The 54,423-nt window shown below is 47.7% G+C and overlaps 2 protein-coding genes across 2 annotated transcripts in view; one reads left to right on the top strand and one right to left on the bottom strand.

The window, feature by feature from the left end:
* The first annotated feature begins 268 nt into the window (after positions 1 to 268).
* Positions 269 to 40,001, top strand: DDAH2 (DDAH family member 2, ADMA-independent). The gene is made up of 7 exons (XM_060239135.1): positions 269 to 388; positions 26,529 to 26,837; positions 31,686 to 31,785; positions 35,908 to 35,981; positions 36,857 to 36,976; positions 38,455 to 38,598; positions 39,857 to 40,001. The coding sequence occupies exons 2-7, from the start codon at positions 26,532 to 26,534 to the stop codon at positions 39,971 to 39,973; spliced, it is 861 nt and encodes a 286-aa protein (XP_060095118.1). The 5' UTR covers positions 269 to 388; positions 26,529 to 26,531; the 3' UTR covers positions 39,974 to 40,001.
* Positions 40,002 to 49,175: 9,174 nt separating this feature from the next.
* The window catches only part of LOC132571435 (TNF receptor-associated factor 1-like), a 22,153-nt gene continuing 16,905 nt past the window's right edge, over positions 49,176 to 54,423 (bottom strand). The window contains exons 4-6 of the mRNA XM_060238226.1: positions 54,086 to 54,263; positions 50,760 to 50,908; positions 49,176 to 49,679 (exon numbers count right to left, since the gene is read on the bottom strand). Of these exons, the coding sequence (XP_060094209.1) occupies positions 49,461 to 49,679; positions 50,760 to 50,908; positions 54,086 to 54,263 (546 nt within the window). The 3' untranslated portion in view covers positions 49,176 to 49,460. The remainder of the gene's footprint in view (positions 49,680 to 50,759; positions 50,909 to 54,085; positions 54,264 to 54,423) is intronic.

Genomic DNA, 54,423 nt, shown 5'->3' with positions numbered 1-54,423 from the left:
GTTTGCTTTTTAACCACCCCTCCCCTGAGGGGCGTGGCTTGCGGGAGCCCCTCCCTCTCCCCGCCTCCCCTCCCAGCCCCAGCCCAGAGACAATGCGATCCCAACCCCGCTTTGCACTAGCAATGGCGAAGCCGGCGCGCCCCTCGCCCAGCGGCTGCTTTTGGGGGTGAGTGGGGGGGTCTCTGGTCGACTCGGGTCCCTTTGCAAAACATCCGAAGGGGCCGGGGGGAGAAAGCGGGGGCTCCTCTTCGCCCAGGGAGAGCTCCTCGTCCCTTGGCCGGGAGGATTTGCAGGAGATCGGGGGAGTCCTGAGGACTCAACTCCCCTCCCTCTCCCCCTCTTTCTTGGGCCGGGAGACTTCCTCGTGGATGGAATCCTATTGCAAGAGGTAAGAGAAGGGCTAAGAACGGAAGGAGGATGAATTCTTGGGTTTGTTAGGAATGGGCGGGGGGGGGGGGAGGGTGGTACCGAGCCAAGACTCCCTGGGTTCTCTAAGAAGGGGGGGGGATCTAGCAGGTTGGAGCGAGGAGTCACGTCCTTAAGGAAGGCTGTCTCTTGGGGTGGAGCCAGGGCTCCCTGGGTCCGTTCTTTTGGCGGTGGCGAGTGGGACAATAGATCGGAATGGTGGCTTGTTCAAATTATAGGGAGGCTGCTGGGGGGATGAGGGGCCTCGATCCACGGGGAAACACGACCTCTTCGGTCCTCATGGAGGGGAGTTTTGTGGGTCCTCGATTGAGAAGGGTTGCAATAAGCCGGACGCCTGGGGCCTCTAGATCATTGAGGATGGGTGGGGTTCACACACAGTTCGGGGCTGGGTGTGTGTGTTTTTAGGCTAGCGGAACAAGGGAAGCCCCGGAGTCTTGGGTGGGGAAGGGGGCTTGCGGTTTGCAATAAAACCAGGGTTGGAGTCCGGTGGAAGCGAGCGTCTGGTGAACTGGGGAGAGGAACTGGAGGCAAATCGCTTGGATCCGTTACAAAGACCCCGAGTATTGGTTGCAGAGGGCTGGAGACAGGTTACTTGAACGCCAGGTCCAGGGCCTTCAAGGGCAGAGCATCTGCTAGCCAGTGCTGCCTGAAGCGTGCTTGCTCAGAAGTAAGCTTAGCTGAGATCTGTGTGGCTTATTTCTTAAGGAAGAGTGTTGAGGGTGGCAGCTTCTCCGGCTAAGTGGGGCAAAGTTTGCTTCTTCATTCAGTTGACCAAAGGAGCTTGGACTCTTGCAAGCTCATTCTCCCCCCAAAAATATGGTTGCTGTCTTAAGGTACTGCTGGACTGGAATTTAGCACTTCTTTTGCAGACCAACATGGCTACTTTTCCTCAAACTCTCCTTAATTAACGAGAAGGAGATAAATTGGTGTTGGAGGAGGGCAAAAAGGACTTTCAAGGGTGCCACAGAAACCAGGAGCCCTGGATGCCATTGTCAGCAAGGACTTCTTGGCCTAAGAGCTTCAGTCATTTTCAGTTTGGGATGCTTAAAACCTTCTTCAGGTGGGACTTGTAAAGTCCTCTTCAGAAAGATTCCTGTTACTGTTGCTTTTTTTTTTTTTTTAAGCTAAATGTAGTGGCATAGACTTTTGTGCCTGGCAGTAAAGGCATTACAAGTTGCAAACTTGTAGTTTCAGGAAGGTGGTTGTGTTGGTCTGCAGTAGAAGGGAAAGTCCAGGATCACCTGAGGCACCAACAAACTTGGGGGGTGGTGGTGGTGGTATTGGCTTTCCAGAGTATCTGTTGAAGGAAGTCAGAATCTTGTTGAACTCTGCGGTGCTACGGAATGTGGATCTCGCCTTGTAGGCTTTCTGGAATTCCTAGATTCTTTGGGAGGGAAGATGTGGATCGGGGCCAGAATTCCTGGGGAGTTTGGGAGGGTGGTGGATTTCAACAGGTCTTTGTTGCTAAAAAGACAGGAGGCTGGAGCTGGTTGCCCTTGTCCAGCGGCCAAGGAAATGTGCTAGGCACATATTCAGAAGAATGTGCCTGTGTGCCCTCAAGGCTTACTTGTGGCGTTGCACATGATTTGGCATCGTGGTGAGAGTATCAGACTAGGATCACCACACTTTCTAAGCTGTGGAGTCTTGTGAGCAAAAATTCTACTTTGGGAGCTGCTGCATAAATTTGTTTGCTCTGGGGCCACCCTTCCCGAGGTAAGACAAAAATATGTGAGCTGCAGGCTAAAAAATCCTGTGAGCTAGCTCACACTTAGCTCAACTTAGAGAGACCTCTGACTAGGACCTGGAAGATGTGGGTTCAAATCCCCACTCGTCTATGAAAGCTGGCTGGGTGACCTTCAGCCAGGGACTCTTTCTCAGCCAGTCACTCTACCTCACAGGGAGCTTGTTGTCACGATAAAATGGAAGGGGAGAGGATGTTGTTGTTGTAAGCCACTTTGGGTCCCCCATTGAGGAGAAAACCAGGATATTGAAATAAATAGTATCTGCATTTTAAAATAAAATGTCTGGAGCGGAACTCAGGCTGAAATTAAGCTCTGGTTGGTAATGTGGGGCAGACATGGCTGGCCCTCCCATTAGACAAATTAGGCGATTGCCTAAGGCGCTGTCCTTCTGGGGGCGCCAAACAGGGCATGCCCCTTATGTGACTTGGTGATGTTATCAGTGCAGGGGTGTGTGCGTGTGTCAGAAGTTAGCCATGTCTAGGGTGCCAGACAGTCTAGGACCAGCAGAAAGCAGTCTCGTTTCTCTCTCCAGAGCCAATTTGGTGTAGTGGTTAAGTGTGCGAACTCTCATTTGATTCCCTACTCTTCCTCTTGCAGCTGCTGGAATGGCCTTGGGTTAGCCATAGCTCTGGCAGAGGTTTTCCTTGAAAGGGCAGCTGCTGTAAGAGCTCTCTCAGCCCCACATCACAGGGTGTCTGTTGTGGGGGAGGAAGATAAAGGAGATAGTGAGCCACTCTGAGATTCAGAGTGGAGGGTGGGATATAAATCCAATATCTTCTTCACTTTCCCCCCTTGTATTGATAGCCAAGTCATGTAAGATTTTCAAGGCATTCAGAGGTCGTTTGCTATTGCCTGCCTCTGCATAGTGACCCTGGACTTCCTTGCTGGTCTCCCATCCAAATACTGACGAGGGCCGACCCTACTTAATTTTCAGGATCTAAGGAGATTGGGCTAGTCTGGGAATCTTATCTAGACCCCACTTTTTAAAAAGCCTTGTCTTATCCTCCCCCCTCAAAACCCCCCTTCCCTTCTGGCCTCCCAAGTTTCTATTATAACAGTTTCCTAGTAATGGGTGGGCCGTTTCTCCAAGGCCAGCTGGGAAACCTGGCATCCCTTGGAGTTCAAGACGCAGGGTGGGATTTGAAGCATCCAAAGTTTATTATTTTTGATCTCACATGACCAGTTCCCTTCCTTCCTTCAGCCAAAACCAAGAACCTACTGACTGATGAATTGGGTGGCCTCTTTTTGGTTTTTGACAGCACCTGGTAGTGGGGGGGAAGAGATTAGGATATAATGGACAATCTGTTCCCTTTTCTGGCCTTGGATGCAGTGAGATAAAACAATGAATTAGCCACTTAGGAGAAAGGTGGAGAAAGCAAAAACTTGACCCCCCCCCTTTTGGAGGGGATTAAAGGAATGGGAAAGATATATAACCTTCCTTGACAAGGCCTTATGAGGCTCATACTCTGTCTGGAGGCCTTTCCCTGGTTTTGGGTGTTTCTTCCTGCTGTTCTTGATTGCTTCTATGCTTTATGGCTCCGGTTGGAGTAAACTTGCCCTGATTTGTATTGCCAAGGAGGCTGGATTAGAGTTACTTTGCGATTAGCAGAGGCTAATTCTCCACAAACTTTTGGGTGTGCGTTCATGCTTGCAATAAGGAATGCGGAGTCTACAGCGGAAGTAAATCACTCCACCTGGAGTATTCCCAGGAGTTTCTGCAACACAAAGAGAAAGTCAAAATGGCTTTTGTGTAAATGGATGAAGGCTGAGCTGTATGGACTCTCACTAGTTAAATGTGGGCTGCTTTCAGGTCAGATGGAACCTGTCTCACCCACCCCTTTTGTGACAGTGCCCTTTTAAAAAACTTGGATGAGGGGAAGATTTTGTTTTCTTCATTTATATCCTGGCTTTCCCTGCATTGGGAACCCAGATTGGCTTGCATTATTCTCCTGTTCTCCATTTTATCCTTACAACAGCCCTGTGAGTTGAGGTAGGCAGGAAGAGAACTTGGCCCAAGGACATTTAGCAAGTTTCTGTGTGAGAGTGGGAATTCAGACCCGGCTCTCCCAGATCCTATTTGGACACCCTAACTCCTAGATCAGGGGTGGCCAAACTGGTTTAACGTAAGAGCCACATAGAATGAATGTCAGATGTTTGAGAGCCACAGGACAAGGAAGGCAGGCAGGCAAATAGATGGAGGAAGGAGATGTGGAAAGAAAGCAACTTTATCTTTAAATGCACTTTCCAAGCCGACAGGGCAGTGGGGGCTTCAGGAGCCACACAATATGTGTGAAAGAGCCACATGTGGCTTCTGAGCCTCAGTTTGGCCACCCCTGTCCTAGACCCAGGGCTTTTTTTTAGTTCCGGCTGGCTTGGTGTCAGAGAGTGTGTCCTAATATGCAATGAGTCTCTGTTGGGCTTTTTCTACAAAAAAAGCCCTGTGTGAAACAATAGTGACATCAGGGGGTGTGGCCTAATATGCAAAATGAGTCCTTGCTGGGCTTTTCCTATCAAAAAAGCCCTGCATACTGCCCCCATCATTTCCCACTAAAATTTGAACATTGGTTGGGATATTATGGACAGCCAGGTCCTGTGTGTTTTGCATGTAAAATCTGCAGACAGTTGCATGAGACAGATGACAGATGTTTAATGTCGGTGGCACTCTGTACCACAGATGCCTTTTCTGATTTGCAGTCCACGTTTAAGTACGACTGGCAACACAAGGCTTAGTTTTCACTTTTCAATGATGCATGCCCATGTTCCTGCTTTGGTCTGGAGGGATATGAACAAATGAAAGGGAAGACAAGAATCCTGGCCTCCTGTGTGAGAGAAGCAATTTTGGAAGATACAGTGTGTCACGCAGGAGAGAGATAAGCTGCCCCAGCCAAAATTTCCTCATGTGTGTAACTGTTAAAGGTACAGGGATCTTGTCATGCCAGTTTGGTTCTCTTTCTTAGAAAGAAGAGCCCAGTAAATAATAAAGAAAGAAAAGAAAATGGCAGAGGTGCCATAGCTGTGACCCACTATGATCAGGGAGTTACCTGCTTAAGGGTTCTGATTGGGCAGTTGAAGGCCAAAGTAACAATATAGGCCTTCAGTACATACCGGTACATGGAACGTAAACAGTTCAGGCTAAGAGGATTCAGACTGCCCACTTGCTTTGTTTGTAACTTTATGTAGGTATTTATATTTTGCTTCTCTTCCCAAGTGGGGTCCCAAACAATTTACAATATCAGTTCCCCCTCCTTCATGTTATCCTCATATGACAGTCCTGTGAGATGAGTTATACTGCAGGCCCAAGGTCCAGTCAGCTTCCATGGCAGGATGGAAGTTGCATCTCCCAGTTCTTAGTCCAACACTGACATCACTCTGGCTCTTAATGTAATATGGTAATAAATAGGGTCTCAGTATACTTACCAGTAGGTAGGGTTGCTAGGTCTGTGTTGGAAAGTACCTGGAGACTTTGGGGGTGGAGCCGGGGTGAAGGGAGGAGCCTCAGCATGGTACAATGCCATAGAGTCCATGCTTCAAAGCAGCCATTTTCTCCAAGGGAGCTGATCTCTACCAGCTGGAGATCAGTTGTAAAAGTGGGAGATTGCCAGGCCGCACCTGGAGGCTGGCAACCTTATCAGTAGGGTGTTAATTTCCTGAGGCATTTTACTTTTGGTTGGTCATCTGCTGATGAACCTTTCTTACAGTGAAAGTTTGCAACCTTCAGTTTGCATATAATGAACCTGAAGGAGTCCAGTGAAATCATGCAGGCTATCCATTTTGTTTTTGGAGAAGTTTATTATGGGGGTAAGTCCACATGAAGACAAAACTTCATTTATCACAGGAAGTGGGCTGTAGTCCATAATAGCCTTGTGCAGCGATAAAATTATTATCCCTCATGGTGTCACAAGGCTTGTTTGACAGATGTGTGTGTGGGTAGTGAAGGAAAGAAAAGGTTAGGAGATGGGAGTGAGGAAGGCCATGAAATGGAAGGGCCTGTCAAATTTCTACTTAGAACAATAGTGTTGTCTGAATTCACTCTGGGAGTCTCCTTTATGGTCCAGATTGGTGTCTTTCTGTTTCAAAAGAGGGGTCCATGTTGAAAGGAAACATGGTGTTTCTCCAACTCCAGGTGCTGAAAAAAAATGATCCTTGAGGAATGTGTTAAATTTTTATTAGAGCATTTATAGGCTCCTTTTCATTCTAGAAAGATGGAACCCAAGGCAGGCGGCAACAATAGAACTAGAGTGTCATTTTTTAAAAAAAACAAAGAATGTGCATTCAATTGAACAAAAATAACGTTTACAATAGAGTCCAGGCAGTTGCCCTTCAGCATTGAGTATCACCCAGATGAACCAGAAGCCCCCCTAAACAATTTGGTTTCACATCTCCAAAATGGGTGTGAAAACTGTGGGTTTCTGGATGTCTTCTTGGTGACTGGTCCATAGGGCTGAAGCGGCTACTGCAAAAATCCTCCAAAGAAGTAGTAATTATTCTCTGTGTATGTCATGCCACTACTGTATGTGGAGAAAGTACAAGACTGAAGGTGGTTCTTCTGTAGCTCTGGGATGCATAAGGCACTGGGATCCAGGATAAGACTTTATTGTGGTAGGAAAGCAATAATTCTCAGTGGAGATAGGAGGACTAAGCCCCTGAAACTACCACATGACCAGAGACTGAACTTCAAAAAACATTCAATTAACCCTGCAGAGCCAGATAGTAGGAGCCAGTGTGGTGCAGTGGTTAAGAGCAGTGGACTCTAATCTGGAGAACCAGTTTTCATTCCGCACTCCTCCTCCACACAAAACCTGCTAGGTGACCTTGAACCAGTCACAGTTCTCTCACAGTTGTTTCAGAACTTTCTCAGTCTCACAGAACGTATTTCCTTTGTGGCCTATAAAGCCATAGAAAAGGTGCAGTCCCAATTAATGGTGCCTCTTAAAGCCCTTGTAATTATTCCCATTGTATAGGATGCCTTAGAACAGATGCCCCTAGTAATAGAAATTGGGAGAGGGGGATGTTTACAAGCCATGTTTTGTGGGGTTTATTTTGGTGGAGTGGCCAGTGATCTGTGCCCAGTCACAAAATGAGGCGACTTTCTATAGATCAACTTGTCTGTCCCCTTGTTTCTCCCCCCCCCCCCACTCCATGTAGGTCTGTCTTTTCTCTCTCTCCCTCCAACATGAATTTAAACGGAAACATGTGTTACATTTTTTCCGCCTTAGCGCATCCTGGCTGCTCCCCTTGGCTCAAATTCCTTCCTCTGCGGGGTCCTGGTTTCCTTTCTCTAAACACCCCCAGCTGCAAAACGGCCTCCCTTGGTGACCTATGCTGACCTGGGCTGCCAGCTTCCTACCAACCTGTTCCCACCAGCGAAACAGGGAGGCCGGGTTTTCTGGTAGAAAGGGGCTCCCCCTGCCTTGCAGCAAACTGTATCTTTGTGCCTGACCATCCCCAGTGGCGTCTCTAGTTGCATTTTGGAGGGAACTGCCTTGTCTGCTGACCAAGATAAGGGTCTCGGTGTGTTGTGTCGCCTAAAAGGTTGCTTCCTTCCTTCCTCTTTCCCATCCCACTCTCGAAGATTAACTAGCCCTCTTGACCATAAACGTCTGGGCACCGAGTCCACCTTGGAAAGGAGTGCAGAAGGGTGTAACTGAATGATTTGCTTTATCTCATTGGCAAAAAATGCTGTGTGCATTCTGTGCTTCTTTCCTGATGGAGTGGGAGTTGTTTTGTGACCAGCATAAACCTGGCTGATCTGTGGGCTTGAGCGCTTCTCTCCCCAGTTGTACTGTTACACCAGAGGTCCCCAACATGATGCCCATGGGTGCCATGGCGCTTGCCAACACCTTTTCTGGTGCCTACCAAGTGTTTAGGGAAAATGGATGAGACCAGGTAGAGCTTTTAGTCCAGAAAGTCTTCTGATTGGCTGCTGGAAATTTGGCTATGCAGATTTTTCAAAACATTACTTTTGAAGTGACTGCCACCACAGCACAAAGGTCTTCACTGTGTGACTGATGGTAAGCTGAGGCAACCATTTTTTCACTGCAGCAGCCATTTTGTGGTATCCATTTTGTCACTGTGCCGACTGCACCGTGTCAGAATTCCAAAGGTGCCCACAGGCTCCAAGAGACTGAGGACTACTGCATTACATGTTTGAAACCAGAAAATCCTTAATGGAGTTCCAGCATGTTGAGATGGTCAAATACAGTCCCAGGAGCAAAATGGGATTTCTGTTTTTTGAGGGGCAACCCAGGATTCTAAAACAAGGATATAACAGTGGTTTAGAAAGTTGTAGGGAAGAATCCAACTCCCAACTTGTTGAAGCTGCTGCATTTCAATACTACAACAAATGAGAGTTTGATTGGAATAGCATGTGTTCAGTAGCAAGTGGAGAAGGGAAGGATCCATGTGGAGATGTGACTGTGGCTCGGTGGGGGTATGGCTTTCCATGAGTAAGGTTGCAGATTTAATCCCCAGCTTCCCCAGTTAAAAGGATCAGGAAGAAGGTGATATGAAAGCTGTTCACCTGAGATTTTGAAGAGGTGCTGCCAGTCAAAGTAAGTATTGACCTTGATAGACCAAGGGTGTGACAGATTGGTAGAAGGCGGCTTTCTGCATTCAAGCCTGACAATATGCCATGAACTAATCAGGTTTTTTTCCCCCCATCATGGAAAACTCAGGTTTATTTGTGATGGCCAAATCTTTCTTAGCAAGTACAGTATTTGCTGGCGTATAAGACTACTTTTTTGCCCTGAAAAACATGCCTCCAAGTGGGGGGGTCGTCTTATACACCGGGTGCACTTCAGTTGGGATAGACATAGCTGCCCATAATGGCCTCCCGATGCCCGCCAACCTCATTCTACATACCGTCCAGCATCACGCAGTATCAAGCGCGGCTGCGGCGGGTCATCAGCGTGGCTGCAGCGAGCATCAGCAGCAAGACAGGGGTGCCAGCCTTTTCGGCGTGACCGGCCCGTTCTGCTCGGCGGCGCTCCGGCCCACCCCTTGTCTACACAGAGCTCGCATATATGCACTAGTGCTGGTCACAGGGAGATGCAGGGGCGGGCCGGAGGCGCTGCGGTCGCACTGCAGCCGTACAATGGTGTGTGGAAGAGGGGGTAGTCTTATATGGCGAGTATATGACAAACTCTATATTTTGAGTGGAAATGTTGGGGTGTCGTCTTATATGCCCAGTCGTCTTATACGCCGGCAAATACGGTATCTAAATCTGTTTGCTGCTGAACAAGATTAAATTGAAGCCAACCTGTATTGAGTACAACCAGATCCACAGAGAAATGAAACATGCTGATAATGAAAGTTTTTTTTTAAAGGAAACTGTTAATGGTCAGTTTGCTAACCCACTGTTTCAGAAGCCAGTGCCAACCAGGCAATTGCAAAGTAAATGATTACCCCATGTAGTAGCAGAAAAAGAGCTGCTAGCAATATTTAATAGCGAAACAGGGAGGGGTGCTGAGGTCATGGTCCTTAGTGTGTTCCACAAGTACACAAGAAGTTCCTGAGTTTTAATCAGGGAAGGAATCTGGGTGGCTTTGGCGATGGGGTTAAAAGAGTATGGGCATTGTTAAGTGATGTTTCAGAAAGCCCAAGAGGTTAGTGGTTAAAGTATGGACTTGGGTGCGAATCTCCATTCTGCCACAAAGCTTTTTGGAGTTCCTTCCCTCTGTGTCCAAGCTATCTCAAGGGACTGGGGAGGCAAGAAATATGTATAGTATTCTGAACTCCCTGAAGGAAGGGCAGGATAAAAATGTGATAGAAATCAGGGGTGGAAGGGGTGTCCCCATAGAAAAAATAGGGGGTGTTAATGCTAAATACAACTGCTCTGCCTTCCTTCTAGACTCACAATGATATATACAAATGGGCACCGTCAAAAGAGCACAGTATATACATAGAGGGGGATGTAGGCCATTAAAAATCCATAGCAGAGGTCAGGAAAAACATAAACCAAAACTAGAGTGTGGACAAGCATATCTTAAGATGAGACTCCATGTGCTGACTTTTCTTTTCCCCCTCCCTCCCTCTTTCACAATACCTTAGCCGATGAATTTGCTGTCTGTCTGAATGCTGGCCGTCTTCTGTTTCGTAGTTCCCCTTCCACTTCAAACAAGTTTTCTGCTTTCTTTTTCAGTCTACACCCCAACCCAAGCACCACTTGTAAATTTGTTCACTAAATAATTTGTTTTCCCCCTCCTCATCTCTGAGATAAGTTAATGATGTTACAGGGACTAGCCTGTCAACCCTAACCTGATTCTACTGAGCTAGCTTTACTTGAGCTCAGCTTTGGAGAGAAGTTGGCTCATTTGAATGTGGTAAGCACAATTCCCCCTGCCTGATGATACATTATACAGGGTGCAAGTTTTTGGAGGGGCAGCTGAGTATGGGCCTTGGCCAGTCACATCTCTGCCAGATTCCTGTCACTAAGACAGACCAAGCAAGCAGGGGCTGCATCTGATGGAGAAATGAATGGATAGGCTGACTCACTGTAACACCGGCGATTAAGTGTGGCTCAGACTAATGATTCTTCTGTATGAGGACCAGCAGGCTAAGCATTGTCTGACAAGTAAATGGGGCTTTTTTTGCTGTTCTGTAAATGCATGAGGACTGACTGGAAGGATATAGCCAAGGAGATGGTCTGGGTGGCTGAGTTGTTTGCAGCAGTAAGTTGAGGGTGTTGCAGAGTCTTTGCTCAGGGCTTCTTTGAAGGCCAGCCGTCAGTCTGCAGTGCTTTGATAGTGCAGAACCCCTGCCTTTTATCATCAGTTTGCTATTGCCAGGGAGCGGGGATGTGGTTGATATCCAGTTTGTTAAAGTTACAGCAGTCACCCCAGTAAAGACTTCCTAATTGGTTTAGTATAATAATTCTGTAGCAGAAAGGGATTCTATTTTGTTTTTGGATGATGCAGAAGGGAATGTCTCCTCTAAAATGGCGCCTCCTACCTGCTGTCTTTACAAGTACAGTGTGGCATAGTGGTTAGAGCAGGGGTCCTCAAACTACGGGCCGCGGGCCAGATGCGGCCCGCTGAGGACGTTTATGCGGCCCGCCGGGTTATGGCAAAATCAGACCAGAAGTGACATTCGACCTAAACTCGTGTTAGCAACGCACACTTCCGGCACTGGGCTGAGGCGGCGGAGACAGAGTGTGAGGTGATACCGAGGTGAGGTGAGTTCCCAGGCCGGGGTGTGTGGTGTGGGGAAGGGAGAGAGATGCAGAAGACGGAGAACTGACGGCCCGCGGCCTTGTACAGTAACGGCAGTCCGGCCCTCCAACAGTCTGAGGGACAGTGAACTGGCCCCCTATTTAAAAAGTTTGAGGACCCCTGGGTTAGAGTGTTGGAAGAGGATCTGAAATGCAATCCCAAATCCCCACTATGCCGTAGAAATTTACTGGGTGTCCCTGAGCCAGTCACTTACTCTCAGAGTAGCCAGTTTGGTGCAGTGGTTAAGTGTGTGGACTCTTACCTGGGTTTGATTCCTCACTCCTCCACTTACAGCTGCTGGAATGGTCTTGGGTCAGCCATAGCTCCTGCAGGAGTGGTCCTTGAAAGGGATCTGCTGTGAGAGCCCTCTTAGCCCCACCCACCTCACAGGGTGTCTGTTGTCGGGGGAGAAGATACAGGAGATTATAAGCCTCTGAGTCTCTGATTCAGAGAGAAGGGCGGGGTATAAATCTGCAGTCTTCTTCTACCTCACAAGATGGTTGTTGTGAGGCTAAAATTGAGGTGGGGGGAGAGACTGGGAAAGTGATGCTGTAAGTCACTTAAGGTGTCAGTGGGGAGAAAAGTGAAGGTATAAGGATGTACAAATACATAAGTATGTAAAAAGCCTACCTCACAAGATGGTTGTTGTGAGGCTAAAATGGATTTGGTGGTGGGGAGAGACCAGGAGCATGATGCTGTAAGTCACTTAAGGTGACAGTGGGGAGAAAACGGAAGGTATAAGTATGTTTTACACACACACATTTAACTTTGGTTTACCAGTACAGTACAAGCCTTATTGTACTTTAAAAAAAAATTGTTTTAAAACAACGGTGTGCCTGATTAACCAGAGCCTCTTTTTAAAACAGTCAAAAGGGTTTTCTTTAAGTATTTTAATTGGTTAAATGAATTGGTGAAACATTACCACCCCGGTAAAAGCATTTTAAGAACTGTGGTGTTCTCTAAACCAGCAGCTGTGTTCCAGATTAATTTTAGAATTGTACTAGCTCCCTCCTAGTTTTGATAGCTGTTCAGCCAAAGGATGAACATACCCCGAGAGGCTGTCACATATTTTGCCTGCTAGCAAAGTATTCTAATTTCTGTGCTGTGGAAACAAAAGAGACCTTGTCCGCGAACAGAATCAAACAAACTGTTTTCTCAGCTTAGCGTGTGAAGCCTCTTTGGCATCAGTAGCGAGGCAGATCTTCTTGACTTGGCCCTATTGAGGCATATAATGAGGTTTGTGACTGGTTCGCGCTCTCTCTGGTTTCCAAGTGCCTTGCAGTCGTGTTTGGAAAGGTCAGGTCAGTGACAGACTCTTTCTGATTTGAGAATGGCTGAGATCCTGTAATACAGGGGTTTTCGATATGGGCACCATGGCACCTGGACACTTTTAGGAAATACGTGGAGCCAGGTAGGACTTTTGCCCAGCATGGCTTCTGACCGACTACTGAAGATTTGATTGGCTATGCAGATTTTCTTAAACGTTGCTTCGGCATCAGCTGCCAAAGGATCTGCACTGTGTTACTAAAGCCAATCTGTGGAGATCATTTTGTGGCTGAGTCCACCTCCTGCAGCAGCCATTTTGTTGCTGCACCCACCATGCTGTGTCAGAATTTTCAGTGTGCCCACAGACTCAAAAAAGGTTGGGGACCCCACTGTAATATAACAGGGGCATAGGAATGATAATAATATCTGGCACAGATTTTGTGGGGAGGGTGTGACTCAGTGGAATCACATGATTTGTGTGTTACAGATCCTAGGTTCAGTTCCTGGGAGAGCCATTACTAGTTACAGAGGAGACAATATTGAGCTAGATGGACATAAGAACATAAGAGAAGCCATGTGGATCAGACCAGTGGCCCATCCAGTTCAACAATCTGTTGCACAGTGACCAACCCCCCCCCCCCCCAGGTGCCATCAGGAGGTCCACCTGTGGGGCCAGAATACTAGAAGCCCTTCCACTGTTGCTGCCGCGAGCACCAAGAATACAGAGCATCACTTGTCCCAGTTCCATCTGTACCTTGTGGCTAATAGCCACTGATGGATCTCTGCTCCATATGTTTATCCAATCCTCTCTTGAAGCCGTCTATGCATGTAGCTGTCACCACCTCCCGTGGTAGTAAATTCCATGTGTCAATCACTTTTTGGGTGAAGAAGTACTTCCTTTTCTCCATTGTAACCCGATGGAGCGATGGTATGAATTTGGCATGAAGCATCTTCATGTACTGACATAAAAACTGTAATGTCCTCTATTAACTTTCCAGTAAGATAGATCCATATTATTATCCCCATATAGTGGAGGGGTTCTGAGCAGTGTTCCCTCTAAGCTGAGTTAGTGTGAGCTAGCTCACAGATTTTTAGCCTTCAGCTCACACATTTTTGTCTTAGCTCAGGAAGGACGATCCCAGAGCACACTAATTTATGAAGTAGCTCACAACTTTAATACCAGTAGCTCACAACTTTAATGTCAGTAGCTCACAAAGTAGAATTTTTGCTCACAAGACTCCACAAGGGAGCATTGGTTCTGAGTCCTCTCCATGCCAAGGGACCTGAGAGTATGGAGGGGTCAGTGAGGTCCACAAGTAATGGATGGCTACATTGTTTTTTTGCCTCAAGTCACAAGTCAGCTACTACAGACTGCCAAACTGTGTGGACTTCCTTTTTTTTAAGTACTAGCATAAAAATAAATTTTCCTCTTACTAAATAAAAAACACCTGCAGCTTTGATCTTCTGCTGGTGGATTGTGATCTGAATCTAGATTGATTTCTTCCATGGTAGTGTTGACATCTTTTTGCTTTGGTTGTTTGATTGTTCAAGTTGATTTCAAAGAGGGATCCAAGAATACAAAAAACTAAGGAAGTTGAAGAATGAAAGAGGAGGTGGGAGAAAGGTTGCCTGAGCTGTTGAGGTCCATCAGACCCCAGTCAACAACAAAGCTGCATCTATATAAACTTTGACTGCACTTTATGAACATCTGTGAGCACTGGCACTTTCAGAAGAGCACTTAATATCTACCTCCCTACTGGTAACTCTGACTTCCACTCCACTCTGATAAATGTTTAATATTGCTGGCCACTAAATGGATTAGAATTGTTATTAGTTATTTAATTTGATATATTATTTAATTGCTTAGCACTGCAGATTTATATATATAACATATAACATAACATATTAATAACATATTAATAAATAACCCCCCCAATTTCTATCCCCAACAATTAATATTATATATATTATATAATATTAATATTATATATTATATATTAATATTATATATAATATTAATTGTTGGGGATAGAAATTGGGGGGGGGGTTATTTATTAATACGTTATTGATGAAATTAAATATTTTTTGGCTAATCAATTAAGAGGGGAGTTTTAGGGTGGGTCGTCTTAATTAAATTAACTATTGCTTAAATTAGGAGTGTGCCGGACAATTGGGGTTTTGAAGTGGGGGGTGGGGGGGTTAAGTTTTAAGATAATATAGGTGGTGGGGAGAGGTCGTCTTGGTATTAGCGAAGACCATACCGGACGCAGGTGTGGATGCCCGACCTGGGGACTCCAGTGCTCCGGGGGAGGGGAAGGTATGACGGTAGGAGCAGACAGAATTATAAGGGAAGAAGATGGAGACAAAACAGTGCTTGGCCTCCTTCCAGTCTGCGTCCCATCCCGACGGTGACAGGTAGTGGGGCCAAGAGGAATAGCCCGCCTCCGTCATTGGTGTTATGTAATGCCAGGTCCATAAATAATAAGACCTCGATCCTTAGGGAGTTCCTGCTCAAGCAGAATATGGACCTGGCTTGCGTGACCGAGACCTGGCTGCAAGATGGGGAGGCGGTGACTCTCTCCCAGATGACTCCCCCAGGTTACTCGGTCTTTCACCAATCACGGACTAGCGGGGGGGGGGAGGGGTGGCACTATTCATATGGGAGGGTTACTCCTTTCGGGCTCTCCTGGCCCCAACGGTCGATAGTATTGAATGTGCCGGACTGGCGTGGGACGTTGGGGAGGGGTTGGCGATCTGGCTGGTGTACCGTCCGCCTAACGCACCGGCCACTGCCTTACCATTACTGATGGAGGCCGTGGCAGGCTGGGCGTTGGAATACCCAGGGCTGATGGTCCTGGGTGATTTCAATGTCCACGCCGGTGACGCAGCCTCCAGTCTGGCGATGGGCCTAGTGTCTTCCATGGCAACACTGGGACTCTCCCAATTTGTTACAACTCCCACACACCAGGCTGGTCACATGTTAGATTTGATCTTTGCGTCCGGGATTTTGGTGGACAATATTGCTGCAGAAGCGGTGCTATGGTCGGATCACTTTGCCCTTAAGGCCCGTGTGAAGGCGCCGCCCCAACCCTGTATGGGCAGAGAGCCTATTTTGGCTCGCCCGCGGAGTCTGATAGACCCTGAGTGGTTCCAAATGGCCCTGCGGGATCCCTGGCCCCCTGGCGATTCCCTTGATAACCTGGTTGAGGCTTGGCATGGCCGGCTATCCAGGGCCATCAACGAGATCGCACCCCGACGTCCTCTGCGCCCTTTTGTGAGGCTGGCTCCATGGTACACTTCAGAGCTACGGCAGCTGAAACAAGGGCTCAGACGACTAGAGAGGCAGTGGTGGCATACTCGTGACGAAGCGACGAGAACATTCTACAGAATGTTTATGAGGTCTTTTGAGATGGCAGTCAAAGCCTCAAAGAAGGACTACTTTGCGGCTAGGATTGTGTCTGCAAATTCGCGCCAGGCACAATTATATAGTATAATTAGGAACCTTACAACACTGCCTCAAGGCAGACCAAATGTGAGAGAATTAGAGATAGGCTGTGAGGCTTTTGTGAAATTTTTTGCAGATAAAATCACGTCACTCCATCAGGACTTTCCCGCCACATTGGATACAGTACAAGATCTTGAGGCTCCATGCCTGTCTTCTGGTTCAGTTCTGGATCACTTTGACACACTTAGCCTGGGGGAAGTTGATGGAATTCTCTCTACTGTACGTCCAACAACTTGTGATTTGGACCCATGCCCCTCTTGGCTGATTAAATCTTGCCAGAGGGACCTTACATGTTCTTTACGGGACATTGTAAATAGATCCCTCTCAGAGGGGTGATATCCAACGCCTCTGAAAGAGGCTATGGTCCTCCCTCTCTTGAAAAAAAGTACAGCAGACCCGGCCGAATTGACAAACTACCGGCCGGTCTCAAATTTACCATTTTTAGGTAAAATTATCGAGAGGGCAGTAGCGCTACAGTTGCAGGGTTTTCTGGATGATGCTTCCATCTTAGATCCTTACCAGTCTGGCTTCCGCCCAGGCCATGGGATGGAGACAGTGCTGGTCACCTTGGTGGATGATCTCCAGTGGCATCTGGATCGAGGCGGCGTGGCAATGCTGATGTTGTAAGACCTGTTGGCTGCGTTCGACACGGTCGACCATCAGTTACTGACCTGTCGGCTCGCCGATGCAGGGATTAGGAGGTTGGCCTTACAGTGGCTTCCTTGATGGATGGGGACAAAGGGTGGCAATTGGGGGAGAGCTGTCCCAGAGGCACTCACTAGATTGTGGGGTGCCGCAAGGAGCAGTTCTCTCTCCAATGTTATTTAACATCTACATGCGCCCCCTTGCCCAGATTGCCCAGAGGTATGGGCTGGGGTGTCATCAATATGTGGATGACACCCAGCTCTATCTACTAATGGATGGCTGGCCTGACTGCGTCTCAAAAAATCTGGACCTGGCGCTGCAAGCCGTGGCAGGTTGGTTCAGGCTGAGTGGGTTGAAGCTGAATCCCATGAAGACGGAGGTCCTTTGCTTGGGTCGTGGTGCTCTGGGAAGGGAAATTCCTCTCCCTGTTTTTGACGGTGTGTCGCTGAAAGTGGCACACCGGGTCAAGAGCTTGGGGGTTCTACTGGAGCCTTCATTGTCAATGGAGGCCCAGATAGTGGTCACTGCCAAGTCCGCGTTTTTTCATCTTAGACTGGCGAGGCAGTTGGCCCCCTTCCTTGAGCGCCAGGACCTAGCAACAGTGATCCATGCAACGGTCACCTCAAGACTGGGTTACTGTAATGCCCTCTACATGGGGCTGCCTTTGTGCCGAACCCAGAAGCTGCAGCTGGTGGAGAACGCAGCGGCTAGGCTATTGTTAGGGCTTCTGAAGTGGGAGCACATACAGCCGGGGCTGCGTGGGCTGCACTGGCTGCCGGTTGCATACCGGGTTCGGTACAAAGTGCTGGTTATTACCTTTAAAGCCCTATATGGTCGAGGGCCTGCCTACCTGAGGGACCGTCTTTCCCCATATGAACCCCAGAGAGCACTGAGGTCAGCAGGAAAGAACCAGCTGAATATCCCTGGGCCGAGGGAGGCCAAATTGAAGAACACAAGGGAACGGTCCTTCTCTATAGCAGCTCCACACCTGTGGAATCAACTTCTGGACGAAGTGCGGGCCCTGCGGAGTCTTGACCAATTCTGCAGGGCCTGCAAGACTACTCTTTTTAAGATGGCCTTTGCTGAATGCTGAGCAAATGATAGATTTGCTGCTGTTGTATTCCGCCATCAATTTATTAAAAACCTGTAATTTAGCACCATAACTGTTAATTTTAATTGGAATGTCGATTTAAATGATGGTTTTATAATGTAGTATTTGTTGAATTATATGATTTTATTGTATTGTATTGTATTGTATTGAACTAATATGTTGTGAGCCGCCCTGAGCCTGCTTCGGCGGGGAGGACGGGATATAAATAAAAGAGGGTTCAGTTCTGGGTAACATTTTTTGCAGTGGAAAGGGGTATGTGATTTCCTCCAGTTCCTTCCTCTTACTGCCACCAGCTTCACACACACACAGCCCCCAGAGGTCCCTCTGTTCCCCAGGAACAACATTTTGGGGTACATTGGAGGCTGCAGTGGAAGGGGTCAAGCAAGAAAATCACACTAAGTTGACAGAAATCTTTATATCAGTGATAATTTTTAGCAAGTGCCAAGCCAAAAAGAGAGGAGTGAAGAAACGGGTAGAAATATTTTTTGCTGTAGATTAAAAATAAATCCTGTGTATCAGATTGGGTGGGTCTCTGAAACAATGCAATCTGAGACCAGAGCTACCTTTTAAGCCCCTTGAAGGCAGTGGATTTAGAAAGGTGTAACTCTGGTTAGGACAGCACTGTTAGAGAGTGATCCTAAGATCTTTTTGGCTCCCTTCAGTTGGGTTTTACTCTGAGGAATGTGTCATTAGCAGTGCCCTCTTTTAAGTCCTGGAGGCTGTAACATGGGATGGATATTAATCGTGGATCTCTTTCGTTTTGGGGAGGTACGGGAGATGCTGATGCTCTAACTCCAATCAAATCCTCTGGATCTACGTATCTCTGTCCTGATGCAATACGCGCTTCCTCTCAGTTCATAGCCTGGAAGGAAAAAACTCAGGATTTTTCATTAACTTCCTGACTGTTTTGGAATGTAACAATAAAAAAAAAGTCTGCAGAAGAAAAGATTCATCAGTTGGCGGCACGGACACTGAGAAGCAATTAACATGATCCACTGATTAATGCACAGAAACCAGGAAGGAATTAACTGATCAGAGAAGTATATTCGGTTGATGAACTTGATCCTTCTGTTGCATGCTGGGGAAAGGGGGAAAATCGATGTAGCAGGAATTCTTTGCCCAGGAAGAAAATTAATTCAGAGTTTGGAGGATTTCTGTTGCCAGTCGGAGGACTGTTTTGCTCAGAGGTTGAAGGGATCTGAAGGAATAACAGACTGGAACCTTCAGGAGACGGCCCCATTGCCGCATGAGGAGGAAACAGATCAAGGGAAATCCAGTTGTAAAGGTAAAATCCCCCCCCCCCCCCGAGCTCAGAATGGCATGGTTAGACTGGACCAACAGATCAAAAAACTGGAAATTGGAACAAATCTATAACTATGTTGTTTGGGTTGATTTATCACTGGTGCAAACTACTGGATATGCCCATAATGATTTCTTTCATATGTTACCACTCTGGCCTGGGAAATGCTTCCTTATAGTCTTTTCTCATCTAGTCATCTCTCTTAATGTCTGTGTGAAGGAGCCGTGTGGAGAAGGGTGGAATGGTGTGGGTGGGAGAGCATTGCCTGCCAGTGTGGTGCCTTGCGACTGACCTTACCAGCACAGCAGGGGAAAAGGTCATGGTGAAACAGCTTCTGTGCCTGTGCAGTAGGATATAAAAGGGCTCTGAGCTTGCACTTGGCCTGGCTTATTTCAACATTAGAGGAAAATTTTCCCGCCATCTCCCTTGGGGATGCCTTAAAGAGATGGGGCAGCTGGTTTGAGGGCAGAGAGCAATACCACTTCAGTATTTCTGAGAGAAAATATTTGGCTGGGGTATCTTTTTGAAAAACAGCATCTTCTATGCTCCTTAGTGCAAGGAAATATGGGATAGTTCTTACTCCTGATCAGTGTTCCCTCTAAGCTGAGTTAGTGCGAGCTAGCTCACAGTTTTTTAGCCTCTGGCTCACACATTTTTGATTTAACTCAGGAAAAATGGCCCCAGAGCAAACTAATTTATGCAGTAGCTCACAACTTTAATGCCAATAACTCACAAAGTAGAAATTTTGCTCACAAATCTCCGCAGCTTAGAGGGAGTATTGCTCCTGATCTGCCCCCGTCCCCAGCAAGGAGGAAACCAAGAGCTATAGCTGGTTCCAGGATTATAATTTTTTTTTAAAGTTGACTTCATTTGTGCCCCACCTTTCTCCTCTGTGGGGACCCTAAGTAGCTCACAGTGTTGTCCTCCATTTAATCCTCACAACAAACCTGTGGCGTAGGTTAGGCTTGAGAGTGTGTGATCGTGCGAACACCACACACTTGCTGATAAGGAAAAAAACTCAGGGCAAGTCCCTGTTCTCATTCCGCCACGTTGTGCTATAATAATGATAGTGGTGTGTGTTTCCAATTCTTTCCCCTCCCCCAGCTTTAAATTACACCCGCCCATTTTAGGCTAAGAAGGAGAGGGAGATCCATGGTGCTATCTTGTACTGGATCAGACCGTTGCTCTATCACAGTCAGTCTTACAGCCTGAACTGGTAGCAGCCGTTTCAAATGCCAGTCTTACACATCACCCACTCCCCCAATTTATCTTGTAACAGGAGACTCTGGGGATTGAATCTGGGACTTTCTACATGCGCTGTACCACTGTCACTGCCCCTTACAGGGAATAATGTACTTAACTCCCTGCCATAAGCTTTTGACAAATTGTTGCAAGTGCACCAGGATATTAGCTTTCTGTAAAGCAGCAAGAAAAAATTCTTGACTGGGAGCTTGGAAAAAGGAAGGAAATTTACGGCTGTTTTGTTGTCTAGGAATAATATACCAGGGACACCTTGACTAATTGGTTTATCGTGGCGTAAACTTTGATAGCTGACTACTTACTAACCTTATCAGGCACACCTGACTGGACAATTGTCTAGGAAGGCTGAGTCTGGAATGAACCAATTAGGACCTTCCTATATGAATATTCCATTCCCACTGGGAGGTACCTCAGCTGGCTGTTGGAGCTTTACTAATGCTAGCCATCTGCAGCTGTGTCCCCATCTCTCATAATTACAGGGGCACAGCTAAGATGTCTATCAAATTACAGGGTTTAAAAAACAAAACAAAAAAACCCCTCACAAAACTAAGAGGTCCAAATGTGAATTCTAGAGAAGCAGAGCTCACAGCTCTCTGAAAGAAAATGCATGGGGGAAAAGGGGGAAGGGTTTAAAATGGAACTTGTGATGATGGCACTGTCTCTATCCAATAGGTTCCTGCAGGGCTTATTTGGTAACCAAAGAATGAGCAATGCTTGTGCGTTTTGGTGGTACAGTCACTATCCAGTAGGTTCCTGCAGTATTTATAGGGTAATCAAAGAATGAACTAGTGCTTTTTGGTGGCAGATTTATCAGCAATTCCACAGTAGTTCAAATAGGTTGCCTTCTTTACCTCCAATATTGGTGTGCACTTGCTGCGATAATATTGTGCAGTTGTTGGTAGAAGAAGTGCTGTGGCTGGAACCATTGGCTTCTTAGAACTAGGCATTCTTTTGTCACCTTGCTTCAACAAACCCACACAATCGAATTCAACGAATGTTAAGGGACACAGAAAATTGCTTTTAAAATGCCACTCTCATATTAGGCTGCTGAGCAAGTCACTAAATAGTCCTTGAAGTTTTGTTTTGTTTTTAAAATAAAAGTTGACTCCTCCCCCTCTGGCCCCACTAGGCCTTGACGTTTTGTTTTTAAAATAAAAGTTGACTCCTCCCCCTCTGGCCCAACTTAGGCTGCAAAAGTCCAAGATAGATTTTACAGACAAGTGGGCTAGAATAAATATGTGCCAGCTAATAACTGCTCAGGACATAAAGAATCCTCTTTGGAAACTTCCAACTGCAGAGCCTGGTCTACACATAAACCAACCCAAATATTCTGCAGCTAGAGCCTTCTGCGAGTAATCTGTCCCCTCCTCACTGTGCATCTCCTTCCTCCAGGGATGAAATTCTAGCAGGAGCTCCTTTGCATATTAGGCCAAACACCTCTGATTTAGCCAATCCTCCAAGAGCTTACAAGGCCTTTTTTATAAGTTCTTGGAGGACTGGCTACATCAGGGGCGTGTGGCCTAATATGCAAAGGAACTCCTGCTAGAATTCCACCCCTGCTTACCACTGTATGATTGCCAAGTCCACACAGCGCAAACACAAAGAAGAAGCGTCCATGTAACCGTACAGAGGTGGCAGTTGGGCCAGAGTAGGGTTGCTGGACCTGGCCTGGCCACAAGTGGGAGATGTATGATATATCATGGAACAGTCTGCTCCCTCCCTAATATTTGTGTGCTTTAATTTGGTCCTGTTGGATGGAGTTCTTGCTTATCTGCAGACTACAGTCTCTGTGGCATGGTACCCCACTGAAGTCCCTGTCCTCCAGAGACTCCATCCCTAAATAGCTGGGAGTTTTCCAACCTGGATCTGGCAACACAACCCTCCCCCCATTCCCTGCTGTTGGCTGAGGGGGGGGGGGGGCAGGACCTGGCAACCCTAGCTGATAGAGTGGGTCCTACACCCTAGTCTATTAAAGCCATGGTGAATCTGTTTGTCTTCAAGGTGCCTCAAGAACGTCCCGTTGCTTTTTAAAGAAAGCCAAGATTCTTGAGTGATTACATTTTGAGAATTCTTCATTTGGGGTGTTTCCGCATTGTGATTGTTTGGAACGCACCCAGCTCTTCTTCGACCCTTATGCGGGCCCATTGATCAGTTGATTGGCTTCCTTTTGCAAGCAATTATCTCATCAGCCTGGTGAGTGAGTGAACCGGATGATTGCCTTCCGGCGCTTATTGATCTGGCCTTTGGAAGGCCGTTTGTGGCATCTCAGAAAGTTGGGCTTGGGGGGGAACCAGTGTGTTGCGGCTGAGGGGCCCGCAAGCTTGAGTTCAGTTATCTGGCAGGTATTTGGGGAAATTATAAAGTCCCGTGGTGCAGAGTGGTAAAGCTGCAGTACTGCAATCTGAGCTCTCTGCTCATGACCTGAGTTTGATCCCAGCAGAAGCTGGGTTCAGGTAACCGGCTCAAGGTTGACTCAGCCTTCCATCCTTCCGAGGTTGGTAAAATGAGTACGCAGCTTGCTGGGGGGGAAAGTGTAGATGACCGGGGAAGGCAAACCACTACGTAAAAAAAAGTCTGCTATGAAAACGTCGGAAATGACTGGTGCTTGCACAGGGGACTACCTTTACCTTTTTATTTTAGGAAAGGAAGTATTTTTGCGGCTGGAGTCCCAGCTCTGTTACTTCTAAGAGATAAGTCTGATTAGGCTTCCCAATCCCCAGGTCCCAGAGGGGGATCCCTGGGTTTTACAGGCTTCCCCCCTCCCCCAGCCAGCTGGCCGGCGGGGGAAGCCCCGCCCCCACAACCATCATGCACCTCCATGAACGATTCCCATAGGGAATGATGGGGAATTGATCCGTGGGTATCAGGGGCTCTGGGGGGGGGGCTGTTTTTTGAGATAGAAGCACCAAATTTTCAGTATAGCATCTAATGCATCTCCCCAAAATACCTTCCAAGTTTCAAAAAGATTGGACCAGGGGGTCCAATTCTATGAACCCCAAAAGAAGGTGCCCCTATCCTTCATTATTTCCTATGGAAGGAAGGCATTTAAAAAGATGTGCAGTCCCTTTAAATGTGATGGCCAGAACTCCCTTGAAATTCAATTATGCTTGTCACACCCTTGCTTTTGGCTCCGCCCCAATGTCTCCTGGCTCCACCCCCAAAGTCCCCAGATATTTTTTGAATTGGACTTGGCAACCCTAAGTCTGATAAACTGAGAGATCAATCCCTGAAGTTTCCACCTGGCCAAAATTTGGGGGGAGGGGTTGCTATCAAGTCACAGCTGACTTATGATGCTCCTGTAGGGTTTTAAAGGCAAAAGAGGAGGTGCACAATTTCCTGCCTCCATGTAGCGGCCTTGGTATTTCTCGGTGGTTGCTTGCGCATCCAAATGCTAGCCAGGGCTGATCCTGCTTAGCTTCTGAGATCTGATTGGACTTGGCTTGCAAGGACAACGTGGGGAGAGGGGAGCTGGAATAAAGACACACTGAAGGGATTTGTGTTTGTACTTCACAATGGGGACAGGCCATTGTTCTAGTATGGAAGGAGGATTGTGTCTTCTTCATAGGGCTTTTTTTGTTTTTTAAAAAGCCAGCAGGAACTCATTTGCATATTAGGCTATGCCCCCTGATGTCACAATTGTTTTACACAAAATTGTTTTGGTAAAAAAGCCCAGCAGGACCTCATTAGCATATTAGGCCACACCCCCTGGTGCTGAGCCAGCCCTAACTGCGTTCCTATTCAAAAAAAGTCCCGTTCTTTTCTAACCTTTGAGGGCTTCCAGAACCAGATGGGGAGACTCCTCTACTGCCCCCTGCCGCCTACCACCATACAGTTAAGGAATGAAAGTGAGCATAGTAGATATGTTTGGTGTATTTATATCCCACTTCATCCTCCGGACTTTGAGTAGCTTACAGCAATTTCATTGTAGTCTCATTTATCATTATCCCTGAAGGTTTAAGTAGGGAGGGCCACAAACATGTGCTGTTCCTGAGTAAGGTACTGGGTTTTGTTCCTTACGATCTCACATGGCATGGTTGGGAAAAACTCTACTAGAGACTTTGGAGAGACACTGCCAGCCAGAGTACTGGAAGAGACGTTGCAGTGGTTTAATTCAGATATGGCTATCACTGTTGTGTTGTTTTTCTTCAGTTAACCACATCATTCCCTTTTTCTGTGGGCTGTGTGCATTTTGCAGGACATCGTCTGCTGCTGCTGAGAGACTTTGGCTCAGATTCTGAATGACATGTTATGTTTTCTTATAGCAGCTGTGAGAATGACATTTTAAACATCCACAGGAGCTCGACTGGCTCCAGAATGTGGCAAGTAAGTCTCCTCTCCAGAGCTGTTTTGACTCAGGAAAATGGCAGAAAGGAAGAGGAGACTCTCATGCCGCGGTCCTGAACCGTTGGGCCGTTGTGGAGCTTTGAAATGCTATTTCCCTCGTCTGTTGTGTGGGGAACCTGACTTCTTAGGAAACATTGTGTGTAGCTTGGCCCTCCTTGTTGTCAAGCATCATTTCTTGAGCAGCATTGACAATCTGGACTGAAAGCCACACAGTTACATGAAGCTCATACAACAGTTTCTGGGTATCCATAATAGAAATGCCTCCCCTTTATGCAGTACACTATCCTACGCTGTATCATTATTTTCTTAGAAACCCTCCGCCTCACAGGTTTCAAAAGTACATTGATTATATTTTTCCATTTAAGTTATGTTTTGCAGAGGAGTGTCCAAAGGATTTATCATCATTATATTGCAAGGAGAAACACTAAAGCTGAGACACACCCAGTAGTTGAAAAACAACACCAAGAATTGTGTTGTGCTGGTAAAGCCTTTCTTGGAAGAATTCAGAAACCAAAAGTTGAAATGGACTCATGTGTCTGTCTATCCTAGGGGGTACCATAGTTCCATCAAGTGCTTTTAGTGAGTGGGGCTGTGCAGATTTTTAAAAACATTGTTTTGGCAATAAAAAGGTAAAGGTAGGCCCCTGTGCTCTGTCTGCTGTGAAAACGTGAAAGCAACGTCACCCCAGAGTCGAAAACGACTGGTTTAGTCCCCTGTGCAAGCACCAGTTGTTTCCGACTCTGGGGCGATGTCGCATCATGATGTTTTCACAGCTGACTTTTTATGGGGTGGTTTGCCATTGCCTCCCCCAGTCATCTATGCTTTCCCCTCAGCAAGCTGGGTACTAATTTTACTGACCTCAGAAGGATGAAAGGCTGAGCTGGCTACTTGAACCCAACTTCTGCCAGGATCGAACTTAGATCGTGAGCAGAGAGTTTGAACTGCGGTACTGCAACTTTAGCACTCTGCGCCACGGGGCGCTTTGTTTTGGCAGTAGCTGCTACCATAGCACGAGGCTCTCTACTATGTGACTGAAGGTAAGATGTGGCAGCCATTTTGTTGTGGGCTACGCCTCCTAAAGCAGTCATTTTGTGCGTGTGCCCACCATATTGTGTCAGAATTCCAAAGGTGCCTGCCACTTCAAAGGGTTGAGGACCCTCAGTCTATATGGACTTTTGGCTGTATTGACAAAAATGTATTTATGTAACTGGGATGTGTACGGCAACATTCCATGTGATGCAGTCATTAGAGTGTCAAATAGGACCTGAGAAATCTTCATTCTTCTATGAAAGTAGGTGATCTTGGGCGACTATTGTCTCTCACCTTAATCTACCTTACAAGGTTATTGTGAGGATAAAATGGCAAAAGGGTGGGAAACCAGGTACACTACCCTGTTCTCCTTGGCAGGATAAAAATGCCACCAAATAAATAGTGGTCTATGCCTTTTTTCGGTTTGGATGACTGTCTCAGGGTCATTTGAGAAGCTTGGTGGTTGACTAGGAATATGAACTCAGGTCTGCCCAAGCCACTTCTAATACTTTAGTCATTGTCACACGTTGGCTCTCAATAACATTGATTGCTAATTAATCCTTTGGGCCAAAAGGTACAGAATTGGTCAATACAAGAAATGGAATAAACGATACAATTCAGACTTGACTGAGGCATGGTACATTCTTGGTGGAGAAGTGGGTTAACATACATCCTTTTGTTTCCCTTTCAGACCATGGCCAGCATCTCCTCTTTTGGCAAATACACCCACGTCATTGTCCGATGCATCCCTTCCTCGTTTGGTACGTTGGAGACCACGGCGGAAGGGTCTGATGGGGGGGCTGAGCCAGTGGACCTAGCCAAGGCTCATCGCCAGTATGGAGTCTATACAGGCATCCTGCGTCAGAAGTTGGGCCTTCAAGTCATCGAGTTGGCAGCGGACGAAGACCTCCCTTGTTCAACACTAGTAGGGGATTTGGCAGTGATACAAGGGGACACTGCACTGCTTACGCGGCCTTGGGTGCCATCACGGCGAGATGAGGTAATCCATTAGTGTGCTTAAAGGATAGTTGGACTGTGTGTATTTATTTACTATACCCCAGGTTTTTCCACAATGGGGACCCAAAGTGACTTGCATTGTTCTCCTGTCCTCCATTTTATCCTCAAAGTGATCCTTTGAGGTACATTAGGGAGAGGGAGGAAGAGAGAGAGGGCGGCCTTAGGTCACTCAGTGAAATTCTGTGAGGATTTTTCTGGGTCTCCCAAACCCTAGTCCAGCACTGCAACACCACCCAGGCTCTTTTTGTAGACTTTTTTGCAATGATTATCAAGTTACTAGTCCTGAACACTTTTAAAAAGACATACAAAATATCCTGCCTGCTCACTACAATGTCAGTAATATAGAGTCCTCTGTCTTCTGTTCTACCAAAATAACTGAGTGATCATATGGTAGTGGTTCTTGCCATTGGCAGCTAGACAGGTAGATATGCAGATGCCTGGCTGTGACTATACATCCTAAGCTGTAGGACTTGAAGCCTGTGTATTCTCACACAGCAGTGAATTTCACTAGGTAACGTTGGGCCTATCACAGTCTATCAGCCTAACCTACCTCATAGGGTTGTTGTGAGGACAATATGGAAGGGCAGAGAACTATATCCATAGCCCTGAGCTCCTTGGAGGAACTGTGGAATTGAAAATGTAACAGAACTGTAGTAGTAGGAGAATCTTAGGGAATTTGTGTGGGGTTTTCTTTTTATATTGAACTTGGTTTGTATGTGTTGCTGATTATGGAAAGGGGTTCTTAAAATCTGTTAATGTATGTAGACAAAGCAAATTATCCACGGCTGTATCAGCTTATCCACACTTACATCGAATAATGTAGCAAAGACTTCTGAGATGAGATTCTGAGGATGGTGAAGAAAATAGCACCCCCCCTCGAATTTACCTAGAGGATACTGGCTATAATGAATAAAGGGAAATTCCACATCCAGACACAGTAAACTTCTGAGTGCCTGAGAGCTAGGGGAAGGATTTGGCTACTGTGCCCTGTTTGTTGGCCCTACAGGGCAACTGGCTGGGCACAGTTTTAAAACAGGATATGGTACTAGATGAATCAGTGGTCTCACCCAGCAGGTCTCCTCATATAATCTTATGATTTTGAGGTTTTACTCCTCTGGAGGGCCAGAGAAAGAGGCCGAAACCCTGACATTTCCTGTCAGCTCACAGCACCAGGCAACCTTAAATGTAGTAGAAAGCTCCTTTAAACACTTGTGTGCATCAGGCTGTCTGTCAGTGGGGCAAACCATGGTTGGGTTTGCAGCTATTTTATGCCTCTCTGTAATTCACCAAGATATATCAGATGGAGACAGGATTATGGGTGAAGCTATATACACTTTGTCCTTAAAATAATTGCTCACCAAGGTAATCCAAATTCCATACCATGGCAGGCTCGACCTTTTTTATTAAATAAATCAAGCTAATTAACTTGGCATATGTTTGTTTTGCATAATTTATTCTGCTTCTGCTGGCCTTGAGGGGAGACTAAAAGAGCTGTGGTGAGCGCTGCGGCCTACTCCACTGACAGTCCTGCTCAAGCCTTTTCAGCTTCTGAAACTTTCCAAGGCGTTGCCACACAGCTGAAGCAAGCTTACCTAGCTAGCCAAGCAGACTAGAGAGCCAGCGTGCTATAGCGGCCAGTGTCAGACTAGGATCCAGGGGGCCCAGGTTTGAATCTCCTCTGTGCCCTGGAAACTCACTTGGGTGACCTTGGGACAGTTACACATTCTGAGAGCCTAATGAGATGTTACAAACTGCATGAGTTCTCCACGGGGACTTGCAACTGTATTGTAGCTGCTGGTTCCTGGTGGCAATTTGTCAATCAGTGCGCAGCAAGGCCTTTTTCAGGCTGGGATTCCTTCATAGGAGAAGGAGGAATTTTGCCCTCTTCCTGGGCTGTTTTGGGCAACTGAAACAGCCCAATGGCTACAAATGGGAGTGTCAGAAGAAGAATACTGTAAATTTATACTCTGCACTCAGAGTGGCTTACAATCTCCTTTATCTTCTTCCTCCACAACAGACACTCTGTGAGTTAGGTGGGGCTGAGAGAGCTCTCACAGAAGCTGCCCTTTCCAGGACAACTCTTGAGAGAGCTGTGGCTGACCTGAGGCCATTCCAGCAACTGCAAGTGGAGGAGTGAGGAATCAAACCCGGTTCTCCCAGATAAGAGTCTGCACACTTAACCACTACACCAAACTGGCTCTCATTTTCTCTGTGGGGAGTTGCACATGCAAACATACAGTGCACACGCTAGCTTCCAACTGAGCAAATCCTCCCCCTGCCCCAGGCTGTTTCAGATGCCGGAAACAGCACAGGGGAGAAGGCCTTTTCCTGCACAGAAGTCACAATCTGATTCAAGCCCTGTCATGCATTTATTCATGAGTTGCCACCAGGAACTAGCAGCTGCAGTACAGTTGCAGTGAATTTATATAGTTTGTAACATCTAGTAAGGCTCTCAGTGCAACCCTACCTCACAGGACAATGGTTGTGAGAAGAAAATGGCGGAAGGCAAGCACAGTGTTATAAGCTGCTTTTGGCCCCTGGTGGGAAGAAAAGCAGGGGTATAAATATCTAAAGATATAAAATCTGGCAGCTCAGCCTAGTGACCTGGAAACCAATAGGCCTGAGGTTCCTGCGGGTGTGGGTGCTAGAATCTGGGACCCTCTGAGTTTCTGAGAAAAGTCATAAGGCCCAGTTGGGGCCTTTTGGGGGGGGGCAGTGTCTGGAGCAGAGCTATGAGCCAGGATTGCTGCTTTCCAAGGGAGGCAGGCCGTAGTGTCTAGCTGTGTATTAAAACCTTGTCCCATCTGTTCCTCTGCAGCCTCTGGGATTAATTCCGCCCTTTTCCCTGAAATGATGAGTCGGCCGCCTGACTGGTTGCCTCGCCAGTTGGAGTCATGCCTTATCCACCCCTCATGACCCAGCTCTCTGTTCCAATGTCACTGAGTGGATATAGGGGAGTGTTAGCCCAGTCCTGTGCATCTTTGCTCTGAAACAGCTCCCCCCTCCCCATGTCTTCTGTGGAGTTTATTCTGAGATACACATGCGTAGGCTTGCAGGCTCCCCCACCCTGTGCTGCAATTCTGACAGTTCTGTGTCAGAGTTCCAAAGATGCCCCCAGGCTCAAAAAAGTTGGGGACCCATGATCTCTATTGTGTTGGTTTTACACCTTGAGGAGCAGCTGCTATCAGTTTAAATAGGCCTAGGTAAAAGGATATTCCAGAATCATGTGAGCTGGGATGGTTAGATACTGGAGTAGGATTGGGGATCCCCACAGCCATGAAGCTCAGCAGGTGTCCTTGGACAACTGCCCTCTGTCTCTCTCAGGTAAATCTACCTCACAGGGTTGTTGTGAAGAAAAAATAAACAGAATAGAATTCTGCAACTCACACTGATTTATAATTTTAAATCACTGTGAGCATGTTTACCTATGCAGAGTGCCTTAAAAGTATCTTATTGGATAATAGGGAAATCACACCAACATCTCTTTTTCCTGGTATTGTATCCTTCTGTGAGGGTGAAAATCTAACCAGTTGTCAGCTGTTGTGTCTAAGCATGCAGGAAGAGGCCAAGGTTGGCAGAGTCTACATCTGGCAAAACAGACGTGTACTCTTTCTTTGTTTATGATGTGACTACATGCAGGTGGGGGAAAGGGAGTTGCCTCAGTTCTAATGACATTTGTGTAAGAAATTTCACCTTGCGCCTCAGAATGGTGGTGGTGGAACAAACTCCCTGGTTCTGAGGTTCTGTAATACCTTATTGGAAGGAAGTATGTGTTTTGTGTGTGTATGTGTGGAGGTTCAGGCAGCAACTGGTTTATTGCCCAATATTCCCTCAGAATGCGAGTAAAGGCGACTCATGTCCTCCTTCTTCACCTTACCTGATATCAACCTGTCTTCCCCAGCAGTTGAAAATTATCTTTGTAAAGAAAAAATAAAAGCCACCATTTGCCTAGTCAGATGAGATCAGTTGCTCCGACAAACTGCTTCTTTTTAAAAGATAGTGGCAACGGCTGCAGGCAGTGGGGCTGAAGTGGTGTGGGGTGTGTATGGATTGCTTTTTTATCTTCACCTTCTCTTATGGTTCAGTCATAGCTTAACAGCCCATTTCCTTCACTCAAAATTTAACCTAAATACATGAAACATTGATTATCTTATACCTTTAGTCAAATAGTCAAAATTCTAAATGCAGGCTGCTTGGGGCGGGGACCCCTCTCAGTTGTTTAGCTGACTCTGCTTTGTTAAGCACAAGTGTACTGTGATGTTGCTATCTAAATAAAGTGATGGGTGACATCTAGAAATCTGTAGAAACTTTTTGGTAGTAGCGAGATATGAGGACACTGCCAGTGGATGTTAATTTGAATTATTTGGGTGCCTCGATCTAATATCCCTCAGCCAGTATATTTGAAATGGCAGCAGTGGAGGTCACTGCTGTTCATTCCTATTGGTGCTTGTGTCCCTGTTGCATGCCTGTGTGTGCATGTGTGTGTGATGATTTATCCTTTGGGTATGATTTTTTTTTCTCCATCTGGTAAAGGTATGGCATGAATAAACCCATGCCAGCTGCCAAATGTGAAAAGCTTAACAGAAGCAACTCCCACATAGGGAATTATATATATTAATATATATCCTTTTATGTGGCAGTCATTTTGTGTACTGTCTCTATCCCTTTGTGTAGGCCTCTGAAGCCTTTGTAAGTGATAGGACTAGTACTTGGGCAAGAAACCATTTGAAATATTAAGAAAAAATGTATTAAAGAAGATACATGAGAAAAGTGACAGGACAATGGCAAATACCCATCTCTCTTTCTCTCCCCACTCTTTATATTCTCCCAGATCAGCAGCATCAAGAAGGTCTTGGAGGAACTAAAATTGCGTGTTGTGGAGGTTACAGATGAGGGAGCCACCCTGGATGGGAGTGATGTCCTTTTCACAGGTGAATGATATCTCTACCATGGGTAGGACTACCAACCTCCAAATGGGGCTCAGAGTTCTCACAGGATTTCAGTTGAACTCCAGACTACCCAGTTCACCAGTTCCCAGTTCACCATAGAGAAAATGTCAGCTTCCAGGGGTACGCTGTAGATTCTAAGTGAAATCCCTCCTCACATTCTTCCCTCCGTAGACACACCACACCCAAATCTCAAAGAATTTCCCAGGCTGGAGTTGGCAGCTCTTAAGTGTTGCTGGTACGGTAGGTAGAGGGCTAAATGTGTATGAGAAAGGCCTAAGCAAGTTCAGCTGTGCCTTAGGCAAGTTGGTGTCCTAGCTTCCAAGGCTTACCAGATCTTGCTGGAGGCTCCTCCTCCCAATGCTGATCCACTGGCTGGCAGGAGGCTTACCAGCAGCAAAAGAAGGCCTAGGCCATTGCTGGCACTGCAGAAAAGCTCTGGTATTTGAGCAAAAACTCTATGGTAAAAATATCTCCTATAGAGTTTTTGTTAAAAAAACCAGTGTCCTTATATCACCGGCAACATGATGACATCATTCCTGGTGCATACTGGAAGTGATGTCACTGCACCTCTTAACTAGGCCTCTGTTTGCTCCATGCAAGTCCCTCCCAGCCCCATCAATTGCTAGAGAGTACCTGGCAACCCGTATAGCCTTATCTGTAAAATATAAGACTTGAATCAAATATCCCTTTGATTCAAAGAAATCCCAGTAGATTTTTGAGTTTGGATTGTTAATCTAATCTATGTCTTTAGAGATGCATACGTGTTTTGCAGCATGTTAGGGCTGCCAGCCTCAAGGGGTGTCTGGAGATCTCCCACAATTACAATTGAGCGCCAGGCTACAGAGAGCAGTTCCCTTGGAGAGAATGTAGAATGAACCATATGATGTTAGAGTCTAATGGTTAGACTCTGCGGAGGTGGTACCTGCTTAGAGTTGCCAGGTCTTACTTGGCTACCAGTGGGGGGACTTCCCTTGCATGTGTGGTGTGATGGCATCATCTGGAACTGCTGTAATCACATCGGGCACATCATGTGGGGATGTTCTAGCATTTTGGTCAAAAACTCTATGGTACCATAGTGTTTTTCACCAAAATACTAGAGTATCCTCATGCAATGCAATGTGCTGGCATAATATCTCTTCCAGGTGATGTCATCACATTGGGTGCCGTCAGAGCTCTTCAGGAGCAGGGCTCCCCCACTGTCCAATCCTGTGCTGGTGGATTGGAGAGAGATCAGGGGAACCCTCACCCCTAGTGGGAGGTTGAAGAACCCTATACCAGCTGTATAGCTGCCAACTGTATGTTGGGAAATGCATAGAAATTTGGAAGGGAGATTTTTGGGTGTGATGTTTTTATCCCCACGTTCCCCCCTCCAATTTCTATGAATTTCTGAACACACAGTTGGCAGCTATACATCAGGTACTGCCTTTGAAGAAGCATTACTCTTTTGTGTGAGAAAAGGGAGAATACCTTTTCTGAAGTTGAGCCTTCCTTTCAGGTTTTTATAATTGTTTATGCCTTTTAAAAATGTCCTCTTTAATTAGGGACAGCTGTCAGCTAACAAGAAGACATGTAGAGCCCCTTCCCTACTGAAATGGTATGTGATGAGACGTAGCTATTAAGAACATGAGAAGCCATGTTGGATCAGACCAATGGCCCATCCAGTCCACCACTCTGTGTCAAACAGTGGCTAAAAACCCAGGCATCTTCAGGAGGTCCACCAGTGGGGCCAGGACACTAGAAGCCCTCCCACTGTTGCCCCGCCCCAAGCACCAGGAATACAGAGCATCACTGCCCCAGAGTTCCATCAATATGCTGTGGCTGATGGGCCTCTGCTCCATACATTTATTCAATCCTCTCTTGAAGCTGCCTATGCTTGTAGCCGCCGCCACCTCCTGTGGCAGTGAATTCCATGTGTTAATTGCCCTTTGGGTGGAGAAGTACTTCCTTTATCCCTTCTAACCCGACTGCTCAGCAGTTGTAGAATAATGGTCAGGATCCGGGAGGCCCAGGTACAAATTTCATAAAAGTTTGCTGGGCGACCTTGATTTGGTTGTCTTCTCCCAGCCAAACCTACCTCACAGGGTTAATTTGAGAATAAAATGGAGGAGAGGAGAAATACGCCCACTGGCCCGATCTCCTAAGAGAAAGGGTGGAATAAAAATGTCCTAGATAGATAACCAGGTACCTCTGGAATGAATATCTATTCTTCCTGTTTATCTTTGCTTCCAGCTTCCTTCTTTGTCTCCTTTAGACTGTAAGCTCCTCAGAACAGGGGCCTGTTATCTTCAGCTCTCTAGAGTGCATTGCATTTTGATGGCGCTGGGTAATAAATAATAATAATGCTCCGTAGTAATCATGTAATTGATTAACTGCTTAATCAACTAAACTTTGCAGCCCTAGTCAGATAGGGACACTGAATACCTTGAAGAGGTTCTTTGTGCCTGTGTGAGGGTGAGCCAGCGCTATCAATCATTTTTTATACCCAAAGTGCGGTAGAAATGATCAATGATAATTATACCTTCCAAGAAGAACTTGAGCAGATTTCATGAAGAGTTTGTCCCTGGTGTGGTTAATTTCTGTTTAAAAAGAAAAACAAAGGAGATTCAAAGCTGCCTGCCTCTGAGCTGGAACCCCTTTCCCCTGTAATCCTCATATGTGTTCATGGGGTGCAAGGTGCAAGGACTGGATAGATATATGGAGCAGAGGTCCATCAGTGGCTCTTAGCCACGAGGTGTAGAGCAGCATTGGCCATGCTGGCTGGGGCTGATGGGAGTTGTAGGCAAAAAACATCTGGAGAGCTACCGTTGCCCACCCCTGGTGTAGAGGGAACACTTACTGATTTCCCACTAGCCTTATGCTGCTCTCACACTCCTCTTCTCTGCGGAGCTTCTGTCGAATTTCACATTATCAGCCCCGGGGGCTGCAACTCGCTCCGCCTCTTTCGCACAACAAACAAGATCTGTTTGCCACGTGAAAAAGGCAAAGCAAGTTGGAGCCCCGGGGCAGATAGTGTGAAATCTGATGGAAGCCCCTTCGAGAAGAGGAGCGTGAGAGCAGCATAAGGCTAGTGGAAAATCGGTCTCTGTCTGGGGCAAGTGATGCTCTGTATTCTTAGTGCTTGGGGGGCAACAGTGGGAGGGCTTCTGGAGTTTGAGCCCTGCTGGTGGATCCTGATGGCACCTGGTTTTTTTTGGCCACTGTGTGACACAGAATGTTGGACTGGATGGGCCATTGGCCTGATTCAACATGGCTTCTCTTACATTCCTAACTTTGTGCACCAGAAAGGCAGTTTCTGTGACTCCTCTGCATTTTCCAGGGCTGAGCCTTGAGGCCTAAAAACATGTTTGATGGCTGACCCCAGATTGAACGTTTTCTCGGCTATGGCTGCCAACAGGCCTGGAGAAAAATGCCCTATGCTTTTTTGACATATACATATTTTATAGGTTTTTTTAAAAAAGCAGGGAAAGGAGTAAGTGGAAAGGAAAAGGAAAATAGCTGTTACATAACTGCTTTGTATAATATACATATAAAAGAGAAAAGAGAGTCAATCTAGTAAAAATATAGTTAAAAACAGTGACTGTAAGTAGTAAAATACACATATTTATGTGTTAAAATACATCTTAAGAGTATTCTGCATGGGTTATATTATGAAGTTTCCTCCTAAGCTTCTAACAGAGGCTGGATATATGGAAATACTGGATCTGAGTCCAGGAGCACTTTAGAAACCAACAAGATTTCCAGGGTGTACAATTTTGAGAGTCAAAGCTCCTTATCTCTTGAGAATCTTTTGGTCTCTGTGGTGCTACTGGACTCAAACTGAGCTGTTCTTCTGCAGACCAACGCCACTACCCTCTGAAACTAGCTGTATGGAAACCGGCAGCTGAAGCAGTTCATGTTATGGGGGTCAATAACATCACCTGGTGAATAACATCCCTGTAAACCTGTATTAAAGGGACAGGGTTTTTTTTTTCCTCCAGGCCTGCTGGCAACCCTGCTCCAATCGGATCTGAGCTAGCAAGAATGGTCTATGAGACACTTTTGGGGGAGATGGGAGGACCCTGCTTTTTCCTTTTGGCTCTGCAATGACGACTTTGATCTTCACAGGTCGAGAGTTCTTTGTGGGAATTTCCAAGTGGACCAATCACAGAGGAGCAGAGATGGTTGCTGATGCTTTCAGGGTGAGCCGCGATCTTGGGAGGGGACTTTTCTCCCTCCCCTGCACATTTCGGCTTTTTTCTCCCTAAGCAGATGTATCGCACGTCACGTCTTCTCCTCTTTCCCCATTAAGCTCACAGGCCAGTTTCTGAAACCTAAAAATAGATTGAACACAATGAGTGTCAGGGTTTCTGCCCTCGGGAAATTCTATTTATGACTCATCTGCTCAGGAAAACCCTACACATGTGTCTGGAGGCAGAAGATTCTAGGGCATGTTCCCCTCATGTGCAGCATTGCCTATATGTAATGGTTAGAATCCTAGAGTTGGAAGGCACCCCCGGGTCACCTAGTCCAACCCCCTGCACAGTACAGGAAATTCACGAATACCTCTCCCTAAGTTCACAGGATCAGCATTGCTGTCAGATGGCCATCTAGCCTCTGTTTAAAAACCTCCAAGGAAGGAGAGCTCCCCATCTCCCAAGGGAGCCTGTTCCACTGAGGAACTGCTCTAACTGTCAGGAAGTTCTTCCTAATGTTGAGCCGGAAACTTCTGATTTAATTTCAACCCATTGGTTCTGGTCCTACCTTCTGGGGCCACAGAAAACAATTCCACACCATCCTCTATATGACAGCCCTTCAAGTACTTGAAGATGGTGATCCTATCACCTCTCAGCTGCCTCCTCTCCAGGCAAAACAGGTTAAGGAAGTCTTGTTTCAATGTGTCAGAAGAAGTGTGCATGCCTAGGAAAGCTTATACCCAGAATTAAACTTTGTTGGTCTTAAAGGTGCCACTGGACTCAAGCTTTGTTCTACTGTATGCAGGCCTTTGCAAAGCCCTGTACTGGATGCAGAACCGGACAGCAGAAGTTGCAATAGTAGTCTCTCTCTCTCTGCACAGGATTTTGCTGTATCTACCATTCCTGTCTCGGGCACGTTGCACCTCCGTAGCTTCTGCAGTATGGCTGGCTCTGACACAGTTGTGATTGGCAGCAGTGATGTGGCCAAGAAAGCCATGAAGGTAGTGACTTGTGTCCTTGCTGGAGGTGGGGATGGGATGTTCCTTCTGAAAGGAGCCATAAAGTCATTGGGTACCTCTCAGTGCCAGCTCTACAGCACATGGTGCCCTAGGCAGGCCCCCCCTCGCTCTGCTTGACCCCCTCCCCAGCTCGCCACAACAATGCTGAGCCCTACTACCGGCTTCTCGCAGCTGCGTCTGCGCGTTTTGTGAAGAGACGGCTTCTCCCCCCTCCTTTCTAGAACCGAAGTGAGGGGGGAGTGAAGTCTCCTGCAGCCATCTCTTCACAAAACACGCAGACGCAGCTGCGAGAAGCTGGTAGTAGGGCTCAGTGTTGTCGTGGCAAGCTTGGGGGGGAGGGGGCAGCAGGAGTGTGGCGGAGGGGCAGCGAGAGCACTGTGGAAGGGAGGGGGCTGGTGGCAGCAGCAGTGGGGAGGGAGGCAAATATAGGTGGTTGCCTTGGGCACCGGGCGGGGGGGAGCCCAATTCTGTGCTCCCTGCCCCCCGGCGCCCTAGACAATCGCCTAGTTTGCCTAGTGGACAAGCCAGCCCTGGTACCTCTCCCCTCCCTCCTGGGGCACAATTGTTCACCAGCTGGCCACAGCTGGAAGATCTTTGCATACAGTCAAACCCAAGCATTGAGCAAGGACCTCACCTATTTGCCAGTTTCCCTGAAACTTCTAGCAGGCCATTTTTTGGCAAATGAAATGAACATAAGGATTACCTTGCTGGAATAGACCCTGGTCATTCCAGTTGAGCATCCTGTTTCCAGCAGTGGGCAACTGGAAGCCTGTGGGCATTCATGTACCAGATGTGAAGGTGATGGCGTTTTCCAGCATCAGGTATGTTGTAGATACACTCGGGGGGTTTTTGTGGCAGGAACTCCTTTGCATAGTAGGCCACACAGCCCTGATGTAACCAATCTTCCAAGAGCTTACATAGCTGTTAGTACAGGGCTTACTGTAAGCTCCAGGAGGATTGGCTACATCAGGGCTGTGTGGCCTAATGTACGAAGGAGTTCCTGCTACAAAAAAAAGCCCTGGTACACTACACCTAAATATGGAGGTTCTGTAAGTAGTTGTGGCTAATTATTGTAGATGGATTCCTCCAAATTTGTCTAATCCTGTTTGAGAGGCCTCTACATTAACAGCTTTCACTACATCATGTTGGGAAATTCCTCAGGTTCATTTTGCATTTTGTGAAAATGATCTCTCTGCCTCCCCCCCCCCCCCCTCATTCCCACCAGTGAAATAAATCACAGCGTGATCCAGCAAAGCAATTTTTAGGTTGCCTTCAGAGCACATGGCAGATTGCTTGAGATGCTGGAGCTGGAAAGAGAGTCTTAAATAGCAACCAGAAAGGCGATAAATTAAAAACTCAAGGTCATTATCCAGCCTGCATGTTGTGGGGGAGAGGGGTTGTTGCAGGAATTGATGCGGGTATATATACATGGCCTGCGTTTCCCCATCTCCTCTCTGTAGACTATGGAGCAACTAACTGATCACCACTATGAAACGCTGACCGTGCCTGATGACCCGGCTGCCAACTGCATCTACGCCCGGCTTGGCCAGAAGAGCAACATCCTGTTGCATCGGAGCACAGAGGAGTATCCTAACAGCGTGCAAGTAAGAGGGAGGAGAGATACTTTGGAGAAATGGGGCGGAGCTTGGTAACATGGCTGTGTGGTGGGCGAGTCCATCTAAGATCTTATGCAGATTCTGTTTGGGGCAGGACTTGGGATAATTAAGGGTCCATTCAAATGCTATCCTCTATCTTTGCGGTGTATAAATAGCCACAGTGCCTGGGAGGGTTGCATAGAGCAAGTATTACTCCCTATAGGAGGCCCTATAAGCAGTAGGGTGTAAAAGGTTATTGGATTCACTGTACACGCCTACAACACACTAGTTGTCAAAAATACCAGTGCAAAAATACCAGGCCCCATGGTGTGGAACATTGCTACATGGACACGTTTGTGTGTATAAAGGGGTAAGTAATGTCTAGTCCCTTATACATGGAACAGGGTTTTGATTTGTGATGGCTGAAGGGTGTTTTAAGGACAGGATTCAGACGCTACTATTCATAGTTGGTAGGAGCCTCGTGGCTCAGAGTGGTAAGGTGCAGTACTGCAGTCCAGGCTCTGCTCACGATCTGAGTTTGATCTCGGTGGAAGCTGGGTTCAGGTAGCTGGCTCAAAGTTGATTCAGCCTTCCATCCTTCTGAGGTTGGTAAAATGAGTACCCAGCTTGCTGGGGGGAAAGTTTAGATGATGGGGGAAGGCAATGGCAAACCAACCCATGAAAAGTCTGTTGTGAAAACGTCACCCCATGGGTTGGTAATGACTCAGTGCTCACACAGGGGACTACCTGTACCTTTTTATTCATAGTTGCCATGACGTATGGCTGGCCCATTGTACGAACACTCAGCTCCTTTGATTTCTCCTTATGTAGGGCAGGGAAGAAAGTGGAAGACTGCTTATCCTATCTTCTTGGACACTTCTTTTTTTAACCAAACCAGACTACCTCTGCTTGAATTATGAGGGTCAGAGGAAGAAGGCTGTACTTGATGGCATCAAATGGCAGGCAGAAGAGTCTTGCCGTGCCAATGAAACAGACATGGGCCGTGATCACACACACTAAATAATGCACTTTCAATCCGTTTTTAATGCACTTTCCAACTGGATTTTACTTGTGTGAACTGGCAAAATCCAGTTGGAAAGTGGATTGAAAGTGCATTATTTGGTGTGTGGGATCACAGCCATGGAGATCCTTTCTGTCTCTTCATGGGCTCTGGGCATGGCTTGGGCTCTGTAGGAGCAAAAATTAGAGCTTTTTAAAAAAATATCTGGAAGGAGGGTTAACAAGTTTTTGTCTGCTTCCTTTATAGCCTTTCCAGAAACTTCCAGACTACACCCTCATCCCGGCAGCTTGCACTGAGGTGGCCAAACTTGGTGGGACTCTCAGTTCCTGCTCTCTTCTCATCAACAAGAAGCTGGAGATCTAGTGCCTATTGAACCCTCACAAAAATGCAATCCCTGAAGAGGAGTCCCCTCCCGCAGTTCCTTTGTGCAAACATCCTTGTTATTTTTAGCTTCATGAGGCAAGAATACCACTGTCCCACCCACCATGCTACCTTGTTTGGCCTTAATATTTTGCCATTTTCTTCTTTAAAACAACAACAATCTTCTTCGTGGTCTCTGTGCATTCACACATATGGGTAATCCGCAGGATTGGCCCCGACCTCGGAGAGTTCAAAGCAATCTTGATCGTAGATCTGGCGCGCCTCCCACTTGTCCTGGGAGGAGACAGCTACTGCGCATGCCTGGACAAGGGGGAGGTGCTTAGCCACTCAGTTTCTTCCTTACCGCCGACCGGATCGCACCTTCCTCGTTGATCTCCAACTTCTTCATTGCAATCTCCAACAACTACCTTCTCTTCGCTTCAATTCTTCATCTTCTACTTCTCCTGGTATCGTATAAAAAAAAAAAAAAAAAAAAAAAAAAAAGCCTCCTCTTACTATCTTTCTGGACTTTCCCCCTCCCTCCCCCCCCCCCCCCTCCCGGGCGGATGGAAGGAAGGGACAAGATAATCTTTAAACGCTGTACCAGCTGCTCCTCAAAAATCCCCTCGTCCGACGGCCACTCTCTTTGCTTGTTCTGCCTTGGAGAGGCACACCGTCCAGACTCCTGCGTGCACTGCAGCCAATTTGGCAAACAGGCCCGCAAGAACCGCGCCGCGAGACTCAAGAGCCACCTCATGGAAACCTCACTCCGACCGGCCATGCCGCGTGGCGGACAACAACAACCCGCGCCATCTTCCCCACACCTCGTGGGAGAGGCGCAGTCGGCAGCTTCCGTGGCACAGACTCCCTGTAAGCCTAAGACCGGCAAGCACTCTAAGAAGTCGGACGACCCCAAAAAGCGTCGCCGCTCCGATTCCGCCCACTCGGACCCGACGGGCAGCACTAGCTCAAAAAAGCATAAGACCCGCCCTCTCGACTCGGCCTCGAACCCGACCACCAAACCGAAGGCCTCGAACCCGACCGCCACTGCCTCCGGATCGATGCCGAAGACTCCGACGTCGAAGTCGACGGCAACACCGTCAATCACTCCGTTGGAAATCATCCGCATCTCATCAAAGTCGCCGTCCATTCCGAATTCCCCACCAGACCAGCTGCTGGATACGCACTCTACCGCATCCGTTAGGACCCACACTCTCGACCCCACTAAATTCGTAGATCTCTCACAGCCGATAGACGCCCACGCGCTCACCAGAGAACCCTCGACCCCGAGAGATCCCCTGACTAGACCTCGATCTCACAGTCGCAAACGCACCAGGTCCCGCAGTCGCCGACACACCAGGTCCCGCAGTCGCCGCCGTACCAGGTCCCGCAGCCGCACCAGGTCCCGCAGTCGCCGCCGCACCAGGTCCCGCAGCCGCCGGCGCTCTCGCAGCCACCGCAGGGGGAGACACTACTATTACTCTCCATCGAGATCTAGGTCTCCATCCCCACGGCACCGAAGACGGCACCGACGATCACCATCCCATGATCGCCATTACCACAGCTACCAAGAGTCTCCGCGCTACCGAGATCGCACACACAGACTCCAAACTGCTTCGATCGAATCGCTTCACCATGACGACCCTACGGACCTCGGCGCCGAACCGAAGCTCCCGTCACCACTAGAATCCCTACACACGGCTCCCAAGACAACACCTCAGCCCGACCTACCTCAAGGAACCGACGACGGATCCGAGGAGGAACTCTCCGACTCCGACCACTCTTCGGGTTCGGACCTACAATCCCCAGACTCCGACATAGCCAAGCCAGCAGACTTATCACCGTCTGAAAGCCCAAGATCCTACCTCGACCTGGTAGCAAACATGGCAAGCTCGCTAAATCTAAAGCTCAATACGGACGCCCCCAGAGTCTCGGACGTCGTTTTTGATCTAGTCCACGCGGATCTTCCATCCAGCTCTTCTCTCCCAATGCTCCCCGTTCTACTAGAAACACTCAAAGAAGCATGGGACAAACCGGCATCGGTACCGCCAACATCCAAGAGGGTTGAAGCGCTGTACAAGATACACGCACCTGATTCCAAGTTCCTGTTCACCCACCCGGCTCCGAACTCGATCATTGTACATTCGTCCTCGAAGTCGAAGCAGACTAGACACCCGGTACCACCAGAACGGGAGGGCAAAAAACTCGACACCATCGGAAGAAAGATTTACGCCCTCACTACAGCCACAACCAAAATCCTCAACTACATGGCATGCTTCTCCGCATACACCCACAACCTGACCACCTCCCTCGCCGCATTGGTACCATCCCTGCCCGAGGCATCCCAAAAGTCAGCCACCTCGACCCTGCAGGAGATGGCCAGAGTAACCAAACAGCAAATCAACACTGCCCGTCACGCTGCACAGTGTTCCTCCAGAACCTTGGCCTCAGCCATAGCACTCCGCAGACACGCGTGGCTCAGGTCCTCCTCCCTCCAACCAGACATCAAATACAAAGTTGAAGATTTGCCCTTTGATGGCCTTGGCCTGTTTAGCTCCTCTACAGATGACATCCTCACATCTGTAGACGATGGCAGGAAGAGGGCAAGACGACTGGGAGTCTCCCAACCTCTGACCCAAACCAATCGACAAAGGAACTGGAGGTCCAACCAATACAAAGGGAACAGATCCCCACGACAACAGGAACCATGGAAGCGCAAACCACCGCAGTCCAAGCCTTCCTTTCAACACAGACGCCAAACAACCAAGAAACCTTCAACCACACCCAAACCGTCTCTCTGACCTCCCTGCCCCGAGCCGTCCAGTCTCCCTCCATCAGCCAAACCCATCAACACGACTACAACCATTCTACACTGCCTGGAGGACCATAACATCGGACGCCTGGGTCCTCGCCATCATTCAAAGAGGCTACCTAATAGAGTTTACGTCCACTCCAAAGCACCACCGGTTCCTCACCACACCCCCGTCCGCACCCCTGCAGACGGAAATCGCGTCTCTGCTGGACAAGGGCGCGATAGAACCAGTCCCACCCCAATACCATCGCACCGGCTTCTACTCCCGGTACTTCCTGGTGCCAAAAAAGGACGGAGGACTCCGACCCATTCTCGACCTCCGCAAACTCAACCTACACATAACCTACAAGAAATTCCGTATGGTCACGCTTCAGGCAATCCTCCCGCTCATCCCAGAACGAGCATGGATGGCGTCCATAGACCTCCAGGACGCCTACTTCCACATTACAATCAACCATCATCACAGAAGATTCCTCAGGTTTGCCATAGGGAAGCAGCACTTCCAGTTCTGCTCCCTTCCCTTCGGTCTCTCCACAGCACCAAGGGTCTTCACCAAGTGCATGGCAGTAGTAGCAGCCACATTACGCCAGCAACAGATATCAATCTTCCCGTACATAGACGACTGGCTGATCGTCGCCCATTCCAGGGAGCAACTACAACTGGACGTCTCGACCACCCTCTCCACCCTGGCCACCTTAGGCCTCCTAGTCAACCTCTCAAAATCCAAACTAGTCCCTACCCAAAGGATCCAATTCATAGGAGCAGACATCTCCACGCTCTCACAAACGGCTTTCCTACCTCAGGACAGGGCACTCGCCATAATGTCACTGGCCAACACTATCATCGCCCAGCGCTCCCAAACAGCGCTCACCTTCCAGAGAATGTTAGGCCTCATGGCAGCAACCACAGCAGTTCTGCGGTTTGCGAAGCTGCACATGCGTCCCCTCCAAATGTGGTTCGTAAGAACTTTCCGCCCTCACACACAACATCAATCCACACTGCTCACCCTTCCACTACACATTGTACCATCCCTCAAATGGTGGACCAAGGAACATCACCTCTACAAGGGCATGCCATTCAAGCAGACACCGCCCTCGGTGATTGTAACCACAGATGCCTCCAACTGGGGATGGGGAGCCCACTTGGAAGACCTCACGGTGCAGGGCCAGTGGACAGACTACGAACGCTCTCTCCACATAAACTGCCTGGAGCTCATCGCAGTGCACAAGGCTTTGCGGTCCTTCCTCCCATCGCTAAGGAACCAGCACGTCCAGGTCACCTCCGACAACATCGCCACAGTCTTTTACATCAACAGGCAGGGCGGCACCGCCTCCGTCAGACTCTGCAAGAGAGCCCTAGCCCTGTGGCACTGGAGCATAAGCCAGGGCATCTTCCTCACGGCCGTACACCTACCAGGGGCCGAGAACACCCAGGCAGACGCCCTGAGCCGCCACTCCACCAACAACCACGAGTGGTCTATCAACAGCCGATACATCAGACAGATATTCAGCATCTTCGGACAACCGAAGATAGATGTATTTGCTTCACCGTCAAATGCCCAATGCACCCGCTTCTACATGAGAGGTCCTCCATCCCACCTCTCCAGGGGGGATGCCTTCATACAAACTTGGAAAGGAACACTCCACTACCTCTTTCCGCCCATTCCACTTATCACCAGAGTTCTACAGAAGATTCAGGTAGACCACACAAACTGCATCCTCATAACTCCATGGTGGCCGCGCCAACCCTGGTTTACGACCTTGCTGCTCCTGTCCAACAATACCTTCATCCAGCTCCCTCAAACACGGGATCTCCTCTCTCAACAGGGCGGCAGGGTCCTTCACCACAACCCGGCATCGCTCAAATTAACAGCCTGGAGAATCAGTTTCTAGACTTCCCTCCGGAGGTCCGTCAGGTCCTAGTGAACTCCAGAAAACCATCTACTAGGAAATCCTATCTATTTAAGTGGAAACGCTTCTCACACTATGCCTCACAGCACAACTTCGACCCCAACCTCGCCACTATACCTCAGGTACTAACTTACACCTTAACGCTATCCAGAGCGGGTCTGTCGTATTCTTCCCTGAAGGTACACCTGGCGGCCATCTCTGCCTTCCACCCCCGCATCGATGGCACAACGGTATTCTCTCACCACGCGACCAGAGCTTTCCTCAAGGGCATCATTCGCCTACACCCACCAATCAAACAAGTTCTACCCACCTGGAGCCTGTCCCTAGTCCTGAGCCAACTCATGAAACCACCCTTCGAGCCCATGGCCTCCATCCCACTACACCTGCTGTCATGGAAGACGGCACTACTTACGGCCCTCACCACAGGCAAGAGGGCCAGTGACATCTGCGCATTCAGAGCAGACCCACCGTATACGATATTTCATAACAGTACGGTGGTCCTCCGACCTGACCCGACCTTCCTACCCAAGGTCGTCTCTACCTTTCACCTAGGAAGACAGTCCACTATACCAGCCTTCTTCCAGCACCCCGCGGACGCGGGACAAAGGGCACTCCACAACTTGGATGCACGGAGAGCCCTAGCCTTCTACATAGACAGAACCCGCCAAATCCGTAAAGACCCTAGACTCTTTGTCACCTACGCTACCCATAATAAGGGCAGCAGAATATCTACCCAGAGACTCTCCAAATGGATTGTTGCTGCCATCGAACTCTGTTACCAGCTGGCAAAGCAACCAATCCCTCAACATATACGAGCCCACTCAACCAGAGCCGTGGCTACCTCGTCTGCCTTCATGAAAGGCATCCCTATAGAGGACATATGCGCTGCAGCCGTCTGGTCCTCCACATCTACCTTCGCCTCGCACTACGCTCTCGACGTCCGTGCCCGGCGAGATGCCTCCTTCGGACAAGCAGTGCTACGATCGATCTTCGACTAACCACTGTGAGTACCACTATCATTACGTTACGCTCTAACCCTTCATGTTCTTACAGGTCCAGCACCCACCTCCGAAGAAATGGCTCGCTAATCACCCATATGTGTGAATGCACAGAGACCACGAAGAAGATGGACAGGTTTCTTACCTGTAACTGGTGATCTTCGAGTGGTCATCTGTGCAATCACACAGACCCACCCAGCCTTCCCCGCTGCTGGAAGCTAGTAAGCACAGTTATTTCCACCTATCCGGCGGCGGGAAGAAACTGAGTGGCTAAGCACCTCCCCCTTGTCCAGGCATGCGCAGTAGCTGTCTCCTCCCAGGACAAGTGGGAGGCGCGCCAGATCTACGATCAAGATTGCTTTGAACTCTCCGAGGTCGGGGCCAATCCTGCGGATTACCCATATGTGTGATTGCACAGATGACCACTCGAAGATCACCAGTTACAGGTAAGAAACCTGTCCATCCTCCCTACATTGGATCTTAGTTTCCTTGTAGTCCCACTACTCTCATATTTCCTCTTTTCCTGCTGCTTTGTACTCTTAGAAAGGATATCCAACCCTCAATAGACTGGTGATTTTATCTTGTGTCCAGCACTGAAGGAAATCTTTTAACCCTGAAACTAGAAGTTCTCTTGCGTCAGTCGATGAGCAGTGCTTATGACCAGGTTCTCCCAACATTGTAGCCTTGTTATGGATGCTGAAAATGAAGTATTTCTTTCTCTTTGTTGCCACTAGATTTTCATAGGACAGATAACTAAACCAGGTACTGAGAACTGCTTTTGGTTCACCTTTCTGTGCGATTCTGTGAGCAGCCATTTTAAGCAATGTTGTCTCATGAAGTCTGCACCCAAGATGGTGGCCAAAATACATCAGCAGGCTTTGGAAGATCCACAGAGCAGGATACATTCTTTTAACGGAGGTAGCCCTCTACATGTTATTACACATAGCTATCAATGGTGGGCTGCTGGTTTGGGGTACAAGCCGCCACTAATACTTTGCTACAGATCTGGGAGATTCCATTGTTTTGGATAAGGGGGGGTCAGGAGAAGCCTGCACTGGGGGGCTGTGGTGAACTTTCTTGCTTGATTAAATCATTCCACCTATGGGAAGATTGCACAAGTGTACCACAACCCCCTCAGTCAGCAATAAGGAAATGTTTCCTTTCCCTCCGTAACTTAGTTCTAATCCTAAAGCATCTTTAAAAACTAGCCTGTATGTTCAGTCTGCCACATACATCTCTATGGTGCTGCTGTTTTGGGACAAGGGAGTTCAGAGTCAGGCCTACACTCCCTCCCCTTCACATCCCAAACTCAGAACTGCTTCCTCACTGCCACCTCAACAAATAACTTCCACGGATGTTCTGTGGTCATGAAAGAAGCAGCTAGATTTTTTAAAGAATACAGGCTTGAGGAACACTACTCCCTCTTACCCAATGACACTGTGTATGTGTTTGTGTAATGTAGCTAGGACGGGCGTTTGTCGGAATGTTCTGGAAAGCGGTAGAGGGAGTGCCCTCTGTTTGGGAGTAGGTGTATTGACAGAAGTAGGTCTTTTACTCACTGCCTCTTGAGAACCCCTTGTGGAACCAATGAAAATAATAATAATAAAAAAATGAACCAACATTGGGTTTTTGTTGTTTTTGGCTTTCTTTTTGTGCATTTAGGCCCCTGTCAGGCTCAGGGCTTCTGCTTTTGATAGCAATTATCATTTCTCAAGGGCAGAAATTACCACCCAAACAATTCCATCTAATTTTGTGTGACATTCTAATACCATGCAGAGTTCTTAATTGTGGGTCTCACATGTCAAATAATTGTAGAAGTGGCCTTGGGGGTTATTTTGGGCAAGGCCTCTATAAAGGGAAAGCGATGCTACATTGTCATGGAAACAGAGCCTGCTGTAAAAACAGCCAGTGTACTGGGATGATACATCATGTGACCAAACTTGTGAGGGTAACAAATTGGCTACTCAGTGAAACAGGATCCAGAAGTAGGTGGACCACGGGTCTGATTCTGCAGGGTTCATGTGTTCTTAGCCAAGATGTGTGGCATTCAGGGCCAGCCCTGCCACTAGGCAAACTAGGTGATTGCCTAGGGCGCCAGCCTTTTGGGGGGGCACTGAATTGGCCCCTCCATTTGACTCAGTGATATTATTGGTGTGTGCGGGGTGGGGGGGAGAAACGCCAAAAGTTAACCTTGCCCTAGGGTGCCATACAGTCTAGAGCCAACCCTTGGGGCATTCCAAGGGATCCCACTCAGTTGTTTCAAATCTTGTGTGTGAAGTGTTGTCAAGTGGTAGTTCACTTACAGCAACCCCCTCATTGGATTCTCCAAGTAAGAGATTAAGAGAGGTGGTTCACCACTGCCTGCCTCTGGGTGGTAACTCTGGACCTTCCTCTGCTGTCTCATCCAAGTACCAACCAGAGCTCATCCCACTTAGCTTCTGAGCAAGGTTGTCAGCTCTGGGTTGAGAAATACCTCGAGGTTTTGAGGGTGGAGCTTGAGAGTGGGTGGAATTTGGGAGGGGAGAGACTTCAGCAGAATACAATGCCATAGAGTCCATCTACCAAAGCAGCCATTTTGTCCAGGAGAACTCATCTCTGTAGTCTGGAGATGAAATGTAATAACGGGGGAGTTCCACGTCCCACCTGGATGTTGGAAACTACTTCTGAGATCAAGCTAGCTTGGGCCATCTTGGTGAGGACTTCAAATATTAAGTAAGTACAAAACAAAACAAAAAGTTTATCAAACTGCTTGTAGGCCAGAACACATAGCTCGTGGGCTGACTTCAGCTGGGGGTGTGGGAATCACACTGTTAGGTATACCTGATATGTGGGGGCTACTCCCCCTACTTTTGAAAGCTGTTCCCTGCAGGGTTTTGTTTTTTTTTTAAGCTTCTGGAGGAAGGTAAGAATTCAGAAGCTTCCTCAAAAGACTAACTGCAGAGCAGCCTCATTTTTTTTAAAAAAACTAGTTTGCTTACGTGACAGTTGTTGGGATGGAATTTCAAATCTGTTGTGGAGGAGTTGTGGGGAGGTGAGAAGCAAGTATTGACCTTATGAAATGTCTGTAATTAACATACACTGCTGCTGCGAAGAGGAAGAAAGGTACTTTGTGAGAACTTTTCACATCTTATCAGAAACAAGTCCAGTGAAGTTGATGGGGCAGTAGGCTCCAGACGCACAAAATAATGTACTGCTTTATCCAATGATGAATGGGTCATGGGATTTGTTACCAGGGGTATAGTGATGGCCTTGAGCACAGATGGCTTTAACAGGTGAAGAGCATAGTGTCTCCACATGTATCGGACCATTTCTCTCTCAGCCTATCCTACCTCACTATACTGTGTGGACAATATAGGAGAGCCATAGATGCTCCTCTGTGCTTCTTGGAGGAAGGTTGGCACACAAACATATGAAATAGAATATATTCAGAATACTGTGAAACAAAACACACACCCAAAAAACAAGGAACACTGTGCCTGTACATGAAAAATTTCAATAGGTTAATGCAGCTTTATACAAGCCTTCATATATTTTAAAATAAGAAAGCAAAAAGAAATCTGGTTATCTTCTAAAAAGTAAGTGCAAGGATATAATTTTGGAACAACTTGAAAATATTTTTTTTTCTTCAGCTCTGAAAACTGATCTTCCAGAATGCAGCAGTAGATCTTAGGCAGCCATCTTGCCACCACTGAATCAGTCTCTAGCAATATGTCCATCCGTTCCCGGGTAATACAGTCTCCAGTTGAGTAAGGTGAATGTTCCCCAAAAGTCTAAACCTTGGTATCTATCACAGCTTGAATAGCTAATGTGTTATTACAGATGTAGGTGGTCCCCGAAGCATGGAGCAAGTTCAACAGGAAGAATTCGGGAAGGCCGCTGGCCACATTGTGTTCACTCACAGGGCGCTGGAAGGATGACGATGACTGCAAGGGACGGAAGGAGGTGGAGAAGTGATGTCTGTTGACTTGGTCCAGAAGAGTGAAGGTGACCTGGAAAAACAGGAGAATGGAATGCACATCTACGTTGTCATGGTTTCTACTGAAGGAACACCAGAAATGGAGCTCCAACCCCCACAGTCAGACTTGCCTCTACCAAGTCAGGGCTTTTTTTGTAGCAGGAACATTTTTGCATATTAGGCCACACCCACTTGATGAAGCCAGTCCTCCAAGAGCTTACAGGGCTCTTCGTACAGAGTCCGCTGTAAGCTCCAGGAGGATTCGCTATATCAAGGAGGTGTGGCCTAATATGCAAAAATGTCCCTGCTACAAAAAAAGCCCTGTACTAAGCACATAATGTAATGTGTGAGGCAGATGCCCCAAATGGGAGCCTGATTTGTGCAAATCTCTCCCCCCCACCACCAAAAAATGTGGAAGATTGCGCATTCTGGGCCACTCTGGTTATGCAGACCTCTATGCAGAATAAGCTCTGAGCCTGATGGCCCAGTCTAGCCTGATCTCAGAAATTAAGCATGGTCATCCCTGGTTAGTACTTGGGTGGGAGATCACCAAGGAAGGCAAGGGTTGCCATACAGAGGGAGAAGAAGATATTAGATTTATATCCTGCCCTATACTCTGAATCTCAGAACAGTCACACAATCTCCTTTACCCTCCCCCCCCCTCCACAACAGACACCCTGTGAGGTAGGTGGGGCTGAGAGAGCTCTTACAGCAGCTGCCCTTTCAAGGACAAGCTCTGTGATAGCTATGGCAGACCCAAGGCCATTCCAGCAGCTGCAAGTGGAGGAGTGAGGAATCAAACCCAGTTCTCCCAGATAAGAGTCCACACACTTAACCACTACACCAATCTGGCTGTCAAACTGGTGGGCAATAGCAAACTGTCTCTAAATGTCTCCTGCCTTTAAAATCCTATGGGTTTTCCATAAGTTGGCTGTGATTACCTCATCATGTGTTTAGGGGAGAGATGTGAGTCTGCACAGAGGTAATCAAGGTTGGCAGGCTAAGGGTGGAAACTGGGCCCTTGAAGGGGCCAGGTGATTTATATAGTGGGTGCTATGGATCCTATGGTGCCCATGGCACAATGTTGGGAATCCCTGCTGTAACAGCCCCGTACCTTGTGCTGGAAAGGCCACTTGAGCTGGAAATCGTATTCCCCTTTCATCACAACCAGAAAAAGTGAGAGGTGGGTCCCAGTGCCTGTCCCATCTCCATTCAAGAAGAGTTTGAGACGGAGTTTGTATCCATAGCGGCTGGTATAAAAACCTGTGTGAAGAGAAAAGGAACACACAGCATTTTAAGTGTGTATCTATTTGAGTGTGTATACTGGTGCCCTCTAGTGGACAAGTTATATTAGTTTTCTGTTCCGGGGATTGCCTGAATTTAACAGTACAAGATCCAAATTAAGCATTGCGGGAAATGCACAGCTGCCCTGCTGCAGTGATGTCACTTCTGGTGTGACCCAGAAGTGATGCTGTTGTGTCTTGCATTTCGGTCCCTCAATTTACAGCACAGCCGTGGGTCACCTGACTGTAAGGGACAAAGGCAACCCGTCCATGACAATCCATGGCGGGAAATTTAACCGGTCAGGATTGGACCTGACCAGAATGTGGGTTGTTACGGGGAATGTATATAAGAGGGGCCCCGGCCCCGCCATGTTTTTGTGATGTACTCGCCAATAAAGCATGTTGCCTTATAAACGTCTCCGAACTCAGTACATTACAGATGCCATCACACCGAGCGGGCAGACTCTAGCTTTTGCCCCATACTTTATGGTTTAATCATAGAATTTGGGTGAATGCTAGAGCATCACTCAACATGATGGCATCGCATCAGGGTCACTCTGGAAGGTGTGCCAGCACACTTGGGACACTGATCATGCCCCCCCCCTTTGGGTGGCCATTTTCTTCCCAACATTGCCCCCTAACAGCCAATGAGGGATAGCAGAGGCAGCATATAAGTGGGGAGACCCACTTTCAGATCCCCACACAGCTATGAAACTTGTTTGGGGCAGTCATTCTCAGTATATTTTACCTCATAGGGCTGTATGCACAAAAATAAGGAGGGGAGAGCTATCACACCTAGAACCCGCAACCAATGAAGTAAAGAAGGAAATGTGCACAATGATATCATATTCTGTTTCATCTTTCCCTAGATATTACTGAGGAGATACAGGGAGGCATGAAGACTGGTGGATATCATATGCTCTCCTCCCCCCACCTCTAGTTCAGTGTGCCTTTAAGCGAAATCTGTTTTAACTGCCATGGGCAGCTCTGGTTCCTGAGGAACAGTAATTTGAAGCCATTAAAAATTATTATGTTAGCTACCATCAACCTTTGGACAGAACGAAAATCCAGAGGGCTGCTTGGGGAAGGCATGGAATTTAAATTGGCCTTAAAGCTCATTCTATGAAATGAACAGCGTTGGGAGGAAATATTCTAGGAATCTGGGCTCCGGGTTGTTAAAAATGTGACTCTGGCCAATTAGGAATCTGAAATATTCTTCCAGCCCCGTGATAGATGTATGATGGAAGCCAGTGGCTGCTAGTATGGCCATCATCTCCTAGTTAGTCAAAATGGTTCCCAGCAGAACTTAATTGCTTCATGCCAGGGTGGCTGTTAGAATAGCAGATGTTGGCTGTGGTAAGAGGCTTACACTGACTCTTCATAAAGATCAGCCATCTCATGCTTTAGCTTTCTCACCGCCAGACTTGTCAGTTGACTGTTTGCAAGCTGCTTGTGTACTGGAGTCCAGTGGACCACAGACTGAACTATGAATCAGGCAGTCTGTGGTTTAAAACTTCTGCCATTAGGGTTACCAAGTCCCTTACGGACGTCAAGTGACATCATTGTACTCTATTGTACCATAGAATTTCTCCTCCCAAATCGCTAGAGCGTCTGGGGAAACCATAGTTTTTTTCCAGAAACACCTAGAGTGGCCAGCGCATGGCGTTGCTGGTACAATGACATCACTTCCGGGTGAGATCATTGTGCCGGTGATGTCGGAGGAGGTTTCCACATTGGGCCGGCGGGTTGGGAACCTCCAGGGCGGGAGAACTCCCACCCGGCCCAGGGACTTGGCAGCCCCATCTGCCATAAACTCACTTTTATATGATCAAGAAGGATTGCCATAAGCTCTGGGTCAGGAAACTCCTGAAGATTTAGGGGCAAAGCCTAGGGAGGGACCTTGGTGGTGTACAGTGCCATAGAACCCAGCCTCCAAAGCAGCCGTTTTCTCCAGAGGAACTGATCTTAGTCATCTGCAGATCAATTGTAATAGTGGGAGATCTGTAGGTGCCCCCTGGACACTAGGCTCCATTAAGGGGTCATGACTAGACTATCCAGCATTGAATTGTTGCATAAAACTGAGCTGGCACATTCCTGCAGATTTAGGAGTGGAGCCTGGGGATGGTGGAGCCGGGGAAGGGGAGGGACCACAGCAGGGTGTAATGCCACAGAGTCCACCCTTCAACAGAAGGTGAAGAAGAAGAAGATATTGGATTTATATCCCGCCCTCCACTCCGAAGAGTCTCAGAGTGGCTCACAATCTCCTTTACCTTCCTCCCCCACAACAGACACCCTGTGAGGTGGGTGGGGCTGGAGAGGGCTCTCACAGCAGCTGCCCTTTCAAGGACAACCTCTGCCAGAGCTATGGCTGACCCAAGGCCATGCTAGCAGGTGCAAGTGGAGGAGTGGGGAATCAAACTCGGTTCTCCCAGATAAGAGTCCGCACACTTAACCGCTACACCAAACTGGCTCTCTTCAACACAGCTGTTTTCTTTAGGGGATCCCTGTAGTCTGCAGGGCCAGCCCTGCCACTAGGCGAAGTAGGTGATTGCCTAGGCCACTGGCCTTCTGAGGGTGAAGAATTGACTCAGTGGGTTATCCGTGTGGGGTGGGGGGCATCAGAAGTTAGCCTTGCCTAGAGTGCCAGACAATCTATGGCCGGCCCTGGTAGTCTGGAGATCACTTGTAAGTCTGGGAGATCTCCAGATCCCACTTGGAGGTTGGTAACCCAAAAGTCACTAAATTCTACTAAAGTTCCATGTTAGAGTTGTTATCACTCTAAGTGCTGTATAAATGCTAATAATATCTGACATATTGTACAGTGGACTGGAGCATTTGTGTGTGGGGGGCAGAAACAAAATGCAGATACCCATCGATCAATTCTCCACTATAACCTATGGGAATCAGTCTCCATAGGGAATAATGGAGTGTCCAGCAGACATTTCCCCCCCCCCCCCGCTTTCTGATGACCCTGAAGTGGGGGGGGCCTCCAAACCATGGGATCCCCTGCCCCCACCTGGGGATTGTCATCCCTAATCCTACCCCAGTTCATGTTGACAAACTAGCTACTGCACTCTGAGGTGCAAGGGATGAAGGTGTTGCCAAATCTTCCTAATTTTATATCCCTAATGCCCATTGCAGACTTAGAATCACTCACAGGGGGAGTAAAGAGCAGGCCTGTGATTGGTTAGTGCCTCCTGAGTTCTGAGCCCCACGTCTGAAATCTTCCAGAGGAAACATCCATCGTAGGTGGTTTGTTCCAGGGTGTGGATCCGAGCCGCTAAATTGCTGATCATTACATCCTTCATCGCCAAGAGTGAGTCCTGATGTTCCACCTGGAAGAATTGCATGGTGGGGGCAGGGAGGAAAAAGAAAAGGAACAGGCGTAACTTTGAAGCAGAGATGAGGGAGTTATTGTAAAGGAATCCTCTCCTCCCACAGGAAGGAGCTGCAACCTTATTGCTTCATAGGACATTTGAAGCCACCTTATATTGA

Source organism: Heteronotia binoei, chromosome 5 (assembly GCF_032191835.1).
Source record: "Heteronotia binoei isolate CCM8104 ecotype False Entrance Well chromosome 5, APGP_CSIRO_Hbin_v1, whole genome shotgun sequence".
Classification (NCBI taxonomy): domain Eukaryota; kingdom Metazoa; phylum Chordata; class Lepidosauria; order Squamata; family Gekkonidae; genus Heteronotia; species Heteronotia binoei.
Note: the sequence above shows the minus strand (reverse complement) of the source record. Positions and strands in the feature narration are given on the sequence as shown.

What these genes read in the sequence shown, in the direction of transcription:
- DDAH2 (XM_060239135.1), top strand. Translation starts at nt 26,532, where the DNA reads ATGGCCAGCATCTCCTCTTTTGGCAAATACACCCACGTCATTGTCCGA. An exon ending in TGGTTGCTGATGCTTTCAGG is followed by an intron (nt 35,982 to 36,856) that starts GTGAGCCGCGAT and finishes CTCTCTGCACAG; the next exon opens with GATTTTGCTGTATCTACCAT. An exon ending in AGTATCCTAACAGCGTGCAA is followed by an intron (nt 38,599 to 39,856) that starts GTAAGAGGGAGG and finishes CTTCCTTTATAG; the next exon opens with CCTTTCCAGAAACTTCCAGA.